General features: G+C 37.1%; 5 protein-coding genes across 6 annotated transcripts; 2 read left to right on the forward strand and 3 right to left on the reverse strand.

Annotated features, from left to right (window-relative positions):
* Window positions 1-21,683: 21,683 nt before the first annotated feature.
* Window positions 21,684-23,233, reverse strand: LOC127087116 (F-box protein SKIP23). The gene is made up of 2 exons (XM_051027970.1): window positions 23,166-23,233; window positions 21,684-22,866 (listed from the first exon to the last, which is right to left on the reverse strand). Exon 2 carries the CDS (start codon window positions 22,860-22,862, stop codon window positions 21,831-21,833), a length of 1,032 nt encoding a protein of 343 aa, XP_050883927.1. The 5' UTR covers window positions 22,863-22,866; window positions 23,166-23,233; the 3' UTR covers window positions 21,684-21,830.
* Window positions 23,234-25,508: 2,275 nt separating this feature from the next.
* LOC127084581 (uncharacterized) lies at window positions 25,509-30,256 on the forward strand. Of its 2 annotated transcripts, XM_051025063.1 has the most exons (6): window positions 25,509-25,723; window positions 25,812-25,863; window positions 25,955-26,071; window positions 28,792-29,480; window positions 29,630-29,756; window positions 29,859-30,256. In XM_051025063.1, exons 4-6 carry the CDS (start codon window positions 28,792-28,794, stop codon window positions 30,216-30,218), a joined length of 1,176 nt encoding a protein of 391 aa, XP_050881020.1. In that variant the 5' UTR covers window positions 25,509-25,723; window positions 25,812-25,863; window positions 25,955-26,071; the 3' UTR covers window positions 30,219-30,256. The 2 variants fall into 2 exon arrangements, with proteins under 2 accessions (XP_050881020.1, XP_050881021.1); XM_051025064.1 differs by lacking the exons at window positions 25,509-25,723; window positions 25,812-25,863 and having other exon boundaries at window positions 25,880-26,071.
* A 3,657-nt stretch (window positions 30,257-33,913) lies between these two features.
* On the reverse strand, window positions 33,914-35,039 carry LOC127087039 (probable F-box protein At1g44080). The gene has a single exon (XM_051027880.1). It carries the CDS (start codon window positions 35,023-35,025, stop codon window positions 34,012-34,014), a length of 1,014 nt encoding a protein of 337 aa, XP_050883837.1. The 5' UTR covers window positions 35,026-35,039; the 3' UTR covers window positions 33,914-34,011.
* Window positions 35,040-39,234: 4,195 nt separating this feature from the next.
* Window positions 39,235-41,792, reverse strand: LOC127078540 (uncharacterized). The gene is made up of 3 exons (XM_051018988.1): window positions 40,332-41,792; window positions 39,383-40,273; window positions 39,235-39,243 (listed from the first exon to the last, which is right to left on the reverse strand). Exons 1-3 carry the CDS (start codon window positions 41,790-41,792, stop codon window positions 39,235-39,237), a joined length of 2,361 nt encoding a protein of 786 aa, XP_050874945.1.
* An 8,587-nt stretch (window positions 41,793-50,379) lies between these two features.
* LOC127078541 (uncharacterized) lies at window positions 50,380-52,596 on the forward strand. Its single transcript, XM_051018989.1, has 3 exons — window positions 50,380-51,525; window positions 51,616-51,911; window positions 52,317-52,596. The coding sequence occupies exons 1-3, from the start codon at window positions 50,380-50,382 to the stop codon at window positions 52,594-52,596; spliced, it is 1,722 nt and encodes a 573-aa protein (XP_050874946.1).
* The last annotated feature ends 19,493 nt before the right edge of the window (window positions 52,597-72,089 follow it).

Genomic DNA, 72,089 nt, shown 5'->3' on the forward strand with positions numbered 1-72,089 from the left:
TGGCTGAGATGAGGGCGAACATGGCCCAATTTATGACGATGATGCAAGGGGTTGCTCAGGGTCAGGAGGAGCTCCGTGCTTTGGTTCAGAGACAGGAGACGGTTATTCAGGCGTCTAACCGTGGTTCACCTGTTGCTCCACCTGGTTTTGAAACTGTTAATGTTGCTGCTGCTCCCGCTCATGGGTATGCTACAGGAGAGGAACTCAGGGGTATAAGAGTTGATGGTCAGCCTCTTGCTGCAGAGGTTAATGCCAGAGCTACCAGGGCTCCGGTGCGTCATCCAGCTCCTCTCGTCGACAGGCAAGAGGACATGTTCACAATGCTGAGTGAGGATGATGGTGATGTTGGTAGAATGGAGGACAGGGATCGAAAGGTCGATGCCCTGGCTGAAAAGATAAGAGCGATGGAATGCCAGAACTCTCTTGGGTTCGACGTCACAAATATGGGGCTGGTTGAGGGTCTGAGAATTCCCCATAAATTCAAAGCGCCCACCTTCGACAAGTACAACGGTACTTCTTGCCCTCGCACTCATGTGCAGGCTTATTATCGGAAGATCTCGGCATATACAGATGACGAGAAAATGTGGATGTATTTTTTCCAAGATAGCCTATCTGGGGCATCTTTGGATTGGTACATGGAGTTGAAACGAGATTCTATCCGATGTTGGAGAGATCTGGGAGAAGCTTTTCTCAGACAGTACAAGCACAACATGGATATGGCACCGAGCAGGACTCAGCTGCAGAGTCTGTGCCAGAAAAATAACGAGAGCTTCAAAGAATACGCCCAGAGATGGCGTGAACTTGCTGCAAGAGTCGAACCCCCTATGCTGGAAAGGGAGTTGACTGATATGTTCATTGGCACACTGCAGGGTGTCTTTATGGACCGAATGGGGAGTTGCCCATTTGGGAGCTTTTCTGATGTTGTAATTTGTGGTGAAAGGACCGAGAGTTTGATCAAGGCTGGGAAGATCAATGATGCGGGTTCCTCTTCATCAAAGAAACCTTTCTCTGGGGCACCTCGCCGTAGAGAAGGTGAAGCTAATGCTGTTCAGCATCGCCGGGGGCCGAACAGAAATCAGCATCAGTATAGACAGGTTGCTGCAGTGACTATTCCTGCACCTCAACAACGTCAACCTCCGCAACAACCTAGACAACAACAACAACAGCAGCAACGTCCTTATTAGCCGAGGCAGAGGCTGCAGCCGGATAGACGATTTGACCCATTGCCCATGACCTACGCTGAGCTATTGCCTGAATTGCTCATATTGGGTTTTGTAGAGTTGAGGACGATGGCTCCGCCAACTGTTTTGCCACCAGGGTATGATGCGAATGTCCGGTGCGATTTCCATTCTGGAGCACCGGGGCATAATATTGAGAAGTGTCGGACTTTTCAGCATAAAGTCCAGGATTTGATCGATGCCAAGACGATCAATTTCGCACCTGTGCCAAATGTTGTTAACAATCCCATGCCCGCGCACGGTGCTCATAGGGTGAATTGTATTGAAGGGGTTGAATCTGAGGACTTGGTTGTCAATGTCAATGAGATTCAGACTTCTCTGATGGTGGTTAAAGGCCGTCTGCTGAGTGGTGGTATTCAGCCGGGCTGTGGTGAAGACTGCTTGGGCTGTGCAGAGTCAGAAAATGGGTGTGAACTACTGCGGGCTGGTATCCAGGGTTTGATGGATCAAGGCTGTGTTCAGTTTGGTAGGGCTGACAACAGAGAACGTGGGGCAGTGTCTACTGTCACAATCTTCTTCAAGCCGTCTGAAGGACGGACGCCTACAACGAGTGGTACTCCAGTTACCATTTCTGCACCAGTTTCTGCCAACACTCCGACGACAATCGTTGCTCCGGTTAGAAGGGTCGTGGACAATAATGCTGTGCCGTGGAAATACGACAGTGCCTACCGAAGCAATAGAAGGGCTGAGAACAGGGTCAAGCCTTCAAATCAAGCGCCCGTAACTATCAGTGTGCCTGTCAGTAAAGCTCCTGCGGTTGTGAGTCCAGCTGTGGACAATGTGGGTGGTCCAGGAGGCTTTACTCGTAGTGGTCGGCTGTTTGCGCCTCCACCGTTGAGGGATGCCAATGCTGAGGCATCTGCCAGAGCTAAGGGCAAACAGGCCACAGTTGATGAAACGCCTGCTCAAGCGAATGTGCCTGGTGGCTCATTTGAGAAGGATGTGGAGGAACTCATGCGCATAATCAAGAAGAGCGACTACAAGATTGTAGATCAGCTCAACCAAACTCCCTCCAAAATCTCCATCCTCTCCTTGCTGTTGTGCTCTGAGGCACATAGGGACGCCTTGCTGAAGATGTTAAATATGGCGTATGTACCTCAGGAAATTTCGGTTAGTCAGCTTGAGGGTGTAATTGCTAATGTGAGCACCCGACACGGTGTAGGGTTCACAGATCTTGATTTGACACCCGAAGGTCGGAATCATAACAAAGCCTTGCACATCACCATGGAGTGCAAGGGGGCTGTACTGTCTCACGTCTTGGTGGACACGGGTTCTTCGTTGAATGTGCTGCCTAAGCAAATACTGAAGAAGATACCGATTGAAGGGGTTGTGCTGACGCCAAGCGACCTGATTGTGCGTGCTTTTGACGGATCCAAACGTTCTGTGTTTGGGGAAGTCACTTTGCCCATGAAGATAGGTCCTGAGGAGTTTGACATTGTCTTCTATGTCATGGACATCCAGCCTGCTTATAGTTGTCTTCTGGGACGTCCATGGATACATGCAGCAGGGGCAGTCTCGTCGACTCTCCATCAGAAGCTCAAGTACGTCTGGAACGGTCAGATTGTGACCGTGTGCGGTGAAGAGGATATCTTGGTGAGTCATTTATCCTCGTTCAAATATGTCGAGGTGGATGGCGAGATCCATGAAACTTTGTGCCAGGCGTTCGAGACGGTGGCTATTGAGAGAGTGGCATGTGCTGAACAGAGGAAGCCAGGTGCTTCAATTACTTCTTACAAGCAGGCTAAGGAGGTGGTTGACTCTGGTAAGGCTGAAGGCTGGGGCAAGATGGTGGACTTGCCTGTCAAAGAAGATAAGTTTGGCATCAGTTACGAGCCTCTCCGAGCAGAGCAGGGGGCAGCAGGTCCTAGTACCTTTACCAGCGTTGGGCTGATGAATCATGGTGCCGTTTTCGCAGCTGAGGTTGAAGATGTGGACAGTGATTGTGATCTCGACTGCTGGGTTCGCCCGAGTGCACCAGGGGAAGTGATCAACAACTGGACTGCGGAGGATATAGTCCCAATTACTCTTCTGACAGAGTAATTTTCTTTTGTTTTTTTCATTCTGCACAAAACCCTACGTTCTGCCCAAGGCGTAGTGGTTCATTGTAGGGCCTCATGTTTTCAATTTTTATCATTAATAAAGGACGTTTTGCAAACAATTTTGTGATCCCTGTCTTTCTATTTTGTTTTTCATTTTTTCGAAAAATAAAAATGGTAATGTTTTGTTTTTGTGACTTTTTTGAACTCTTTTCTAAAATAAAGCATTAAACATGCAGAATTGATCTTATGGCATCCACTATGAACAAATCTGTTATGGCTCAGTATGATTTCGACAATCCCATCTACCAAGCTGAAGAGGAGAGTGATGAAGATAGTGAACTCCCGAAAGAATTGGCTAGATTGTTGAAGCAGGAGGAAAGGGTCATCCAACCTCATCAGGAAGAGTTGGAGATTGTCAATCTCGGTACTGAGGACGCCAGAAGAGATATCAAGATCGGGGCTGCTTTGAAACCAGAGGTCAAGAGCAGGTTGATTGAGATGATGAGAGAGTACATGGAGATATTCGCCTGGTCTTATCAAGATATGCCTGGGCTGAATACTGATATTGTGGTTCATAGACTACCCCTCAGAGATGATTGTCCTTCGGTTAAGCAGAAGCTTCGTAGAACGAGTCCTGATATGGCAGTGAAAATCAAGGAAGAGGTTCAGAAGCAGTTCGATGATGGGTTCTTGTCAGTAACAACTTACCCACCGTGGGTAGCCAACATCGTTCCTGTGCCGAAGAAGGATGGCAAAGTCAAAATGTGTGTCGACTACCGGGATTTGAACAGGGCGAGTCCGAAAGATGATTTCCCATTACCTCACATTGATGTATTGGTTGATAATATGGCTCAATCCTCGGTATTCTCTTTCATGGACGGTTGCTCGGGCTATAATCAGATCAAGATGGCACCAGAAGACATGGAAAAGACGACATTCATTACACCTTGGGGCACGTTCTGCTATAAGGTGATGCCATTTGGGCTGAAGAATGCCGGTGCTACCTATCAGAGGGCAATGACGACCCTCTTTCATGACATGATGCACAAAGAGATTGAAGTGTACGTGGATGATATGATTGCGAAGTCGCAGACAGAAGAGGAGCACCTGGTTAATTTGCAAAAGTTGTTTGACAGATTGGTCAAGTTCAAACTGAGGCTGAATCCGAACAAGTGTACGTTTGGGGTGAGATCAGGGAAGCTGTTAGGCTTCATTGTCAGTGAAAAAGGGATTGAGGTTGATCCAGCAAAAGTCAAAGTTATTCAGGAAATGCCTGAACCGAAAACAGAGAAGCAGGTTCGTGGGTTTTTAGGGAGATTGAACTACATTGCAAGGTTTGTATCTCACCTAACTGCCACGTGTGAACCAATATTCAAGTTGCTTAGAAAGAATCAGGCAATCAAGTGGAATGATGATTGTCAGAAAGCTTTTGACAAAATAAAGGAGTATTTACAGAAACCTCCAATCCTGATTCCTCCAGTTCCAGGGAGACCATTGATAATGTACCTGTCAGTCACCGAGAATTCAATGGGGTGTGTATTAGGACAGCATGACGAGTCTGGTCGAAAAGAGCATGCCATATACTACCTTAGCAAAAAGTTTACCGACTGTGAAATCAAATATTCACAGCTTGAGAAAACTTGCTGTGCTTTGGCCTGGGCTGCTCGCCGACTAAGGCAGTATATGTTGAACCATACTACCTTGTTGATTTCTAAGATGGATCCAGTAAAATACATCTTTGAGAAGCCGGCTCTCACCGGACGTGTTGCCCGTTGGCAGATGATTTTGACCGAGTATGATATCCAGTACACGTCGCAGAAGGCTATCAAAGGTAGTATCCTGTCAGACTACCTTGCCGAACAACCGATCGACGACTATCAGCCAATGATGTTTGAATTCCCTGATGAAGACATCATGTATCTCAAGATGAAAGATTGCGAAGAGTCTCTTGTCGAGGAAGGACTAGATCCTGATGACAAGTGGACATTGATGTTTGATGGGGCCGTAAATGTGAATGGTAACGGTGTTGGTGCAGTGTTGATCAATCCGAAAGGTGCTCATATACCTTTTTCTGCCAGATTGACGTTTAATGTCACCAACAATGAAGCTGAGTATGAGGCTTGTATCATGGGAATAGAAGAAGCCATCGATTTGAGAATCAAAACACTTGACATATTTGGAGATTCAGCTCTAGTGATCAATCAGGTCAATGGAGATTGGAATACTAACCAGCCACATTTGATTCCGTATAGAGATTACACTAGAAGAATACTGACGTTCTTCAAGAAGGTGAAGTTGTATCATGTCCCCCGGGATGAGAATCAGATGGCTGATGCTTTGGCTACTTTATCTTCCATGATAAAGGTTCATTGGTGGAATCATGTGCCACATGTTGCGGTGAATCGACTCGAGAGGCCTGCGTATGTGTTTGCAGCCGAGTCTGTTGTTGTGATTGATGAGAAGCCGTGGTATTATGATATCAAGAACTTCCTCAAGACTCAGGAGTATCCTGAAGGTGCATCAAAGAATGATAAGAAAACCCTGAGAAGGCTGGCTGGAAGCTTTTACTTGATTCAGGATGATGTGTTGTACAAGAGGAACTTTGACATGGTCTTGCTCAGATGCGTGGATAGACACGAAGCAGACATGTTGATGCAAGAAGTGCACGAGGGTTCGTTTGGTACCCATGCTGGTGGTCATGCAATGTCGAAGAAATTGTTGAGAGCCGGTTATTACTGGATGACTATGGAATCCGATTGCTTCAAGTATGCTCGGAAGTGCCATAAGTGCCAGATCTATGCTGATAAGGTGCATGTACCACCAAGCCCGTTGAATGTCATGAACTCACCTTGGCCGTTCGCCATGTGGGGCATCGACATGATTGGGAAGATCGAGCCTACTGCTTCGAATGGACATCGCTTCATCCTGGTCGCGATTGACTACTTCACCAAGTGGGTGGAAGCAGCTTCCTATGCTAATGTTACCAAACAAGTGGTTGCCCGGTTCATTAAGAAAGAAATCATCTGTCGTTATGGAGTTCCTGAGAGAATCATCACTGACAATGGTTCGAATCTCAACAACAAGATGATGAAAGAGCTTTGCAGAGATTTCAAGATTGAACATCACAATTCTTCTCCTTACAGACCAAAGATGAATGGTGTTGTAGAGGCGGAAAATAAGAATATCAAGAAGATTGTGCAGAAGATGGTCGTTACGTACAAGGATTGGCATGAGATGTTGCCTTTCGCTTTGCATGGGTACCGTACCTCAGTGCGTACGTCGACCGGGGCAACCCCGTACTCCCTTGTGTATGGTATGGAAGCAGTCCTACCAGTTGAAGTGGAGATTCCTTCTCTGAGGGTATTATTGGATGTCAAGCTAGACGAAGCCGAGTGGATTCGGACAAGGTTTAATGAGTTGAGCCTTATCGAAGAGAGACGGCTAGCAGCTGTGTGCCATGGGCAGTTATACCAGAGAAGGATGAAGCGAGCCTTTGATCAGAAAGTGCGTCCTCGGACATTTCAAACTGGCGATCTAGTTTTGAAGAGGATCCTTCCTCCCGGTACAGATAACAGGGGCAAGTGGACTCCTAATTACGAAGGTCCGTATGTTGTGAAGAAGGTTTTCTCCGGCGGAGCCTTGATGCTCACAACTATGGATGGTGAAGATTTTCCGTCCCCTGTTAACTCAGATGTAGTCAAAAAATACTTCGCATAAATTGACCCGCTGGACAAAAAGAATAAAAGAGTCCAGGCAAAAAAGGGCATCCCGGCGAACCAAAAAACAGAAAGAAAAGGTTCAGGCAAAAATTAGGGATAAAATGAAAAAAAATTGTACACCCGGTAAGTCGAAAACCCGCAAGGGCGGCTTAGGCAAAAATGGGTATCCCGGTGGATTGAAAACCCGAAAGGGCGATCCAGCCAAAAGAGGGATTAAAGCGAAGGCTACAGTCTGAGTTATCTGTACTTCATCGCGCTTCGTCAGCTACCATCTCGAAAGATGTGATCAGTCCAGTCATTCTCCTCAGAAAGCAAGGAAGTTGGGAGAAAAAACCGATGATCTGTGAGTTATAATAGGATTGGGAAATAGTGGATGCCGTGTTCATATTGCCATTAAGATAGATTTTTTCCTTTTGTGCGCAATTACCTCTTTCTAGGAATTGCTTCCCATTGTATTCGCCTTTTCAGGCACATTTTTCAATCAATAAAAGTCGTTATTCAGATAAATAGCTCCCTTGTTTTTATTTTACTGTTTTGTTTGCGAAAAACGTCCGGATTTTTTGATAAACATTGCATATAAAAACATGAAGGCTTAACAATAATTTGCAGAAAGATAAAAACATTTGAAAATCATTTTGAATGTTGAGGACACTTGAGCATATCTTGTCCCTGTACCCCTGGGGCATTTTGTTGCGCTGTTTTGCAGGTCGTCATCTGTGAGCATTTCCCCAGCAGATGTTTCTCTAAAACAAGTTTGGGAGTTTTCAGAACTGTGTTCCCCTGCAGAGGTGTTTGTGGATGATGTCCTCTGCCCCAGCAGGCAGGTGTTTGCAGATTTTCCAGTGGGTGTATTTCTCAGCAAATGTTTTCCCCAGGAGGGTCTCCTAGTGGAATTTATCAGTGGAATGTTGTTCCCCAACAGAGGTGTACTCTTCCTCAGCAGAGAGGTGGGTTATCCCCAACAGGGTGGCTTTCCCCAACAGATCTCCCGAGCAGAGTTTGGTGTCGACAGATCTTCATCAGCAAATTCCCTGAGTGGAGCGGGTTTTAATGAAATATATCTCCAGCGGTTATCCTACCTGTGGATTAAGAAGTATTCTGGAGCGGAATGTCGTGGGTATCCCCAGCTGAGTTTATCCTACGTGTGGATTTAGAGTGGGTCGTCCCCAACGGAGTAGCAGTTATTCCCCGAGGCAGAATATCTTACCTGTGGATTGGTCGGTTTCCCCAGTGAAGTCACCCGATTGTCCCTGGCAAAGTTCTATTACTCCCCAGCGAGGTGATTTCCCCAGCACGGTCGCCCTGGTTAACCTTCACCAGTGTAGTCGCCTGGTGTTCCTCAGCAGAGTTGCAAGGTTATTTTCTCCGAGCGGAGTCCCCAAGTGGATTGGTGTTCCCCAGCGGAGTCTTTTCTTTCCCCGGTAACAGTGTTGTTTTCTCCAGCATGAGTGAGAAGTCGGTGCTTTCTCCGCAAGGCATTCCCCAATAAGGCTCTCCCCGCAGAGTATGCTTCGAGCAGAGTTCCTCTGCAGAGTTGGAGTATATGATCAGTTTGGCTCCCCAGCCAGAGTTCATTTTTGCATCTTGCATATAGTAATCATTGCATCTTCAGAAATGCGTAGCATTTCCATTCAATATGGAGCATTACGCCATAGAAAAATTCAAACATATGCATTCATGTGTTCGAAACCTGTCAGACCGTATCCCCGGCATAGGTGGATTTTTGTTCAACCGGTACGGCACGTTTGCTACAGCTGTTCCTGATAGCGTTCAGGATTAATCCCCACAGAGGTTTATTTCCTCATCCGTTGGTGAAAGGAAAGCCTACTTCTCCCTAGTGACACCCCCTGCAAGTGTTCAAGCCTTGCCCTGTCATCTTATAAATGTCAGTATTCCGTCAGCACCTGCGTGTGTTGTTTCTTTGGTGTCGGTAAACACCATCTTTCGGTGATTTCCAGTCATGCGTAAGTGTCTGGTCTTCCTTGGTGTCGGTAAACACCATCTTTCGGTGATTTCCAGTCATGCGTAGTGTCTGGTCTTCTTTGATGTCGGTAAACATCATCTTTCGATGTTCGTAACGTCGTCCCTTCCCTAGCGAAGTACACTCCTCTCCATTGGTGTCGATAAACGTCGAGTTTTTCCTATGCGTCCGTTGACGTATAGTTGCTTATTCCCCACAGGGTCGTCCCCAGAAGAATCACTCCTCTCCGTTGGTGTCGATAAACGTCGAGTTTTTCCTAGTTATCCGCTGATAACTAGTTGTATCTCCTCCCAGTTCATCCGTCGTCCGTTGATGTCTGGCTACCTCTCCGTTGGTGTCGATAAACGTCGAGTTTTTCCTAGTTACCCGTTGATATCTAGATGATTCCCCTCAGAGTCCTCCTCTCCGTTGGTGTCGATAAACGTCGAGTTTTTCCTATTCGTCCTATGACGTCTAGTTGTACCTTTCCCCATGCGGATTTACCTCTCCGTTGGTTTCGATAAACGTCGAGTTTTTCTCATTCGTCCGATGACGTCTGATTGTATACCCTATTCCCAGTCATTCATTGATGTCTGGTTGATTTCCCAGCCAGAATCCCCAGTAGACGTCCTATTTGGTGTCCGGTTGTGGTCTCCCTTTCGTTCGATGACGTCTGGTTGAGTTTTCTCCTTCTCCGTTGGTGTCGATAAACGTCGAGCTTCTCCCTTTCGTCCGATGACGTCTGGTCGAGTCTTCCCAGTTCATCCGTCGTCCGTTGATGTCTGGTCTCCTTCTCCGTTGGTGTCGATAAACGTCGAGCGTCTCCCTTTCGTCCGATGACGTCTGGTCGAGTCTTCCCATTCATCCGATGATGTTTGGCTACCTCTCCGTTGGTCTTGGTAAACGTCGAGTTTTTCCTGGTCGTCCCAGCTGATTCACCTCTCCGTTGGTTTTGGTAAACGTTGAGTTTTTCCCACTACGTCCACTGACGTATGATTGTATCCCTTCCTGGTCATCCCCAGTAGAGTTGATTTACCTCTCCGTTGGTCTTGGTAAACGTTGAGTGTTTCCTAGTTGTCCGTTGGCATCTAGTTGAGATGGTTGCTGTTCCTCATTCATCGTGTGTCGATGTCTGGATGTGGTTGTTCTTTTGAAGAGAAGATAAAACAACAAAAACAAAAAAAAAATCCCAGCAGTGTGCAAATTTCTACGGTTCTTCGGTATTCAATCCCTGTTTACCTTGAAGGTCTGACAGCCGTTGCTATCATCCGTTCAGGTTCCCAGCTGATTGAATAGGGGCAGCTGTAGCACCTCAAATTTGCACACATCCTTTTGTACATTCATTTCATATTAGGTCATTGACATAACATGGTCCACTGCATAACATTGCATTGTTCATTTGCCCAAGTGCAAGCCACTTAGAAGAATTAGGTCAAATTGGTCAGGAGATCCAGTCAATCAAGCAAGCATGTGCTATTTTCATTGGAACAAAGCCCTATGGTTGATTTATCAAGTTCATATGGTCTAAGGATCATTGTGAAGTGGTTTGGCCAAAGATTGGATGATCAAAGCTCAACAGTCAAGCTGAATTTCTTCAGAAACCCTAGAAAGTCAACTATGGTCAACTGTGCCTGATTTTATGGATTGGAAGGTGTGAGATGGTTTGAAAGGCCTCATTCATGTCCATATAAGTCTCATTTAACATATCAAAGACCAAGGTTGAAGATTTGAAGGTCAGATCAAGAGTTTCCAAAAATAGCAGGTGACCTGTAATTTCAGCTGCCCAAAATGGAAAGTTTTTCTCCCCAAAATTACTTCATGATACAAGCTTCAAATGGAATTTTGTCCAACATGAAAGTTGAAGATCTTGATCTCACCATTCCAAAATGTCCAAGAACTTGAAATTCCCATGTGTGGTTAGCAAGATATGGTCCAATCATTTTCAGAAAATGCCCAAAATCAAAGTGCCATAACTTTCACATGGAGTGGCCAATTTGGATGGTTTTTCTTTGAGCAAATCACATTTGATGTGTACTTTCATAATCCATCATCACATTTTGCCAAAAGTCTTCACATAAAAAGGTCAATTTTCAAGTGCACTAATTAAAATCCAAGGGCAAAATGGTCCAATTTGAGAAATACTTGGAATTTTGAAATGGGACTTTTTGCAACACCTTCCAAATGGCATTTGTGACTTGTTTGAACCAAGTTGGACAGAAAAATCAGCTGCATTAACCAAGGGCATATTGGACTAAAGCTTGAAAATGCATATTATGCTAATCATCTTAATTTGTTAATCTTGGATTAATTTTGGATTAAGGGATTAGTATATATTGATAATTATAACTGTTTTGCTGGGCACTAATCATTTTCTTCAGATCCAAACAGAAAACTTTCACAATTCTCTCACTTTTTTCACTTTGAACTTTCACATTTTTTTCCAAATTCATCAATATTTCACCATTGTTCTTGCAAATTCTTGGTGTAGTTTTCATCTGCAGGTAGATCCAAGGAACTGTTGCAAGCATTTGAGCCAAAGAATCCATCCAAATCGCAACTGTCCAAATTCATCCAAGGCATAACAGTTGAAGATTGCCAAGAATTGAAGCTGCTTCGAGCTGAAAGGTGGATTCTATCATCTTCTCCACACCTCAACACGCATCTGTTTTTGACTTCCAAAGCTCGAATTCAACAACTCCATAACTGCACCTCGATCAAGGTTGGAAATCGAACTCAATAATCGCTTCAATTAGGATAGGGATTTGATAGATTGTTCATTGTAGAGTAGCATAAAGCTTGTATCATGCGTTTTCATTAATTATTGAGAGAGAGATCTCGAATTAGGTGAGGATGCAACAACTTCTTTCAATCGATTCTTGCTGCATATGAATTTCTGGACAATTTCGTTTGCATATCTGGAATGTACATACTTAGATTTTCTATCCATATAAGATTTGTGCATTTTGGTGGAGGATTGATCGAAACTGAATTTGGAGGTGATGAACTTTTTGAACGCGCGAAGAACATTCATAAAAATCTGGAAATTTCGCTTGTAGTTCCGCTTCAGTGCATAGCGTTTTCAAAAACGTGTTTCCCACCTGTGTTGACCAATAGGAAGCTGACACGGTATTAATGCTACACGCAGCGTTTTGGCCTGGCTGGAGATAATTACAACTCTGTCACTCGTATCATATTTAATCCATAATCCCTTAAATAACCATTTCATTATTTAACAAATCTTCAAAAAATCCAAGCAAATCCATTTTTAATCCAAATTTAGTGGGAGTTTTTTTGTTAGCTTCATAATTTAATCTAGTTTTTTTATAGGCATGATAATCCAAGTTGTGCTTGGAGAATTTTTGACTTGGCCTATGGATCTTTGACTTGTGTGCATTTTGTATATGTTTCACCATATCCTTCATGAAATACTCATACCTTATCCAAATTAAATGAAATTTCACATGCTAATTCTTGACTCATTGCTGGTTATTTTGATGTATAGTTTGTGAATTTTGGATCTCTGGTTTGGTAGATATGATGTGTGCAAGTTGAGTGTGACAATTTGTGTCACACTAGGTTAGGTCAATTTCATGAATTTATTTGACATTCCTATGCTTCTCCAATTGATCTCAAATTTTGCATGCTGTGGCTTGTATATGTCTAGTTTCACCAGGAATTTTTGTATGAATTGTTGATTCATTTTCCATTAAATTGAGATTTTTGAGTGCTGTTTAGACATTTTTGGGTTTTGTTTGAGTGCTTGTCTTCCATGTCTTGTGAAATGCTCATACTATATCATATGAATGTGAAATTTGATGGAGTGATTCATAACATGTTAATTGTTTGTTTGGCTTTGGTCCCATTAATTTCTTAATTGTTTTCACTGTTTGGCATGTGATTGAAGTTGATGCTCATTTTGCTACCATGTGTTGACTTGTTTGGATTGCTGATGACTTTTTGATTTTCATTGACCTACTTCCTGTTGTCCAAATGGCATGAAAATTGATATGTAGCTCATTGGATGTGTCCTGTTTAGGCTGGAATTTTTGTGGAATTTATTGAGCTGTTTAGGTATTTGATTGAGTGTGATCTTTCTGTTTGCTCCTATATGATTCACATTTGCCTAGCTTGACTTCAATTGTGCATGAAATTAATTTGGTGCATAGTTTAGGGGGGAGACCAATTGGATTCTCTTTGTATGTGATTAATGTTGATGTTGATCATGTTTCACTTGCTGTTTTGACTTTTTGTCCTTCTTTTTGACCCTAGGCTTGTCCTAGTGGTCTTGTATCTCATGTTTGAATGTGATTTTCAGGTTAAGAGGCAAAATACCTTAAGGAGGTGGATTCACTTTTGATTGAGATGTCATTTGCCATTGTACACTAACTTGTTTTGTTTTGTAGGATGTTTGAGCTTTAATGGTTTGCACTTTGGTGCATTGGCTTGTGTTTGTCTGTGTATAGTTAATTGTGAACCATTTGCTGTTTAGTTCTGTGATTGGTATACTGATGATATTTGATTGATTTCAGGTACATTAGTTGCTAATATTGCTTTGCTTTGCTTGATAAGAAATTTGCACTGAGGTATAACATTCTTGTCTCCATGTAGTCTGGAAGACCTGGCCTGTTACTTGGCCAAGCACCTGTCTGAAGTCCTCCTTAAGAGGCAATGTTTGTGCTTGTTTACTTTTGTGCCAAGCAGGTAAAGACCTCAATGAGGCAATTGGCGGAACCCAAGGGATATGCAATCTATCCCCTGCTATTCTGTTGAGTCGTCCCTCTGCTCACACCACTGTGTTGATGCATTGGGACACAAACCCAAGATCTTGTACAATGTACAGTTGTGTCAGAGTCTCGAGTGTAGAAGGGTTCCTCCTTTCTAAACCCACACTCCTTTGTCTAAAGCTCTCCCTGACCAGGGATAAGAGCTGTGAAGTCTTATCTTCACTCACCTTTCATCTGCTTCACCTTAGCCCCTCAATGGCAAGGTTAAGAGCAAAACTCACCCTTGTACAGTTGGCTTGCTCTTGCAGCCTCACCCTTGTTTGAGCCCCTTTGGTGTGCATATAGCGTGTGCTACTTGTGAATGCTTGATTTGCTGTTTACTTGTGTTGAATAGGATATGCTTGCTTCCTGTGCAAGTTAGCTAGAAACCTTGACTTAGGGATAATCTTGCATGATAACATCTAGGCTCGAGTTAGTCTCCCTAGTTGTGTTTCCCTCTGTTATCTGGTTAGGCTAGTCCTGTGTCCCTTCGGAGGGGAACTACGTCGCCCTGATCCTCATACCAGATGAGGTACGTAGGCAGGAGATGAGCTGATCTCTCCGGGCGCCTGTGTCTTTGTTTTGTGTTGTTGTGTGCTTGGAAGTTGATGTAAGTCCATCGAGTGGCATTCGGGTTCCAGTGTGTGTGTGTTTCGGTTCGGATGCTGATGTAAGTCCAGTGATTGGCATTCAGGCTCCATGTTTGCCATTGTCTGTGTCTGTTTGTGTGTGTGTTAGCCGAGCTACGGATGCTCTGATTCTCCTTCGTCCAAAGGAGATACGTATGCATAGGATGCGATATCCTAGCGAGCATGTGTCGTTTCCCCGGTCTGAACTACTTAGACTCTGATGTCTATGCCTGATAGACTAAGTAGGCCCAGGACGCGATATCCTGCCGAGTCAGCCTTGTTTGTTTTCTTGTGTCTCTTTCAGCCAGTATGTGGGCGTTTGAACAGTGATTTTAGCAACCATTTTCCTTCCTATTGTGTGTGGATCCCGTCGAGTACGACGGATGCGTAGGGGTGCTAATACCTTCCCTTCGCATAACCGACTTCCGATCCCATTCTCTTTGGTCGCGAGACCATGCTTTTTTCCAGGTTTACTCTGAGCGTTTCCTTTCCCTCTTTTGGGATAAATAACGCACGGTGGCGGCTCTGTTGTTCTTGTTTCCCGCCGGTTTTTCGCGTAATGCGACACACTCTTAAAAACCCTGTTTCGATTACCTTAGATAAACACCGTAACAATAGATAACGATAGATTGACATTTGGTCTCTGTGGATTCGACAATCTTTTATATTACTCTGACACATTCGTATACTTGCGAAAAACACGCATCAGTGAGTAGGTTTGGTAGTTTTAGAACCAGATGGTGTTTGATGTTGTGACATCTTGTTGTTTTTGTGGAAAGGTTTCAGTTTCCCTAGCAGAGAAGTTTGATGAAGTCGCAGGAAGTTGGAAATGTTTGAGTAGAGGTTGCGTGTGAAAAGGTAATAGATGGAATTTCCAATACTAGGTGATGATTTACCATAAATGGGGCACTTTATTTTAAGTAAGCAGACAATAATTTTATTACCTTTTCCACTCCAAATTAATTGCTACAAATTCTCATAAATAAAAATCCCTAATTTCCCTCTTAGAAATTCAAATTGATTTGCATCCAAGGCTTTTGTAAAAATACCAGCTAACTGCATTTCAGTAGCAACATGCTCTAGGGCTATAATTTTATCTTCCACTAGTTCTCTAATAAAATGATGACGAATATCAATATGTTTTGTCATGCTGTGCTGAATAAGATTCTTAGAAATATTTATAGCACTCAGGTTGTCACAATACAATGTCATGACATCTCGCGTGACATTGTATTCAGTCAACATCTGTTTCATCCATACCAGTTGAGAACAACTACTTCCAGCTACTATGTATTCAGCTTCAGCAGTGGACAGAGACACACAATTTTATTTCTTACTAAACCATGATATTAAGTTGTTCCCCAAGAAGAAGCATCCTCCTGATGTGCTTTTCCTATCATCAGCACTTCCAGCCCAATCAGCATCATAGTATCCAGTCAGCACAGATCCAGATCCATGAGTGTACAACATCCCATAGTCACTAGTGTCATTGACATATTTCAGGATCCTTTTCACTTGGTTTATGTGACTGACTTTTGGTTCAGCTTGATATCTAGCACAAACACCTACAGCAAAAGCAATGTCAAGTCTGCTTGCTGTGAGATATAGCAGACTCCCTATCATGCTTCTGTAGAGACTTTGATTTACACTAACACCATTTTCATCTTTAGAGACTTCCAGATGAGTAGGAGCAGGTGTCCTTTTGTGACTTGCATTCTCCATGCCAAACTTCTTAACAATATTTTTGGCATATTTGCTTTGAGATAGAAAGATAGAATCTTCCATCTGCTTGACTTGTAGCCCAAGAAAATAGGTCAACTCTCCAACAAGGCTCATTTCAAATTCAGACTGCATTTGTTTAACAAAATGTTCCACCATCTTATTTGACATCCCACCAAACACAATATCATCCACATATATCTAAGCCACCATGAGTTTTCCCCCTTCATTTTTGACAAATAAGGTCTTATCAGTGCCTCCCTTCCTATATCCATTGTCAATGAGAAACACTGAGTCTATCATACCGAGCCCTAGGAGCTTGTTTCAAACCATATAGGGCTTTCCTCAGCTTATACACATGCTTTGGAAGATTTGGGTCTGTAAACCGTTTAGGTTGTTCAACATACACTTCCTCATTTAAGTACCCATTGGAGAAGGCACTTTTTACATCCATTTGGAACAGTTTAAACTTCAGAATACATGCTACTCTGAGCAGTAGTCTAATGGACTCCAGCCGAGCTACAGGGGCAAATGTTTCATCAAAGTCAACTCCTTCAACTTGAGTGTATCCTTGTGCTACCAATCTTGCTTTATTTTTAGTAACCACCCCTTGTTCATCAGATTTATTCTTGTAAGCCCACTTTGTTCCAATAACATTGACTCCTTAGGGTCTTGGAACCAATTCCCATACTTCATTTCTCTTGAATTGGCCTAACTCTTCCTGCATGGCATTGATCCAGAATTCATCAGTTAAGGCTTCTTTGACATTTTTGGGCTCAATCTTGGACACAAAACAGCCATGTGAGATCACTTCCCTTGATCTAGTGGTGACCCCTTTTTCTGGGTCTCCTATAATGAGATCTTTAGGATGATCCTTCTGAATTCTGATAGAGGGTCCCTTATTAATTTTGTCAGCTTCAGGTTCAGCTTGAGTGGGTTCACTCTCATTACTTTTGTCTGGGAAATTAGCTGGGGCATCATTTAGAGATGTCTCAACATCGTTTGTGACATCAGTCTGTTGATCATCAACAACAACATTGATAGATTCCATCATCACTCTTGGGATCCATCTTCCTTCTTTGTTCACGATCAGTCAAGATATAACATTTACTACCAAACACGTGGAAGTATTTCACAATAGGTATTCTTCCTTTCCAGACTTCATATAAAGTAGTTGGAGTCCTTTTCTTCAAGGTTACTCTGTTGTGAACATAGCAGGCTGTGTTCATAGCTTCAGCCCAGAAGTGGTTGGGCAATTTCTTAGCATGAATCATAGCTCTGGCAGATTCTTGGAGAGTTCTATTTTTCCTTTCTACCACACCATTTTGCTGAGGGGTAATGGGAGATGAGAACTCATGACTAATTCCTTCAGATGAACAAAATCCAGCAAATTTACTGTTCTCAAATTCTTTCTCATGATCACTTCTGATTCTGATAACCTGACTTTCTTTTTCTCTTTGAAGTATTAGGCAAAGATCTTTGAATACCTCAAATACATCAGATTTTTCCCTTATAAAATTTACCCAGGTGTATCTGGAGAAGTCATCCACCACCACATAAGCATACTTTTTCCCACCAAGACTTTCCACCTGCATAGGTCCCATCAAATCCATGTGGAGAAGTTCCAGCACTTTGGATGTGGTGTCATGTTTGATCTTCTGATGTGACATCTTTGTCTGTTTTCCAATCTGACACTCCCCACAAACTCTTCCTTCATCAATATTTAAGTTTGGGATTCCTCTGACAGCTTCAACAGATATAATCCTCTTCATTCCTTTAAGATGCAGATGGCCCAGTTTTTGCGTTGCCATATTTTTACCACAGCTTCATCAGTAGAAGAGGGTTGAGGAATAGGTTTCATGTTGTCAGTTTCAATAAGTTGAAATGCAACAGGGTTGTTTCCAGTGTTGAATGTTGTTACGCTCTTGGTGTGAGTAGAGGAAGCCATTGCAGTGAAAGAAGAAGAACAAAAACCGATAAGAACAATGTCGTTGTGAGAAATTGCAGAGAAAATGCGCAGATGAAGAAACAGGAAGAAAATATTGAATGTAAAAAAGCGTTATTTATAGGAAAACTAGATGACAACCAAGGGTCAACCGATTGACGAAAACTGTCAGACTAAATGGTATTGGGAAAGTTAACAACATTAGTTGAGATCCCACGACTTAGGAAGTAGCTCCTAATGATGACAATGTTTCTGGGAAATCGTGGCGCAGGGAAAATCATCATTGCACAGAACATCATTAATGATTAGACATCCAACCAAAATTTGGAAAGTAAAAAAACCAAGTTTCTCGGTCGAAGCGTCTCAGTCGAAACTGGCCTTTTAGGGGGGAATTTGTTAGTTGACAAATCTCGACCCCGACGAAGGACGAAATCAGGACGACCAATAGGAGGTCGAAAGTAGAGTCAGCGAAGGGGGAAATCAAGAAAGTTATGCCGATGAAGGAGGTGATTATGTCAAAACCGAAGGCAAGCGTACCATGATGGGAACTGATAGTGGGAAACAGAAAGTGGAAAGTTACTAGAGATGTAGGGGATAGGCTCCGACACGTGGTGCATCATGAATGGGTCATAGCCTCTTAGAAGTTATTTTTTATTACTATTTAAGTATATGTGATTTTCATTTCTAAAAGGGGTGGCATTTGTAACATTGCAATAGGAAAATACTTGAAGTATCAAGCGTCTGAGAGAAAAGAGTTAACTTCCTGCAAAATATACTTCTGCTTCCACATTTATTTTCAAACCATTTAACTTGTCAAGTTATTTTCATTTGCTTTGTTCATTTACATATTTATCTTGTTTTGAACATTTCTTATTGTTACTGTATTTTTCTATTCTGAAAACATTTCTCTTATTGTTCTAGTATTCCAAATACTTTACCAACAGACACACCATATACTTAACACATATCAGCCTAGGACTTTGTAGTCGTTCCTGCAAGTAAACCTCGATAGGAAGACTAGAGATTGTTGCGTAAATAATTTGCCAGTCGACATGTGTTTATTCCTTCCATGGCCCCCTTTTCTTACCAAAGTCATGAACCAGATTGGTTCAAAAGAGAATTTCTTGCTCTTCATGTTGAACATAAAGCTGAGGCTATTGAGATCTGAAAGCCTTCTTTACCCCCAAATTGTTGTCGACTAGGCTTGAGACTACCAAAGACATCTTAGGGCTTGTTGATTATCAACCTAACATGGTGACTCGACAATTTGGGTTTATCCAGATCTTACTCAATTCCCTTTTTAGTTGGAAAAAGATCTATGTTTTAGCAATGTCGAGATAACTGAAGAAGAATGCTTAACACGCCTCACTCGACAATCTGATCGGTCCGTCAGGATTATCTCTCTGACGGGATACAGAGGTCAGATTCCCACCCTTCAAAATTCGATATTCACATACTCTTGATATATCCTCTCACGAGAGACCATCAACAGGGTGTATATGTCGTATTTCCCTTGTATGTTTCTATCAAGATCATCTTGGCATCGGTGATATTCTTTTCCAAATGGGTGACCGGAGTGAGACTCGCTAGACGTGGGGTTATCAAACACATGTGATCAACTTTTCTTCTAAAATCATAAAAGGTTCGGGCATAGTTAATATCTCTTGAACGAATTTGACCTTCCTTTTCCCATCTTTGGCCTGAAAGGATGGTCGTTGATAAGGTGATTCTCAAAAATCCAGCACTGCAGGCCTTATTAAGCCACATCTACTTCAATTGAGACTTGAGTAAATCGGTTGATATAAGACCACAAGATTTCTTTCTTCCTTTGAACAATCCATGTTAGAGCGGCCTAAATGATAGAACCTCGCTTTCGGGCTGTGAATTATGCCGAAAACCTCTTACGGAATTCCTCCCAAGAATCAATGCATCCATCAGGTAAGCTGTTGAGCCATAACCGAGTTGGTATGCCCAAAGTTAGTCAAACAACTTGCATTGGAAGCATCGTCGGCACTAAAGTAACTCAGTCGTTTATCTATTAATTGCATATGTTCATCATGATCTCCCTTTCCGTCATAATCAGTTACTTGGGTGGCTTCTACATAGACTTTGGGATCCTACTTTCCAAATTTTGTCTTAACAGCGGGTGCTTTGGTTGCACCTTATTCGGGTGAACTTATGCTTGAACCAGGGTCAGAGCATAACTTCATTGGTCTTCTCCGAGGCTCGGAGGGGAGTCTAGTGTTTTTTACTTCTACACTAATCCATTCATCCCAGCTGGTTTCGGGATCGCAGCGCGAGTCTTTCTTGAAATAGCCTCTTGAATTGTATTCTCGCAGAAGGGAGCGTTATGAAGGCCCTGTTAAGGCCTTAAAGTCTTTCTTCAATATCATTTGATTTTTGTTGTCAAACAATGTTGAACACATTATTCAGTAAGTCATTGTCGCATTGTACGTCGAGGTTTGCTTGCAGCGTGTGAAAGCCAGGTAAGGTTTCATGTTACAAAGTCGAAACTGGAATAAGAGTCTCTAACATATTGATCAGAGCTGACTTCGCTACATGTGAAACTCGTACTTGATCCGGGTGTGAAGGAACTAATGCTCTAGAATCTGCAGTGTTTTGTTGCGGAGGAATAGGCGGTTGACTACTTACTGCTAAGGCGGCAACGACAACTTTCCGTGTAGTGGTGGATCCAGTAGTTTTGGATCCAACCATATCCATTGAAGATGAAAATCGATGATCCAAAAATCTTGAGGAAATGAGAGTGAAGTTGTGCTAAGTTGATTTAGAACATGATAGGTATTCGTGTTCGATTATGATTGTTTTCTCCAGTGACTAGAAAGAGTAACAAGCCGCGAAAGTCGGATAACAAATGCAAATATACAAAATCATAGAAATCAAAAGTCGATTCTCATTGACGACGTCAATATTAAAACCAAAAATGAGGTATAGACGACGTCAATCTTAAAACCAAAAATGAGGTATTGAACGAAGGTGACGGTGATCGCAACCTCCAATTTAATAACAATATCAACAAAGAAAAAAAAAGATGAAAACAAATGACCAATAACAAAATGGCGATGAGCATTTATGTTAAGGTTAGATATGTCTCTGTGTTTTATATATCATCATTTAGCTTATATATGACTTAGTACTCTCAGAAAACTCCATTCAATTATAAATTAACTTGTTTTCAAAGTTAAAATATTTGCAGTAAAGTATTTAAGTTTGGTTTTTTAAAGAAAATAGAGCCAATAATATTACCGGATATCAATAATCATATACAAGTTAAAATTTTCAAATTTTTTAAAACGTTGGAAAGGAAGTAATCGATTACCATATTTGAGTTTCTAATGAAATGTATTCTATCATCTCATTTCTCATACTAAACTTCTACATAGCTCTTCAATTTCATTTGATTTCTACATTTGGTTCTCAGCTTTTAAAAGTTCAGGGAAACAACAATAAGTCATAAAAGCATGACTGAGATGATTTAAATCTAAAACACATAATTTAACTTACTGTTTGACAATTATCTTCTTAACATTGGAATGACATCTTCGTCAAGCATAAAACATTATCTACTTCAAAATTGAATCGTTACCAAATTCACCAAAGTATTTACAGAGACACATACAAGTCAAGTTTAAACTAAACAAGGTTACCGCCATAATACCAATAATCTTGCTATGCTTCTGCAACCATGATCTTGGTAATATCACTATGAAAGGAATACAGACCAAAGGAGGGAACTCATAAAATATACAAATAAACAAGTAGCAGTTAGCTAAACTTACATCATTCAGACTTTTAGCTCATCACAGACTTGGTGTAACCCAAATTGGATATCCTAAACTAAAGATGCCCAATTCGTCTTTGCTAGAAACATCGTTAGTGAAATAGATAAGTTTCGTAGGACATCTAGCAAAATCAGTAGCAGAAAAAGAAAAAGAAGACCTCGACTCTAGAAACAACATCTTTCCGCCCAATGTTTGAATTTTTTCCCACTTTAGGGTATTCCAATTCATCTTTAAAATTAGAAACCACGCTGTCTGATACGAAGAGACCAACAACATGTCCTCCCCGGAAAATACAACATAGTAAATTTGATTCCCTAAATTGACAGAGTTTGTCGTCTCGATAACGGAGACTCGAGGACCTTCAACATCGCACACTGCTATCGTTCCTTCCATGCTCACAGCATAAAACAAATTGTTTTTGGATACAACATCCATCCATACGTGATATCCGTTCACATTGAAGAGAACCCAGGAATCGTGGCCTTTTCTATAGAATGCTAACGCACTAGAATTAAGAATGGCGAATGCAACAAAGTCGCTGCTAAGCGAGGGGCTAGACGATAAGACAACTTTATTAAGGAATGAGTTACTATTACATTTCAAACGCTTTCTAACAAACTTTGGCAAAGTGTAGAGAGAAGGAAGAGAAAGTGTGACGCATGTTATAGGGTTGAGAAGACGAACCTCGGAGATTTCGTGGAGAATGACGAGCCAGCCATAGGAGGAACCGCAGATACGAGTGCGGTGAGAAGAAGATAAAGGGAGATTGAGGTGGTGGAGTTTGTTGGTGGATGGGTCCAAGAAGGATTTAGGAGAAAGCATGAGCAATGGGAATTGAGGTGGTAGATGGAGAGGGGTTTCAGGAACGCTGCGACAGACGCATCGGAATCGGAGATAGTCGAAGTAGATTGTCAGTTTTTTGGATATTAATTCAATGATTTCTTGTGGTAATTCCGCCCACCCCACGCCCATTATTTTCCCCTCTTTTGTTGGGAATGGAGGAACACCAAGACCTGTTCTGATCCTCGATTGCTTCTCATATAAAGCCATTAATCTGACTCAACAAATATGATTTTATTTAGAAAATTGTTCACAACAAACATAATAACAGTAATCAAAATCAAGAAATTCACAAAAATACCTATCTTTCTGGACCGGGAAATTAACTACTAAGTTGTGAAATTAAAATTACATAATAATTTAGAGTCAATTAACTTGAATCAATACTGTAAACCCTAAATAGGATCAACTAATAATTAGAGCAGAGAAATAATAAAGAAAAGAAGAGCAATTCAAACCCTAACACATTTCAATATATATAAATGAATAAGATCAAAAATATGTGTTTCTTACTTTGCCGCGTTACAGTGTAATGCACGCTTCGTCCAACTCTATTTCAGAAGCATTTGCCCAATATGAAGATAGGTTTTGGAAAATTGTGCTTCTAATGTGAAGAAAATAAATATATATTTTTTTGTACTAGGACCGTTTTATTTGGGCTTCGTAGATTATTTTTCAGAAAATCAAATCAATTTTATCCTTTTGTTTTAAATGTAACATCAAATTTATGGGTTATACCGAATTTTTTTAGATATATCCGATATAATACAATTTTATTGATGTATTTTTACTGTATATTTTTAAAAAATTAATATAATGATTGAGAGTTTTTATTAGATTTTTTAAAATAGTCGATAAAATACACAGAGCATTCCAATTTTTTTTTTAAATTTGGTGGTAAGGTTATAAATTTGGTTACCAAATATATCAAAAATTCAGTATATACAATGGTGTGGTAGAAACATAGATTTTTTTTACGTAGACCCAATTTTGCAGTGTTAGTAAAATTAGGTATTTGAGTTTTTCTTAGGGAGCAAGCAAACTCAATCTATAAATAGAGAATAAGCAAACTCAATCTATAAATATAGAGAGTAACCCCTATCATTGTAAGATAACACATACTTGTAGTTGTAAAGAATAAAACTTTCAGTTTGAGAGCAGAGAGAAACCCTGCAGAAATTTCTTCTTCTTCCTTTTCTCATAAATTCTAAATTTTCTTTTTTTCCCAAATTCAATTTTTTCTTTCTTATTCCATTACAATTGTGCAGCGAAATCTTGCAATTAAGATTTATTGATTCACTTGAATGAAGAGTGAAGAACAAGAGGACTAATCGACTGGAAATATTGATTTTTATTCATCATTCCATTACAATTGTGCAGCGAAATCTTACAACAAAGATTGATTGATTCACTTGAGTGAAGAGTGAAGAATAAGATGAGTAATCAATCAGAAAGACTGATTCTTGTTCATCAAGATTCAGGTCAGAATTCTCCATAGGTTTTGGTGAATTTCTTGAAAGGAAACTGGTGAATTTCCAACATCTGATATCTAGAGCATTGGCTGAGCGGTTCGTGGGAAGAAAAACATGATGGTGATAAATCATCCGAACAGACATTTTCCGATAAGTCTCCCATTCTGAAGAATCAAAACTAAGATAATTGGTGTAAATAGATAAAGGTTGTCTTTTGCTATCATGATCTTTGGGATCTTGTGAAGGGGGGAGTGACGCCGCTTGCAGCAAACACGATGGATGAAGAAAAGGATGCACACAAAGAATTGGAGAAGAAAAATTATAAAGCTCTTTTTATGATCCATGAATGCGTTGATGCAAACAATTTCGAAAAGATTAGTGATGTTGAATCAACGAAAGAAGTATGGAAAAATCTGAAAAAATTATTTGGTGGCTTAGAAATGTGAAAGAAGTGAGGTTACAAACTCATATGTTCTTTTGTGAGTTTGTAACCTCACCTGTTTCACCTTCTCTCCGCCTCCAAACGATTTTCCAGAATTCCCCATGCTTCTTTCGTTGATTCAACTTCACTAACATTTTCAAAATTGTCTGCATCAACACATTCATGGATCATAAAAAGAGATTTATAATTTTTCTTCTCCAATTCTTTATGTGCATCTTTTTCTCCATCCATCATGTTTGTTGCAAGCGGTCTCAATCCCTCTTTCACAAGATCACAAAGATCTTAATAGCAAAAGATAATTTTTATCTACTTGCACCAATTCTCGCAATTCTGATTCTTTAAAATTGGGAGACTCGCCGGAAAATGCTCGTTCGGATTATTCATCGTGTTATGCTTCCAAGAATCGCTCAACCAGGCTCTGATACCAGATGTTGGAATTAAACCCAAAATTATGAGTAATTCTGAGTCAATTTTGATGAACAAGATTCAACCAACCGATCGAACTCTCACTTGTTCTTCACTCTTCATTCGAGTAACACTACTAGAATAAGTCATTTTAGCCTCCTAGTTTAGAGTCGGCCACCGACACGGACACTATTAGTGTCGGCTAAGCCTACACTAACGGACTCTATCTACGTACATCTTTTAAGACAAGTTATTTTTTTTATCAGTGTCGGCAAAACCGACACTACTTGTTATGTTACCTTTGAAGAATGTTTGATTAATTTATTTAGAGTCGGTGAGACCGACTCTATCTAGTAGCATTATTTTTTAATTAGTATTTATTTACTTAGAGTCCGCGTAGCCGACGCTATTCTTATAACATATACATTTTCCATTTATTTATCTATAATATGTATATATATTTAAGGTTTAAGTATTTTATTTATTAATTAGAGTCCGCTTGGCGGACGCTATGGAATTTTCTAATTCTGACCAAAAATTGCGCGACAGCTTATTTCCCTCTTTCCTTTTCCCTCGTCATTTTTCACTCTCCCTCCATTTCATTTCACAACACGAAAACCCTAATTCCATGCTAAATCGTGAATCCGTTTTTTCCCAATTTCGTGAACCGATTCGTGAATCCCTAATCCGTGAATCCATTGAAGAATCCCTAATTCAAAATCCCTCGTTAAAGGGTTTCTGAATCATCAAAGGTAATGCATATTCATCTCAAGTGATTTCCATGGAGTTTTGGTTTAATGAGTATGAGATAGTCATATGTTTTATGTTTTCTGAATGTAGGTTTTCCAGAACTATCGGCTTTGTGGATGCTGGAATCAACTTTTCTTTGCAAGTTTAGTATTGTTTCCAAATATGTTTAAAGTCTCCTTTAAGTCTGAAACTACAAAAATCAAATTATTTGCTAATTGGTTTTCTGAATGTAGGTTTTCAAGAATGCTCATCTTACTTAGTGGAGGCAGTAAGCAGTTGTTGAATGCAAGTTAATTTGGAACCGAAGCACTATATCATCCGGGATTTTGCAAAGACAACTCTTTCTCAAGGTTAGTCATCCCTATGTTAATTTGGAACCAGACTGAACTGTTAGTGTTTGCAATAGTTAGTGTTTGCATCAGTTAGTATTTCTCAAGGTTGAGAATTATTTATGAATTGATTTTGTGGTTATGAGGAGGCTATGGAATTTCCTAAGTTCTGCTTAATTATTTCTTATGGGGTCAAACTAAAAGAGCTGAAAAAGTTTGTGCTGGTTTAGATTTGTTTTTGTGGAACCAAGGTTTCTGGTATGTTGATGATATTGATGCATGTTTTCATCCTTCCTCTTATCTTGAATGTCCTTCATGTGGTTCTCTTGATGATGTTGCCTCCGAGTAATTTCCAGTTGTTGCATTGTGTATTGATGATGCGGCTGCTTGAGTGCTTTATAGATGAACTCATATCTGTAGTTTAGTTTCCCTTTTGTTGCTTGATGTATGTCCTCTAATGCTCTAGATTGTCCTGTTCTTGATGAGATATTTGCTGTTGAGCCTTCCTTGCTTTAGGTTGAAGGTGATGTTTTCATTGTGCCACCTGATTTGGCTGTTGTGCTTCTTGAATTATCTGCTGTGCCTGCATTCCATAACTGAATTATCTGCTTCTTGAATTATCCTGTTCTTGATTATCTGGCTGTTGTGACCTGATTATTAGTGCTTGTTTTCTAACTGTTGTTGATGTGTCTTAGTTAGTGCTTTGCTTGCTTCTAGTGACTGCAATTGAGAAGTGTTCCTTTGTTCTGTCTTGTGTTGTTGTCCTGTTGTGCATTCCACGAATTCGCGATATAGGGTTCGAAGAGGTTAGAATGGTGATTTATGTTAGAACGTTCGAAGAAGCCGCAAAGTTATGAGAGAGTGAGGTTATAGTCATTTTTCAATTCTGTTTGCAGGTGATTTGCTTGAGAAGTTTGTTGGGAAAAGTTGTTAGGTAACGGTTTAGAATTTGTTGTGAAATTCGGTTAGTTGATTTTGGTCATGAGAGAATGATGGTTCTGTTAGTTGGTTCCGTTAGTTGTGAAGAGTAAAGGTTCAGTTCTGTTATAGGTTGGGAAGAGGAGTTTTGAAGTTTGTTATTTTCGGAGCGGTTGTTGAAGAAACCTGGAAGTTAGAAGTTGGTTAGTGAGGTTCAGTTTCTATTAACAAAGTTAGTTATTAGTGAAAGTGGGATGCTTTCAAAACCGTGCGTCTATTGACATTCATACGAAAATAACAATAAGTCAGTGTGGTTTACAAACCTGTGGAGAAACCAATAGGAACTAACTGAATTAATATTACTAATACCAAAATTCAATTACAGTGGTTTTAACGGAAATGTACAAGAAATCCAAGTGTATTCTAACTGACTTGCTAATTAACATGCCGCATCATACATTGACAAGCTTTTAACGACAATATAACCGGAATTTCAAGCATTTCACATAAGCAAATTAACAAATAAAAAAACTAACATAGACTAACAGGGAGAATAATTACTAATAATTTTTTAATAACAGGAAGTCACTAACCCAATCATTTCAATAACAGTTCCAAATTTCCACTTAACTGTTTCTTAGTGTCCTAACAGGAATTTTAACAAATTAACATCCTCACAGTCTTTTTTTACTAACTGAAATTAACCTGCATAACTACATTCACATAAAACAAGGAGGGAAAATTTTACAATTTTCATTTCAGTTACATTCCACTTAAATCTCAATTTCGATTCAACTAACTTTTGAATTTCTAAACTAACTGAATTTACAATGGAATTTAATTTCAAAACAGAATTTGAGTTAAACATTTCACTCACCAAATCCACCTCTAACAGATTTTATAACTTCTCATAACAGATCCTAACTAACTAATAACCTCTAACAGAAACAAAATTGCTGCACAGTTTCTGTTATGAACTTCTTAGCTAATTAAGTGTTAGGAAATTAATTAGTTGAATGTGTTATTACTTATTAGTAATTTCAGCTGTGAACTATTGTTGAAAGTCTAATAGTTTGCTTCTGTTAATGTTAATGTTGAGTTGTTATGACTTAAATGAAACCATGATATGCTTTTATTGTGGACTGCTATTAGCGAACTGTTTGGTGATTACTGAATTTCTGTTAGGATGGAGTTAAGTTTCTGTTAGATTTCTTACTTGAGTTAAGTCTGCTATCAGTTAGTAGGTTGTTTTGAATTCTGTTATGACTGTTAATGTTTGTTAAATTTCGGTTAAGTGAAAATTGTGAGAGTTAATTAGTTAGGAAAACAGAATTGAAAAATGACTATAACCTCACTCTCTCATAACTTTGCGGCTTCTTCGAACGTTCTAACATAAATCACCATTCTAACCTCTTCGAACCCTATATCGCGAATTCGTGGAATTGTGAACCCTACAAATTTTTGAACTTTATTTTGATTTCGAACACGCATTGGCTATGTTGTGTTTTTCCAACATGATAGTTTTCACGCTCCTTTGTTGCATCTTCCAAAATGTCTATGGTATCTTCTATGTAGTTCTATGCACATACCCAAGATATTTTGCAGGATGTGTGCTTTTTGTTGTTTTCAGAAGTGATGCTTTCACAATTGATGAAATAATTTGCAGTGACTTTACTATGCATTTGTTGAACTAAAATTAATTTAATATTATACTCGCCACATCTTTTCTTTTACTTTTAATTTTATCAGAAACTGCATTTGATAATGTTATGATACTGTTAAGAGTGTGAGACTGACTAATCCTTTTATTTTTATGACAACAGATGACTAAAAGAGGTGGAAAAGCTAAGGTATTAGCACCAGGAAAACTTCAAGAAGAACGAAATCGCATAATTAACAAGAAGCATATCGTTAGGAAACCTGCTCAAACAACATTGTCTATGCAGGATGCATCATCGGCACCAACACCAGCTCAGGCAGCACCGTCCGTGCAGGTTGCATCGTCGATGCCGACATCAGCTTCGAAAAAATCATCTGTGCAGGCTGCATCGTCGATGCCAACACCAGCTCAGGAAGCATCGTCCGTGCAGGTTGCATCATCAATGCCAACATCAGCTTCTAAAAAATCGTGTGTGCAGGCTGCATCGTTGATGCCAACACCAGCTCAGGCAGCATCGTCAGTGCAGGCTGCATCGTCGATGCCAACACCAGCTCAGGCAGCATCGTCTGTGCAGGCTGCATCGTCGATGCCAACACCAGCTCCAACTGTAGTACCTGTTCATGCCACTACCTCTGAGAAATTCAGTTTTATGCCTACTCCAACTTTAAGCCATCAAACAATGGCTGGCCCTCAAAGTATAAACCTTCAAACAATGGCTAGCCCTTCAAATTTGGCAGAGGAGGAAGATGTGGATGCTGATGAGGATGAGGCGGTGGGTCAAGAAACTATTACCCCTCTTGTGCCAACAATAGATGAGAATGGGAAAGTTATTATAAAACCATCTGGTACTGGGTAAGTCATATATATTCTCATAATTTAATAATTTAGTAGTTTTATTATTGTATTTTGTCTAAAATATATATAACCTGTTAAGAAAGTTGAGAATATTACTATCCATATGATTCTTAATAATTTAGTAGTTTTATTATTGTATTTTGTAGGCTAGTTCCTGCCAAAGAAGTTGCTGGTGCCATTAATTATGCGATACGCAAACAATTTTATAAACCTATACATCATTGGTCTGCACTCGATCCTGATACGAAAGCTGATTGGTTTAAGTTGTTTGGAGTAAGTATTTATTGACTTTTGTCACTTAAGTTGATCAAATTATATTTAAAAAAGTAACTAATTGGTTATTAATATTAATTATGTGATTTTAATTATTTTTAGGAGAAGGTTTCGTGGGATCCTTTCGATCATGCATTTGTCTATAGCGCATTTGAAAAAAAAGGAAGAAAACGATTAAACGACATGTTGGGGAAGGCGAGGAGAAAAGGGACTCGACCTTCATGGATTGGTGATGATGCTTGGGTTGAACTTCAAACTTATTGGAAAAAGACCGAGTTTTTGGCTGTGTCTTCTCAAAACAAGACCAATCGAGCTTCCGCAAGAGGCGGAGCAGTCCACACCACAGGCCGTAAGGCTCATATTGATGTTGCACTTCAACTTGTAAGTAATAAAATCCTAACAAATTATTATTATTATGAAGATTCTTTATATCTTGACAGTTTTACTCGTATTCTGTATTGATTATTGGATTATTTGATTTTTGTAGTCACGTGAACTTCAAAGGGATCTGCGTCCCGATGAGTTATTTTTAAAACACACAAGAGGAAAAATGGTGAATGGGTTGACAGTCGTGCTGCATCTACTTATGTAAGTTCTCGTAAATTTTACTGCATCAATATTTGCATCCATGCTTAACTATCAGTTTGAAATTCCTGCAATCAGTTTGCTGTGCTGTTTGATATTTGTTTGAAATTCCTGCATCAATATTTGCTGTGCTGTTTGATATCAGTTTGAAATTCCTGCAATCAGTTTGAAATTCCTGCTTGTGTTATCTTGCTGTTAAATATTCCTTACTTTTTCAACCTACTGACAGTGACGTGCTAACAACTCAACATTACTCACTAATCCGACTCCTAACACTAACAGAAATCAAACATTCAATTAACCATATGCTAACCACTAATTCGAACTATTTTTTTTACTTGCAGTCCAATTAAGGTTGGTATATAATTCTAATAGAGTTTCAAAACTGCTAACTCTATCCATGTAAACTAACTCTAACTTTTGTGATAATTCGTTCTATTAATCAACAAGGAGCATAGTTAGTAATATTTTTATTAGTTTTTTTGTTTGGTTGTTACACTGTGAGTGAAGTTAGGAAAGAGTTGTTAAAATGCAATTAATTATAACTTCTGTTAGATGACAGTTGGAATGTTAATTCGGTTAGAGTTAATTTGTTAGATGTTTGGACAAGTTGAATTCTGCTAGGGAATCGATTCCATTGAAAATGAAATTCTGTCACATATATTACCTTCTAGATGCATGAGTTTACTAAGTCGATTTTGATCAAATGGAAACTAGCTTAATTGGTTCAGTCACATGAAAATGCTAGCAATCTTGTGGTGCAAATTGATTTGATTCATGATTTATGAAAACCTACTGTTAATTGATTATGCATTATTGTCACACTTATTTGAATATTAAATAGGATGGTTATTACTGTTGGCATTTTATTGAATTACGAAGTTATTGAATCAATTAGGAAATGAATGTGATTGAACAAATTTGGTTAAGTTGTTGTTGCTGCAGTTTTTATGAAATTGAAACGCAGGTTGAAAAATCAATTAGGAAACTAACTATTACTAACTATGTAACTCAAACAAACTTAGCATTATAAATAGTTAACTGATTCAACCTTTTAACAACATTTAACAAATTCTAACAATTCTTAACAGAGCACTAACTTCTAACCAACATATCATCTCTAAATTCTTAACAGAGCACTAACTTAGCATTATAATGTTGTGTTATGCAGAAGACTTTTAAAGAGAAGTTTGATGCAGAACTTCAGCCAACTGAAGAAGGGAATGGAGAGGTTGTTCAGGTGTTAGATGGAGAGCGTGTAAATCAGCTATGGACAGAGGCTGCTGGGGGCCGTAACCGTGGTCGGGTTTATGGCGCTGCAGATTTAGCTATTAATCTAAAACGTGGATCAAAAAGTTTTACCCAACAATCTCAAACTCCTCAACACTCTATGTTTGGGATGTCATTAGAAGCTGAAAGAGCAGCTAGAATTAGAGCTGAACAAATTGCCGAGGCTGCAACGACCCAATTACAAGAGGCTAACGAAGCAATGCGAGCTGCTACCGAGGCTGCAAAAGCTGCTACCGAGACTGCACAAAGGATGGAGAGGGAGATGAATGCTTGGAAGGAATTTATGATGAAGAAATTTGACACTTCAACTTTTGTATCACATTCTCATCATTATGATGACGATTTGGATGATCAATCATTAGATGAAGATTGATCTTGTACTTTTAGTAGAACGAATTAATCTCGGATGTGATTACTTTTTGTGTATGTTTTTTGAAAGTTAATGTGGGTAGAACTTTTGTAGTTACTTTCACGAATGTTTAAAATTGTTTCCAAATGTTTTACCATAAATATGATATTGTGGATTGAAAAAATTTGTTCGAGTGAGGTTGTCATGTTGCAACCCGTTATTGTCCTTTTTTGTTGACTTTAGAGTCGGTGTATGCAAGGCTAAATATTAGTATAGACTTTTCTATGTTGACTTTAGGGTCGGTGACACGGACGCTATCTGTTGACTTTTTTTGTTGACTTTAGAGTCGGACCGGCCAACGCTAAACATAATATTGACTTTTCATGGTTTTGAAACAACATAGCGTCGGTTCCATTAGTGTCCGCTTTAGCCTCCGTCTCCCCGAGGCTACGTAGCGTCGGTGTATCTTTAGCCGACGTTACACAGTAGCTTCGCAACTTTTATTCAAGGCCCGACACCGACGCTAAACTGACGCTAACCCCATATTAGTGTCTGTTTTTTCACCGTTAGCGTCTGTAAATGGCCGACGCTAAAAACAGTTTTTCTAGTAGTGTAAATCAATCAACAATGGTTGAAGGATTGTATCGTTGCACAATGATGATGAAAACAAGAAAAGAAAATTGAATAAGAAAGAAGATTAGAGTTTGACAAAAATTGGAGAAGAAGATGATTTCTGCAGAGTCTCTCTACCCACAACTTGCAACTGCAAGTGATTATAAGATTGTTATGAAAATATGGGTTACTCCATCTATTTATAATTGAGCTAGCTTGCTCCCTAAGTTAAAACCCAAAAATTACAAAGACCAAAAATACCTATTTTTAGTCTAAGTGGAAATCCTGTGTCAAACAACCTGCTTCGACACTTCAACATCTAATACAACTCGACGCAAAATACATGTTTCGACACATCCTTGTTTATGTCGAACACTACCTGCTTCAACACAAGGAGTTACAATTCAACATGCAATTTCATGACATTATTTTTTAAATAATATTGACATTTAAACTCTTGAGAAGCATATACAAAGATTTCACTTAATATTATATTTTCTATATCTGCTACAAATATTATTCCCACAACATAAGAGCAGGACCGACCCTGAGCAAGGGCAAGAAGGTCCTTAGCCCTCCAAATTAAGGGGTCTCATTTTGTTTTAAAATAAGAGAAATATATATTTAATTATCTATTAAATAAATTATTAAATGAAAATAAATATGAGTTTGTCATTGACCAAACAATAGAAGATTGATTTTTAAACATGGTTGTAAAGGTTGTGGATTCAATTTTCCTTGTTATACATTTTTAGGTTTGATCATTGCATGGTTCTTGCTTATGTAAAAATATTCTCTTGTCTAAATTTTTTTACCATAGTTAGTTTATAATCTTAATTTGATAATTATCACTTGTGAAAATGTTTATATCAAGGTTGATCCTAATACTGTTTGTTTTCGTTGTGTTTGAATTAGATAAGGAAGTAGTTATAACTAATGTCAATGCTGACGAATACAAGAATTTAATAAAGTGAATACAATAACATTTTTTTATTTGAGTAATAAAAAGTTATTCATTTTTAAAAAATTATAATTTTTATTAGAGATCCATTTTTATTATTTGTCCTGAATCTTTAAAAAAAAATAGAACCACCCCGCATAAAAGAATATATAAGAATATATGTGTTTTAACTTGTTCATCATCGATTAATTGAAACTCCTTTAATAAAACACCAATGAGAGACAAGAATAACATATTTTAGTATATAAAAGAATATCACACAAACACACACGTATACACGCTATGTTAGTGTGTTTAAAGTAAGCAAGATTAGTGCAATAACACCATAATCTTGCTATGCTGCAACCTAGATCTCTCAAAGTCATTACCATTAAAAAAGAGAACACAAACCAAAGTATTTAAGCTATAGTCAATATATTATAATAGTAAGCAAAGTGTTAAACAAGACAATTTTTCGGTCATCCCGGATTTGGTGTAATCCAAATTGGACATCCCAAACTACGATCTATATTTAGTGGATAATGGGGCCATAACTCAATGCTGTTATTTGATAAACTAAAGATGCTAATATCATCTTTCCTAACAGAATAGATACAATTTCGACGACATCCAACAAAATCAGCAGCAGAAAAAGAAACACAAGACTTTTGCCCTACAAACAACATGTTTTCGCCCAAACTATGAATTTCTTCCCACTTTAGCACATTCCAATTCATCTTTAAAATTCGAAACCTTTCTGTCTGAGATACATTTTTCTTTAGTAAATACCGATAAACCAACAACATGTCCTCCCCGGAAAACACAGCATAGTAAATTGCATTCCATAAATTGATAGAGTCTGTCGTCTTAATAATGGAGACTTTAGAGCCTTCAACATCACACACCGCTATCATTCCTTCTGAGCTCACAGCATAAAACAAACCGTTTTTGGATACAACATCCATCCATAGGTGATTTTCATTCACACTAAAGAGAAACCAAGAATCGTAGCTTTTTTTACAGAATGCTAACTCACTAGGATTAAGAATGGCCAATGCAGCAAAGTCGTCGCTACGCGAAGGGCTAGACGACAAGACAACTTTGTTAAGGAAACGGTTATTATTATGATCCAAATGCTTTCTAACCAACTCTGGCAAAGTGTAGAGAGAAGGAAGAGAAAGTGTGACTTGTGTTATAGGGTTGAGAAGACGAATCTCAGAGATTTGGTGGAGAATGACGAGCCAGCCAAAAGAAGAACCGCAGATACGAGATAGAGGGAGATTGAGGAGGTGGAGTTTGTTGGCGGTGAGGTCGAAGAAGGAATTGTGAGAAAGCATGAGCCATGGGAGTTGAGGTGGTAGATGGAGAGGGGTTTTGGGAAGAGAGGAATTCCAGGTGCGACATACGCATCGGAATCGGAGATAGTCGGAGTAGATAGTCAACCTTTTGGATATCAATTCAATGATTTCCTGTGGTAATTCAGCTACGCCCATTCTTTTTCCTTCATTTGTTCTACTATTCATCATCATGATGGAGAAAAAATTGAATAGGATGATTCTGTTTAGAAACTTGTTCACAAGAGAAACCCTTTATAATGTCTAAACCCTAAATATGATAAGAGAAACCGTAAACATAGGTTAATCTTAATATCTTAATATTAATATTTATATATATACATTCAGGTTGGCAACCCTATTCACGTGCCATCATGATAGAACTTTTAACAAAACCCCTATTCACGTGTAATCATGTTATTTACTTGATCCAACGTTAAGAATAAATAATAATAATAATATTCAACCATCACTATTAATAATAATAATAATAATAATAATAGTAATAATAATAATAATAATAAGAAGAATAATAATAATATAATATTTAGCTAATAATAATATTTTTTATTAAATTGACTCTACATTAGTAATTAATAATAGTAATAATAATAGAATATTAAGCTACAATATTAAAAATAAGAATGATTTAATTATTTCTTTATATATTTTATGATATATAAAATTATTTTTTATTAATTTTGAATTAATATAAAGAATTGACATTTATAAATAAGAATAAATATATTTTATTTAAATAATTTAAATTAGATTGGATGAATGACTCAAAAAGTGATATAGAGTGTAAAAGACTATACAATTTATATATTTGAGGTGATTGACTAAAAAAATACTATAAATTTATAAGATAAAATTTATAATTTTTCACGACTAAATAATTTGTCTATATAACCATAATATAGACAATTAAATGACGAAGAGGAACTTTAATTTCATCCAATTCACTCTTACTTGAATTCTTTCATATTAAATCTCTTTATGCATTCTTAAATCAAGTTGACGAACACAAAATCCTTAAACCTGAAGCTTCACATGTATGAAGGTAAAATATATTTTAAAAAAATGATTGTGATATATGAGTTTAAATTTTTTTATTTTGGTAATATATTAATGACTATTAATATTAGTGAATGATTTTATATCCCAAGATTATCATTGACTCCTTCTAATAAAAGAATATCTTTCAAATTTCAAGAATGTCAATTTTCTTTGGTTATTTCATTTGCAATGACTATCAATAAAAGTAAAGACTTAAACATGTTGGAGTATATCTAATACAACAAATTTTCTAACCCAACTATATATTGCCATATCAAAGGTTACTTTGAAGATATTGGTGACTAATAATGAATGTGAACATATAGATACAACATTAAATGTAATTTACAAAGAAGTATTTAATAATATTATTTTATTAATTAATACTCCTTTCTTTAAATTTATACATTTTAAATTATCATAGTAATTTTTTTTTTGATTTATTGTCTTTCACATTAAAAAATTAATAGTATAATTGCATACATAATCTAAATGACCTACAAGATAATTTTATATGCAAATAAAAATTTAAATATCAATTATTGTAAAAAAATGTAGTTTTATTTCTAATATACCTGGCGAAGTATGGGTCAGAAATAAGAGTAATTGAAACCCTAAAACATTTCGATATAAATGAATGAGTTTAGAAATATGTGTTTCTTATTTTACCGTATTACATTATAACGTAAATCATCAACACCTTTGTTCTAGCTCTCTTTCATAAGCATTTTCCAAATATGAAGTTCAATAGAGAAGAAGATTTATATAGCTTTCTCTAACTATTAGAGATTTTGTTTCAACACTCTTACTATAACAAATAACATATGTCATGTCGGACACAAAATTAATTTCACCTTAGTTATAATATCAAGGTAACGAATGATAACATGAAAAGTGGGAACTTTACTCACGGTTTAAAAATAACTGAGGAGTTAGTTTAAATGGTCATGAGTTTGAATCTCAACAATAGTTTTTTTATATTTTCGAAAACCTCTTGGTTTAATAACAAAATTGAGTGAAAAGATATATATATATATATATATATATATATATATATATATATATATATATATATATATATACCTCTTGGTTTAATAACAAAATATTCAAGTAAAAGTTTTGTTCTTCATCGTCATCGTTGTCGGTTAAGAACAAATGCTAAATCTCTTGGAGAAGAGCAAATGTTGGGGATCCTTGTTTCATTGATCTTGAGGAAGATCAAATGTTTGATATAAAACAAAAAAATGTTACATAAATAAAATAAATATTCAATTAAGAGATTATGTTAGAACACAAATCTTTGAACTGATTTTTTTGTTCTGAACTTGCAATTCATCGCATAAATCTTTGGCGCTATGATTAAACATATAGGATTTCACAAAAACGCTTGAGTTTCTTGTGGATTCACTACTATCAAATTTTAATATTCAGAATACTTTTATAATAAAAGTTTTAGATTTCAGGAGGACCACTAATGATAGTGTCCTGAGCGTTGATACTCATTAAATGGACGACGAAGATTTGTTTAAGGACGCTGAAGAAACTGAATAAACACGGTTATATTTACCTCGGTTGGTACTCAAAGCCGAGGTAAAATCTGTTTCTTTTTAAATAAAAAAACAACAAAATATGTTTCAACCAAAATGCCACATACCTCTCATTTTTTTTGTTAAAAATCAAGGGGAATTTTTTTTTAATACTCAAAATATTAAAATAAAATGTTTAAGCAAATCAGGAGTTTAACAATGACTTAGAGTCTAGGTGATTGACATGCTCTTGGCCCTTTATAAGGCATATGGTCAACCCCAATAAGCTAAAAAGTCAAAGGAGGATCATTTGACTTTTGTAGTCCCTCTTAGGGATTCGTTTTAATTCAGAAATATTGCTTAAAACGTAATAATTTGTGGAGTTATGTCAGACAGATATTACCATTGGTAACTAAGACATTTTGTCTTATTAAAACACATTAGTAAAAAATAATAATTATGATGATTATTTGTTTTAATAGTAGGGATATAATATATTATAATAACGTTATTAGTTAAATGGGAATATATTAATATTAGTATTATTTTTATTTTTTTTACATATTAATATTAAGTTATATTATTGTTACTAGCGTTCAGACGGACACTCCCGTGCCCGTCTGCCCGCTTTTTTTAATGCGCACAACAGAGAAAAATAAATATTTATTTTTCTTTTTATGAGGTTTCTACGGTAGGTCGCATTAAAAATAATATTATTACATTTTGAAAATGCTAAATAAAGATATTCAAAATTATATGGAAACATGCAAAGTAATATTGATACTGTGTAATCAATGACGTTCTTTAAGAGGAATGTCGAACATGAAATCTCTATTCGAAGTATTTTCTTTTTCCCTGCAATTGTTTTCCGTAGTAAAGAAAAAATGTAAGACTCTTAAATTAGAATTTTTTTAGAGAAAAAGATAGTAAAATTAATAGTAAGTAGTGTAATATAGCTTTTGCTTCCCTTATAAAGATTTGAATCAATTCTTCGTACATCCATTTATCAATGCGCTCTTGAGATTTAAAAAATTACAAATACATGACGAAATGTCATATTATAAAAAAAATACATTCAGAACACTTGACTCGTTTGAATATAATATGGTTTATTGCGACACAAATAATACCTGAAGAATGGAGATACTTTGTTTTAGTCTAGATTTGGTAGAACAATAATTATGACTTGTTTCTGAATTACCTGGATTTCTGGTAAATAAGGAAAACAATGGACTTAGTAAATATATATGGTTTTATTTACATAAACCACAAATAGCAGTTAAATTCATGCATTCAAAAATAATCTAGAGTAAATATATTCTTAAATGAATTAAATAAAAACCTCTCCATCCTTTGAGATATTATTTCTCTTTTCACCATTTTCTAAAGTTGTGTTTTATCTGTTATCACTGTGGAGCTCCAACCGATGGAGTAAATTTTCAAACGTTTGACCTGTTTCAATGAGGATGATAAAAATGTTACTGAAAGAGTGATAAATCTTTATAATTTTTTTTATACGTATTACGGAAAAGATAAATACACCTTATTGTCGAGTTTGCCGATGGATGAAATACTTTGTTCATCCTTCCATGTGTTCCATTTATCTTCAAAGTCTGTTATCTAAAATTTATTGCATAAGAATAGTGAGAATAACTATCACCCCATTTATATCTAACATAAAAGCACAAAATAAATGATTATGTATAACTTACTTTCATGTCGAAGCAAGTTTCAACATTCTTTCGTCTCAACTCCTTACATAATTGAAAGATTTCACCGTGTTCTAGTTTGACTGTATATTAAAGCAAAAGAAAATTATATTTAGTTATTATCTATCTATGATATAAATAATACAATATAAGCTTGGTATGTCGTGTAACCAAAATGGGAATCAACATGTGAGCAATTTTTTCAATGTACTTAATAAATACCTGCGGGTGCGATAAAAGAATTTGTTTGTAGACTACATTTTTTGTGTAGTCACCATCTTCTCCTTTCAATTTTCCTTCCCTGGTTAAAACTCTTGTTGTAATATGTGAAACATCCCTGGATAAAGCCACATATAACTGTCCATGACTAAAAACATGTCGTGGAAGATATATTCCAAAATTTGGAATGGTTTGTCCTTGTGATTTATTTATTGTAATTGCAAAACTTAGTCGCATAGGAAACTGCTTTCTACTAAGGACAAAAGACAGTCCATCACTTACAGATGTTTTTATTTTAATTCTAGGCAAAAAAGCACGTTTTTCTACGTTGCTCCCTGTCAAGATTTCCACATCCAACATATTCATAAATAAACCACGACATAATAACCGGGTCCCATTACACAATCCATATCTAGGATCTAGATTTCGTAACAACATCAATGGTGCATCCTTTTTTATCTTTAGAATATGTGGTGGCAAACTACCTTGTGCAATTAAGTTTAAGAATTCTTGCTGGTATAAATTATGATTATCTCCTTCAACCTCGTCAAACGATAACAAATTATGTTCTTCTCCTGGAAACCGATCGATAATCATATCATTCAATTTCTGGACATCATCATTTGTTGGTGTCAAAATAGCTCTTTGTACCATATATGGGGCATCCCAACCATGCAATTCTAAATTAGGAAAAATATGTTGGATAAGTACTTGTATGGAATGTTCACCTTCCCATGGGATTGCAATATGTAAAGGTAACCTCACCATGTCATCTGGTTTGGTAGGTTCAACACCATCACCAATGCGAATAAGAAATTCTGCAAACTCTTGATCATGCAATGATCGCATATTTTGACGCAAATGCAAAATCTTGGTATGATTCCATAAATGAGACTGAACAATACATTACAATAGGAAGAACTTGACGAAAATCCCTCCCCATGATCAGAACTTTTCCACCAAATGGAGCATTGTTGCTACAAATGTCTTGTAATGATCGATCTAAGGCTTCCAAACAATTTTTGTTTGTCATTGGTGCTTCATCCCAAATTATTGCGGCAACAACTCTAATGAGATTTGCAAGATCCTTTTGCTTTTGAATACCACAAATGGAACTCGGTTGAATATCAATAGGTATCTTAAATCGAGAGTGTGCAGTCCTACCACCAGGTAACAATGTTGCAGCTATACCAGATGATGCAGTTGCTAAGACAATTTCTCCTCTACTTCTTAAACTTACCATTAATGTTCTATAAAGGAATGTTTTACCTATTCCTCCTGGACCATCAACAAAAAATACCCCACTGTGTTTTTGAACAATTACATTCATAATGGTGTTGAATGCAATCATTTGATCATTATTTAACTTAGCAATAGATTCAATATCTTCATGGGAGATATCGATCGCTAACTCGTCTTGTATGATACTTGGAACTGCACCTCTGTCTATTGCATTAGGGGGTAAAGATGGGAGATCATAATCTTCAATCTTTTTACCGTGCAGGTTTAAGAGTTCATTCAAGTCCTTCAACAACATATTAGTTAAGTCTGATTCCACAGCATTGTTAGCTATTTGATAATCCTCTACCATATGTGTAAAAAACTCATTCCAAAGGCCTCTAACATCAGTAGGTTCACAAAATATTAAAATCGTCACGAATAACCTTCGTAAAGCATATGGCATTCGGAGACTCGTAACCTTAACCAAACAATCACGAATACTATGATCAGTCTCTAGAAATCCCCTATCCTCGGCTGATTTTTTGAATGTACTGAAAGTCATGCCATTATTTGTAAGAAGATATTCCCAACTGGTTGGACCTGTGACATGAAATAACAACAGTCGCAAGTAAAACTTATCTCCCTCCGAAGGTGATACCGTATAGATTCTCCCGATAACTTTTCTTGTTGATCGCCTATGATGCCATTCCATATCCCACTTGTTCCAACAATAATGCTCTGGAATCTCTCTATACAGATACTTTCTTGCGTGTGGATCTCGTAGATTCAATGCAAAGAATTGTGTGAGCATTGTTTTGGAGTTGCGTTCATTATTTAAGACATCTGCAATTTGCTGATGATCATAAAAGCGCACTTGATGGCGGTTCGGAAAGTGGATATGTAATCTTTCAACCGAAGGATATAATCGGTAAAGAGTGAATCGAAATATTTTCCATAATGCCTCGGGAGCACAAATCCATCTTGTATCAACATATTGCTGAACTTCATCCATGTATGATCCTTTATGAACCTCCATAGCCACACGATCAGGGCCCTTGTACACATATTTGTATAGATACTTGATACTTTTAATGCTACTGCAAATCTCTACATTGATGTGACAGTCATACTTTAACAGTAACCAAGGGTTATAAGGAACCACCCATCTATTATCGACAGACCTATCTGTCATACCCTAAATTTTACCCTGAGTTTTCACTCGCATCACCAGCATAAATCAATCCATTTTTGTCGTGTATTTCATCAGTTTAAAGCATTCATCAGGGTTCAGGTAAAAAGTCAGGAATTCTGACATTTTATCTGACTTTGATAATACTCATTCAGTCGTCTATTGATTAAGAAGTCAAAGGACTTGATTTCTCAATCTCGTTGCATCGCTTATTTTTATTGCATCATATTTCAGAGGTTCAGAAGGTGACAATCAAGAGTATTTTTGTCATCTGAATCTGGGTAGAATTTAATTGTGATTGAGAATTAGAGGTAAATGGTCCAAGGGCGATTCATTTACATCTGATTGTCTGTTCACGATTATTCAATCAGCAATTCAATGCATTCACATGCCATTTGCATTTTTTATATGTCACAATATGCATTTTTGTTTCGCACAAGTGCTCGAAATTTCGCTTGGAATAATTTCTTGGATCTACAGACAGACCAATCAAATCGTTTCTCAACTGTACATCAAATTAGCAAGCAACAAATTTTAAAATGGAGCTTCCATACATCATCTTATTAATCTACGTTTCATGTAGTTTAACCTGATGTGCTCATTTTAATTTTTTTGACTACTTTTCTCAATCGCATTTTAATTAGCCTGAGTGTTTTAACCGGTTAGTTTTTATTTCAAAATTTGATCAAAACGTGTGTGTTTTCGAGAAATTTATTCCGCGTTGATCAGTTTGATGCACTCATTTTTTTTTTCCAGGAATTTTTGCGTTCGACTTTTGTTCATCTTAAATCCGTTTATTTTTATTTCTTTGTCTAAATAGTCATAATAATTAATTAGATTTTTCTATTTTTCATTTCGATTTTATTTAGTTTAACTAAGTCTTGTTTGAATTTTATTTTTTTACTTTTTAAACTTTCATACTTATTTTTATTATACAATTGTCTACAATGATTTATTTTAAATTTTGTAAAAAAAGCTACTACACATGAGTGTTCCTAAAGAAGAAAACGTAGATCCAGGGAAATTTTGACACATGGCACGCAAGTGTGTGGCTATGAAAATTCTTGTTTTATATTATTATTATTTTTCTTTCTTTTCATTATTTATGGAAAAGGGAGTAGTAACCAAAAAAAAGAAAAAAAGAAAAAAGGATGTACGAAAAAGAAAGAAAGAATAGAAAAGTTGGTTTTGAGAAATACTATCTCTCTCATAAAACTCTGTCCATTCATCACACTTTCACTTTCCATACTACAAGTTTTAAAAACATAATTTCTTCCTCTCAAAAAAAACATCTCACCATCATAAAAAAAAAAATCACATCTTAACTCCTTATGCTAAAACACACAGAACCTTAATCTTCTTCACCATTCAAATCACTCAAACTACACCCATAACCAACACCACACTAAAATCAAACATTAATAATTTATCACAAAAAACATATTTTTATCTTCTACAAATCTCACACAACAATGTCTCCATTATCACTTAACCTTCCATCAATCCATCCCAAAACAACTTAACTCTCATTTCTTATCCCTCTCCACACCGTGAAATTTCGAACGACCGAGACATACGACAAACCGTCGTCGACCGCCACGAAGTCTCTATTGGTAGCTTTTTCTTTGCTTTCCAGTTTGTTTAAATATTATCTGAAGTTTGTGGAGGTTTCTTTTGATTTTTAGAAATTTTGCTTTTTATTTTATTTTCTTGAATATGTAAGTTTGAAAGAAAAAGAGAAGATAGGAATGAACAAGTGGGAGTGGAAGGATCATGAGAGAGAAAGTAGAGAAATGGTTTTCTCTGTTTGTTTTGTTTCAAACCAGCATGTTTCTAGATGAAGGAGGATTTTTTTTATTTTATTTTGCAATTTTTCATCCCCTGCCACGTGTCAGTCAGTGGATGGGGAGTTAAAAAATTTCTCATGCTATAGCTGGCTGGATGCTCCCCCATTAATCGTTTTTTATTTATTTATTTTAATTTTATTTTTTTTATCATATTAAATTGTTACTATTGTTTTTTATTATTATTATTATTTTTATTTATTACCAATTTTATTATTATTAATAACCATCTATCTTTACTAGTTATTAATTTTTTATTATGGTTAATTATTATAATTAATTATTAAATTTATTATTTATTATTATTATTTTATATTATTATTAATAATTATGATTATTACTGTTTATGGTTAGTTATTTACTATAATTATAACTATTGTTATAGTCATTATTATTTATTTTTATTACTATTGTTAATCATTATTAGCTGTTTACTTTTTGTTCTAACAAATTTTAAATATTAATTTTGTTATTTATTTATTTATTATTGTTAATTATTATTAATAATTATTCTTATTATCATTTATTATTATTATTATTATTATTTTTATTTTTTTGCTTATTATTATTACTTACCGTTGATTATTATTATTATTATTAATGTTAATTATTATTATTGATTTATTATTGTTATTTATAATTTTTATTGTTGTTATAATTATTATTATTTGTTATTATTTTTATTTTCATTATTGCTTTGTTATAATCATTGATTTTTTTTACTATTATTGTCATATTTAGTTATTGATTAAATTATTTATTTAAATATAAAAATTGATTTATTTTTTCTCCGTTGGGTTTTTCACAAATGCGTAACAATTTAAAGTTAAAAATTCAATTTAAACTTTTGATTTTTACTTCGAGTCCCGTGGCTTTCTCTTGGGCCTTCTCACAACGAGATTCTTTTATTTCTTCAAATGTCTTTCAAAACTTGTATGATTTAGTTATTGTGTTGTATCCCCATTCGATAAATTGTACCCCCATTCCCGTAAGCATGTAATAAATTTATCGCTTTCATTTACTTCATTGTATCAGTTGATTGTTAATTCCAAGATTAAAATCAACCTTTTTCAGAAAAGAATAAAAAAACAAACACTCGATCCAACGTCGAGTCTTTTTTTTTCTAAATCAAATGCAAAATTGATTACAAAGTCAAATATACCCCCGCCACATCCAAATTATTTTCATAAGTCAACTTGAGACACTTGATCCAAAGTCAAGTCGTCCCCCTGTTTAAAAATCTTTTCACAATAAAAATGGAAGAAACTGATTAAGTTTAGACTTTCTCTGTTTCGAATGTTAGGATACTGCTGTAGAGCTCAATGTTCAAACATTCGTCTTCCATATTAAAATACAATAATTACCAGAATTAGGTCATTTCTCTTATAGAAGAAAAAGATTGATTGGGTATCGACCTTCTCTTTCCCGATTATTTGGACACTGCTGTAGAGCTCTCTGTTTGATTAATCGTCTTCCGTTAATGAACCTTGACCTAATTTGCCACACATTTTCATAATAAACTTTTGGATAAAAAGAGAGTGATTGGGCTTAGGCCTCTTCCTTTTCAGGCATTCGAGTATTGCAGTAGAGCTCCCTGCTTGAATGTCTGTCTCCGCTTAAAATCAACTCACACTTATCAAACTTGTTTTCCGCCCTCGTGCGACCCCGAAAACATTTTCAGAAAAGAGTATGCAATATCTATTTTGATGTGAAACAAACAAAGACTTCAGCCTCCAAGAGTGAGCAGCAAGTAAAGGTTTAATCGCTCAAATGTGATCCAAGCATCACTCTCTTTAAAAGCAATCCACCCAGTAGTTCTCTTTGGGTAGAACTACGTATGCCTTGAGTTCTTCATAGCACCTGGAGATACGTAGGAGCAGGATTGCGAAATCTTGTCAGGCACATTAATATTAAAAACCCTAAGTCTTTCCTTTCTTTCTTTCTCTTTTCTCACCCAATAAGTAGAAGATCACAAACGATATCAAGCCAACACTCTAACACGAAACTAGCTAAATGGGTCCCATCGAGTACGATGGATGTGAGGGGTGCTAATACCTTCCCCTTGCATAACCGACTCCCGAACCCGATTTGGTTGCGACGACCATTTCTCTTTTTGTTTTCATGGTTTTTATCGATATTTCCCCTTTCCCTCTTTGGGAATAAATAATTTTCGGTGGCGACTCTGTTTTGTGTATATTTCGAGCGTTCCTTACGCTCGGGTATTTTTCGCGCCGCGACAGCTGGCGACTCTGCTGGGGAAGAAAGTTCTCCTAAGCGAGTCAACCCTAATTTAGTTTGTTTTGTGTTTGAGTTTTTGCTTTTATTTGTTTGTTTACTTCTGATTTATTTTATCTATATATGCCTTTATTATCTGTATTTCCAATTACTGTATTATTAATATATGGTATCATTGGAACTTTCTGAACTATTGGCATTTGTGTGAGGAAAAGCTTTATACCCGAGCTATGAGAAAAACTTAAGTTAGGATGGTGGTTGTGTAGTATTGACCTGCGAGACATCGGACTCGTTAGGTTGATGCGAGAACCCCACTCAGATGAGATCCCTTGAAAGTATTACTGTCTTACGATTAGTCGTTTTGGCGGTGATACTTTCAACCTCGATCTATGATTTTGAGGACCTTTTGTAGAACCCTGAACCTATGGATTTTAGGACCGATGGTTGTGTAGTGTTAACCTATGAGACTTAGGACTCGTTGGGTTAATACGAAGACCTCACTCAGAATAGATCAATTTTGAGGATATTGTTGTCTTACGAGTAGTCGTTCTGACGATAATATTGTCAGGTGTGATCCATGACTCTGGGAACCGTGTCTAGAACCGTGGAGTCGATGGTTGTGTAGTATTGACCTACGAGACTTAGGACTCGTTGGGTTAATACAAAGACCTCACCTAGAATAGATCCTTTTAAAGATATTATTGTCTTACGATTAGTCGTTCGGACGATAATATTCTTGAATTGGGTCCATGACTCTAGGAACCTTTTAAACCCTAGAACCTACCTGTGTTTGGTTTTCCTATTCCTGGAACCTTTCCTCCACGAAGTAATTAATCAGAATGTTCCAATGATCGCCTACCCAACTGTACATACATAAACATAAAACATTTCATAATAATAACACATTTGACATGTGCATATTTTCAAGGGACCTAAAGACTCGTTTGATTGCAGGCATTCAAAAGACATGGGTAGCAATCAAAAAAGTACTTATTCATTCAAGTTCAGGAATCCAAAGCTAGGATTGATTAAGGGGTTGATCTCAGATGTGAAAAAAATCAGAAGGAACAACTTTTGTGTTGAGTACGGTGACCTGTTGACTATCATGAACACCGAGGTGGATGCTTGGGCCATTTTCACTTTGGCACAATTCTATGATCCTCCCTTGCGGTGTTTCACATTCCAGGACTTCCAATTGGCGCCAACACTTGAAGAGTTCTCACATATAGCAAACATTGGCATCAAGGATGAAATCCCTTACACCGGTCTAGGGGAACTTCCTACACATCAACAAATAGGTTCAGCTATACGTCTAGATAAAGCGGAAGTGAAAGCTAATCTTGGACCAAAAGGAGGCACTTCAGGTTTCACTTTGAAGTTCTTAGTGGGAAAAGCTTCAGATTTCAAAAGTAAAGAAGACTGGGTCGCTTTCAATGCTGTGTTAGCCTTGATACTCTATGGGATTGTCTTGTTCCCGAACATTGATGACTTCGTGGACATGACTGCTATACGCATTTTCTTGCTCAAGAATCCCATTCCCACCTTGCTTGCAGATGTTTATCACTCTATCCATTGGAGAAATGAGAAGAAGGGGGGGATGATCCAGTGTTGCGCTCCTTTACTGTATAAATGGTTCTTATCTCACTTACCAAGCGAAGGGCCTTTTGTTCAGAACAAGGATAACCTCAAGTGGTCTCAAAAAATCATGTCTCTCACTGCCAATGACATCGCCTGGTACTCTCGTGTTTATGATGATGTGGACATAATCGTCAAATGTGGCAACTTCCATAATGTGCCACTCATAGGAACTCGAGGTTGCATCAATTACAATCCTGAGCTTGCTATGCGGCAACTTGGGTTTCCTATGGATGATAAACCAGAAGACAAGTTGTTAGAAGGTTTCTTGCTGGGAGAAGGAGTGAAGGACGTTGATCTGGTGAAGAGGATAGGTCGTGCCTGGACTAAAGTTCGTAGAGAAGGAAAAAGGGAGCGTGGAAAGAAGAATTGTATAGCTAGAGGGCCATATACAAGTTGGGTCCAAGCCAGGGCTTCTCAAGACAAACTACCATACCCTTATGAGCCTCCGATGCATACAAATCCTCCAGAACCTACCACGTCACTATGGAGGAAGCTAAAGAGCTCAAAGTTGTCATCCAAAGTTTGGAAAAAGAGAATGAAGAGCTACGGTTGAACCTTCTCCGGATTACTGAAGAAAGGGATAATCATAAGTGGGAGCTTGGGCGGAAGAAAACACAACTTCAAGCAAATGTGGAAAGGACTGATAAGGAGGAATATAAGAGAAAAAGAGTCAAACAGGGGTTAGATCAGGCTGAGAGCTGCTTGAATACCGTCAAAAGCCAACTGAAAGAGGCTGAGAGGGATTGTCGTGAGAAAGAGAAATGGTGGAAGCTCGCCACAAAACAAAAGAAGGAGATAAGAGAGACACTTGAGGCTGAGATAGCCAACCTCAGTGTTTCACTCCGTGAATCAAAAGAAAGGGAAGAACAAGAACGCCGCAATAAAGAGAGTGTTATGGCTGCTACTCAGGTTACACCTGAAATGTGGAATGGAAAGTGCCAGGAGGCTGAAAATGCTAATGAGTGGGAACGATACTGGAGAGGCCGACATGACTCTTTGCTACAAGAAGGTGAAGATTGGATGAACGCAAGGGCAAATGTGAATGCTAGTTTGGCAGCCTGCGAGGAAACCATCCAGTTTTTACATGAACAAAGAAATGAGTATCGAGACAAGTTTGCCAGTTTGATAGACTTCTGTAATGGCATGGCTACGAATGTGCCTTTGATGCTAAGATGTGCTTTGGAAGACATAGACAATGACAATATCCCTCGTTCAGTGACTGAATTTATTTATCTTTGTGAAGACATGATAAAAAGGTTCAAAGGAGAGTTGGAAGATCTCAACAAACAGAAGCCTGCAGTTTGACTTTTTTTTTATGTTGTACTTTCCTTTATGTTTGAAAGAATATTTTGTACTCAATCCTTGTACTCTATTTTGAATTGAATGAATGAAGGATTTTGAGTTTCTTTTGTACAAAAAAGTTTGGTTCCATTCTTGTTTTATTCCCTGTGATCTCTTTGAATGCTTGCTAAGTTACAAGGAATCTAACACGGTTCCCTGAAAATAAAATTGAACATAAGCATAAAAGACATTTTTAAATCCACGTACATTAACATATGCATCATGCATTTCATTTCACAAACAAAAACTCATTTCATTTTTCCTCGTGTCCAGTAGTTCAAGCTGATTCCTCAACGTGCATACGCTACTCGCTCCAACACAAGAAGAATCATGGATGTAGTTAGAGAAGAACAAGCTGTCTTCAGAGAGGAGATGGACTCTGTCAAAAGCAAGATGAGCAGATCTTTGAGGCTATACAAGCTCTGGCTAGAAGGGAAGAAGAGGCTCGTGTTGCCGCTGCTGCAAGGAACGATGCTCTGGTTCAAGGGGTTGCTCTTCAGTCAGGACCTTCAGTTCCTATTCCAAATCCCGTTGTCTACGGTCTTCCTCCAGGTTTTGTTCCACCTCCTGAAAGAAATCATGTGCCTCCACCTGCGCATACTTCTGGAGTAGCGATGGAGTCCCTGTGCAAGGACCTCCGATAGTCAATCAAGTAGTCATGCCCCGCACTGATGAAGAGCTCCAGGACGAGTTTGAAATGCAAATTACAATGGAGCTACTCCAGTGGTCATGCCTACTGCTGCCCAAGATTCTGAGGCTATCTTGATGTGTCGTGCTCTGGCCGAAAAGCTAAGAATCTTGGAAGGACATAACTCAACCCGTTTAAGTGCCTTGGAAATGTGTCTAGTCCCAGACGTGGTGATTCCTCCAAAATTCAAAGCGCCTGAATTTGAAAAATACAAAGGACTCACATGTCCTAACATACATTTGAAAATGTATTGCAGAAAAATGGCTGCCTATGCCAGAGATGATAAACTCATGATCCATTGCTTTCAAGACAGTCTAACTGGGGCATCTTTGGACTGGTACATGCAGTTGGAATGTAGCAACATCCACACTTGGGATGAGTTGGCTGAAGCATTCGCAAAGCAATACAAATATAATACTGACATGGCACCAAACCGTACTCAGCTTCAGAGTATGGCCCAGAAAGACAATGAATCTTTTAAAGAATACGCACAACGCTGGAGAGAATTGGCTGCAAGGGTGCACCCGCCGCTGGTTGATCGTGAATTATTGACATTTTCATGGGAACCTTGCAGGGCCAATATTATGAAAGATTGATCAGTAGTGTGTCCACAGGATTTTCTGACATGGTGATCGTGGGAGAAAGAGTAGAAGAAGGACTGAAGAGTGGTAAAATCCAGGGAGGTTCCAGCAGTCAACCAATCTTGAAGAAGCCTTTCAACGGATTCAAGAGGAAGGAGGGTGAGACTAGTGCCATTTCTTCTCAGCGGAGGGTACCACCCAGGGCTCCTGCTCCTCTGCCTTATTATCAGTACCCTTACGTAGCGGCTACTCAATATCCAACCATGCCTTACCGTCCAATTTCTCCTGTTCCTATTCCAGCTCCGGTACCTCACTATCAAGTTCCAGTTCCTCAATATCAAGCTCCACAACCTCAATTCCAGGCTCCTCCACCTCAACATCAACAGAATAATCAACCACGTCCAGTTCAGCAGCAACGACCAAATCAACAGAGGCCATATCAACAGTACAATAATGTGAATACCACTCCTATCCCAATGACTTACACTCAATTGCTACCGTATCTGATTCAGAATGGGACTGTCGTGCCAAGGGCATTACCTCCAATGCCGAAGCCGCATAAGCCTTGGTATGATGAAAATGCTAGATGTGCCTTTCATGCTAATTCAGAGGGTCATACAACAGAGAATTGCAAGGTGTTCAAGCTTCGGGTCCAAGAGTTGATAGATCAGAAAATATTGTCTTTTGCTGATGTTCCAAATGTGGGGAACAATCCTTTGCCTAAACATGATAGTTCAGGTGTCAATGCTATAGAAAGTTCAACTGATGATGGATTGATAAAGGATGTGTTCAAGTTGAAGACTCTTTTAACAGTGGTCCATGCTAGATTGATGGAAGCAGAATTGATGAATGGAGTACATGATAATTGTGTGGTGTGTTCATCCAACCCTGATCAGTGTGGTGAATTCAAAATTTGTCTTCAACGTTTGATGGATCAGCGGGTTATTCAGTTCACTAGAGCAAAGATTGATGAGGATGTTGCTGTGATTGTGCCTATATTTGATCAAGAGAGGCTTCCCAAGCCTTTTGTGGTCCCTTATCAGAGAAATGTTGACCTAGAGCCAGTAAAGAAGATTGAGCCCATGGTTATCCATGTTCCCGCTCCATTCTCATTTGACAGTACCAAAGCAGTGCCTTGGAACTATGAGCCTGTAGTTTATGTGGGTAACAAACCAGTAATCTTGAAAGAGCCAGATGTGACTAACATTGCTGGAGCTAGTGGTGTGACTCGAAGTGGAAGGGTTTTCGCTCCTGAAGTGATCCCAAACAAAGAAAGTGTACCAACAGTTGAACCAACAAAAGGGAAAGAGGTGAATCCTCCAGAAGTAGGAGAAGGCTCATCTAAGAAAGCAGTGACTACTGAAGAGGATAGAGAATTCTTGAAGATCATCAAAAAGAGTGATTACAAGGTCGTAGATCAGCTCAACCAAACTCCTTCAAAAATCTCCATTCTTTCTCTACTTATGAGTTCTGAGGCTCATAGGACTGCTCTATTGAAGTTCTTGAACGAAGCTTATGTGGCAGAAGATATCAGTGTTATTCAGTTTGATAATGTGGTTGCTAATCTCAATGCTAGTAGTTGTTTGATGTTCACTGATGATGATTTACCCCCTAATGGGCGAGAACATAATATGGCGCTTCATATCTCCATTCAGTGTACAGATGTTACTTTGGCTCGAGTACTGGTGGATACAGGTTCATCCTTGAACGTGTTACCTAAGACTACCCTGGCACAACTGAATATTGAAGGGGTGCAGATGAGACCCAGTGCTTTGATAGTTAAAGCTTTTGATGGGTCTAAGCGAACAGTTATTGGGGAGATTGACCTCCCAATCCTGATTGGCCCTCAAACTTTCCGTATTACCTTCCAGGTAATGGATATTAGGCCTGCCTATAGTTGTCTATTAGGTAGACCTTGGATTCATGCTGCTGGAGCTGTCACCTCGACACTTCACCAGAAGCTGAAGTTTGTTACTTCTGGTAAGCTGATATCAGTATCCGGAGAGGAAGATATTTTTGTCAGCCATTTGACTTCTTTCAGATACATTGAAGTAGGTGAAGACATTGTTGAAACTCCTCTCCAAGCCCTTGAAGTGGTCAATGTGGTCCAGACTAAGCCGAAACTTGTTGAAGAACCCAAGGGGGTCATGACCTCGTGGAAGAGTGTGAAAGCTGCAATTGAAGCTGGTTGCCCTGGAAGTTGGGGAACAGTGATTGAACTACCAGAGAAGAAAGACAAGTGTGGATTAGGATATCAGCCGTCTATTGAACTTTTCAAAGATCAGAATATACATCAGGGGAAGGTTCCTAGCATCCAGGAAATATTCTCCAAAGCTGGTTTCCGAAGTGATGATCAAGTGAATGCTCTTGAAGATGAAGATCTAGATTTGCCCAAGATGTTGTTTTGTGGACCTCCAGATGCCGCTCTCACTAACTGGAAGGCAACAGATGTTCCGGATATAGTTTCTTGTTCAAAGTAATTTACTGTTTTCTAAAACATCCAATGTCATGCCCAAGGCATATGGATAGCTTTGTAGGGCCCATTTTGTGTTAATAGTTAAGCCTTATCATCAATACAAAGCACATTTTTTGAGATCCCTGTCTTTCATCTTTTTAATTTATTTATTTTTTTACAAACAAATAAACAACAAAAAAAAATGGCAATTTTTATTTCACATCACTTTCATTTTTTAAAATCTTCCTCTAAAAAGAAAAATCATTTCCATGCAGATCATTAATAACTGGATCCATTGAACACGACAATGCTATAATTCCCTATGACTTCGACCTCCCGATTAACCAAGCTGAAGAGGATGGTAAGGAAGACTGCGAACTCCCAGAAGAGTTGACCAGACTTTTGAAACAAGAGGAAAAGATGATTCAGCCTCATCAGGAACCAGTGGATGTGATCAATCTGGGGACTGAGGAGGATAGAAAGGAAGTCAAGGTCGGAACTGCTTTGAAAGAAAATGTGAAGGAGGAACTAGTCAAGCTACTACATGAATATGTGGATGTGTTTGCTTGGTCATATCAGGATATGCCAGGACTCGACACCGACATAGTTGTGCACAAGCTGCCGTTGAAGCCGGAATGCCCGCCCATTAAGCAGAAATTGAGAAGAACTCGACCAGACATGGCTGTCAAGATCAGAGAAGAGGTCAAGAAGCAGTTTGATGCAGGTTTTCTAGCTGTTGCAACTTATCCACAGTGGATTGCTAATATTGTGCCAGTTCCGAAGAAAGATGGAAAAGTTCGAATGTGTGTAGACTACAGAGACCTGAATAGAGCTAGTCCCAAAGATGATTTTCCTTTACCTCACATTGATGTATTGGTAGATAACACAGCTCAGTTCTCTGTATTCTCCTTCATGGACGGATTCTCAGGATATAATCAGATTAAAATGTCTCCCGAAGATATGGAGAAAACAACTTTCATTACACCATGGGGCACTTTCTGTTATAAGGTAATGCCTTTCGGCCTGAAAAATGCTGGGGCAACCTATCAAAGGGCCATGGTGACTCTTTTCCATGATATGATACATAAGGAGATTGAAGTCTATGTGGATGACATGATTGCCAAGTCTCAGACAGAAGAGGAGCATGTTATTCATCTGAAGAAGTTGTTTGTAAGATTGAGGAAATATAGACTGCGCTTAAACCCTGCTAAATGCACTTTTGGAGTAAGATCTGGAAAGCTTCTAGGATTCATTGTGAGCCAGAAAGGCATAGAAGTTGATCCTGACAAAGTCAAAGCTATTCAAGAGATGCCAGCACCTCGGACAGAGAAGCAAGTCCGTGGTTTCTTGGGCAGATTGAACTATATTTCCAGATTCATCTCGCATCTGACAGCCACTTGCGAGCCAATATTCAAGTTGTTAAGAAAAGATCAAGCCGTTAGGTGGAACGATGATTGCCAGAGTGCATTCGATAAAATCAAACAGTATCTGCAAGAACCACCAATCTTAGTGCCACCAGTTCCAGGAAGGCCTCTCATTATGTATTTGACAGTACTCGATGAATCCATGGGATGTGTATTGGGGCAGCACGATGAGACAGGTAGAAAAGAGCATGCTATCTACTACCTGAGCAAGAAGTTTACAGAATGTGAAATCAGGTACTCCATGCTAGAAAAGACTTGTTGTGCATTAGCATGGGCTGCTCGTCGCCTAAGACAGTACATGATCTGCCATACAACAATGTTAATATCCAAGATGGATCCCATCAAGTACATATTCGAGAAACCTGGATTAACTGGCAGAATCGCTCGTTGGCAAATGTTGTTATCAGAATATGACATTCAGTATGTAACTCAGAAGGCCATTAAAGGTAGTGTGTTATCAGAGTACCTTGCGCACCAGCCAGTGGAGGACTATCAATCGATGAGACTCGACTTCCCAGATGAAGACGTCATGTACATAAGAGACTATGAGATTCCAGGCCCGGAAGAAGGCCCCAAACCAGGATCGCGGTGGACGCTCGTGTTTGATGGTGCCTCAAATGCATTGGGTAACGGAATTGGGGCTGTTATAACTTCTCCAAAGGATTTTCATCTTCCCTTCACGGCAAGGTTATGTTTCCAATGCACCAATAACATGGCGGAGTATGAAGCATGTATCTTGGGAATTGAAGCAGCTATTGATCTACGAATCAAGATTCTTGAAGTGTATGGGGACTCAGCACTTGTCATCTATCAAATCAAAGGAGATTGGGAGACCCGACATCCCAATTTGATCCCATACCGAGAGCATGTCATAAAGCTAATCCCCTACTTTGATGAGATTAATTTCCATCATATTCCTAGGGAGGAGAATCAACTAGCCGATGCCTTGGCTACTCTGTCATCTATGTTCAAGGTCAAGTGGGCTAACGAATCACCTGTTATTACAATTCAACGTCTAGACGAGCCAGCACATTGCTTGGCAGTTGAAGCAGAAACAGATGGCCAGCCGTGGTTTTATGACATCAAACGATATCTTGAGAAGCACGAGTATCCAAGTGATGTATCCATCACAGACAAAAAGACCTTAAGAAAGTTATCAGCCAATTTCTTCCTAAGTGGTGGTGTTCTATACAAAAGAAACTTTGATTTAGTTCTGCTCAGATGCGTGGATAGACACGAAGCCGACCTACTCATAAAAGAAATACACGAAGGTTCTTTAGGAATTCATGCAAACGGACATGCAATGGCGAAGAAAATCCTTAGAGCTGGTTACTATTGGTTGACAATGGAAACAGATTGTTACCACTATGCCAGGAAATGCCACAAGTGCCAAATTTATGCTGACAAGGTGCACGTGCCACCTACTCCTCTAAATGTTTTATCAGCTCCATGGCCATTCTCAATGTGGGGCATAGACATGATTGGTATGATTGAGCCTAAAGCTGCAAATGGACATCGGTTCATTCTGGTTGCCATTGACTACTTCACTAAGTGGGTAGAAGCAGCTTCTTATGCCAATGTGACGAAGCAAGTAGTCACTCGGTTTATCAAGAAAGAGATAATTTGTCGCTACGGAACTCCTAGCAAATTATCACTGATAATGGATCAAATCTAAATAATAAGATGATGAAGGAGTTGTGCGAGAATTTCAAGATTGAACATCATAACTCGTCACCTTATAGGCCAAAGATGAACGGAGCTGTAGAGGCAGCTAACAAGAATATTAAGAAGATCATTCAGAAGATGGTGAAAACTTATAAAGATTGGCACGAGATGCTACCCTTTGCTTTGCACGGATATCGAACAGCTGTTCGCACTTCAACAGGGGCGACCCCTTTCTCACTAGTCTATGGCATGGAGGCTGTGCTACCGATAGAAGTTGAGATCCCCTCATTGAGAGTCTTGATGGAGACAGAATTAGAAGAAGCTGAATGGATTCAAACCAGATTTGACCAGCTCAATCTAATCGAGGAAAAGAGGATGACAGCGTTGTGTCATGGTCAGTTATATCAGAGGAGACTCAAGCGGGCGTTTGACAAGAAGGTCCGACCTCGAGAGTTTAATGTGGGTGAACTAGTTTTGAAAAAGATAATCTCCCTCCAGAAGGATTCACGTGGCAAGTGGATTCCAAACTATGAAGGACCATTTGTGGTGAAGAAAGCTTTCTCTGGTGGAGCTTTAGTTCTCACGAACATGGACGGAGAAGAGTTGACACACCCTGTCAATTCTGATGCAGTCAGAAAGTATTATGCCTAAGAAAAAGATATGGATAATAAAAGCTCGCTAAGTTGAAAACCCGAAAGGGCGACTTAGGCAAAAAATGAGCATCCCGGTGAGTTGAAAACCCGAAAGGGCGGCTCAGGCAAAAATTAGGGATAAACAAAAAAATTAAGCCCGGTAAGTCGAAAACCTGAAAGGGCGACTTAAGCAAAAAGGGTAAAATCTCCCGGTGAACTGAAACTCTTAAGGAGCAGTTCGCGCAAAAGTTAGGGAATATCCAAAAGCATAATACTGCAGCGACATAAGTCAACACTACAACAAAGCTCAGATGGAAGAAAACAGTCCAATTACCATCTCCAGAAGCAAAGTAATGAGGACTAGAGGACATAGGGGAAAGTAGCAAAGTTGTATTTCGTTGGAAAATCAGTTAAATTTTTTGTCGCCATTTTACTTGCTTTCTTTCTCTGTAATCTCCTCTTAGAGGGGTTTACATCTTCATGAACCTCATGTATGAGTTATTCTTCTCATCAAATAAAATTGTTCAGTTGAACATTGCTTTTCCAATTGTTTCTGTTTTTCTGCTTAATGTCGCTTTTTTATTTTTGATAAGATAAAAACATTAAAATAGTGGAAACGACAAAGCTTTTGAAAACTTTAAATTGTTTTGATTTTGAAAGTATAAAAGGAATTTTTGTTGGTTTACAACAATGCATCTGGTTCACAAGACGTGGGACATTTCCTAGATCATTGTAATCTAAAGAAAGTTTGAAATGGATTTTCTTCTAGAAGCAACAAGTCCTCATTGAAGCCCGCTTGGCGGAAAAGCAGATATCAAGATATTTTGCAACAACAAAAATCATCTGCACGGTGACAAAACTATCCAAGAGAAGGCGTTGGGGAATCCGAGCTTGATACCCACAAAATGCATAAACTAATATATTCATGCATTCACATTCATTTTGCATATCATGTACAAAAACAGATCATGCATAAACCTCAGCCGAGTTCAGCAACCTCTCAAGAAAGTTCAGTGTAATCCTCAGCAGACCAAGATGCAAGAGGTATTCTCAAGAGTAGAGCAGTTATCTTCTCCAGTACTATAGTATTTTCAGAATACAGTCATTGTTGGTAATGATTCTTAAGACGAGTTTCTTCCCTAACAAGGTGATTGATTTTTATTCCGTTGGAACTTAGGTGTAAACAGAATTTCTGTTTGGTTTCCCCAGTAGATATCTCCACACAGAGTTTCTCCAACATTGTATTTTCTCCAGCAAAATTTCATGAACTCCCCAGCAAGTCTCTGGGATCTTCTCATTCCCCAAAAAGTCTTCTGTCAGCTAAGAGCAGCTGAACATGCAGTTATTCCCCAAAGGAACCATTTTGTTTATTTCCCAGCATTTTGCATCAACCAAGAGTAGTTGAATGCATTAGTTTCAGCCAAGAGAAGCTGAATACTATTTTATTTTCCAGCAGTTTACTTCAACCAAGAGCAGTTGAATGCATTAGTTTCAACCAGTAGCAGTTGGACACCATTTTATTTTATGCAGTAGTTTCAGCCAAGAGCAGCTGAACACTATTTTTATCTCCCAATTTTGCTTCAACCAAGAGCAGTTGAATGCAGTGGTTTCAGTCAAGAGTAGTTGAACACTATTTTATTTTATGCAGTTTTGCTTCAACCAAGAGCCGTTGAATGTAATAGTTCACCCAAGAGTTGTTGAATATGACATCTTTAGCCAAGAACAGCCGAATATGATCATTTATTCCCCCAGGAGTGTCTGCCTTCAACGAATAATGTCTGAAGACCAGTCGAGCATGTTACCTTATAACAAATCCATCCTAGAGGTCTAATGTCAGTCAAGAGCAACTGAACATGATTCTCTCATCGCCAATCATTTGCATATCATTTGAGAAATCAAGAGCATTTCCCATTTACATTCATGATTAAGAAATCAAGAGTATTTCTTAACTCATACGTATTTCATTTACATTCATGATTAAGGAATCAAGAGTATTTCTTAATTTATTTGCATTTCATCTGAGAAATTAAGAGCATTTCTCAATTCGTTTACATTCATGATTAAGGAATCAAGAGTATTTCTTAACTCATACATAGTTCATTTACATTCATGATAAGAAATCAAGAGTATTTCTTAACTTAAACCTGCATATCATCTAAGAAATCAAGAGTATTTCTTAGTTCACTTGCATTCATGATTAAGAAATCAAGAGTATTTCTTAACTCATACCTTTCATATTTAAGAAGTCAAGAGTACTTCTTAACCTACATATCATTAAGAAATCAAGAGCATTTCTTAATTCATTTGCATTTCATTCAATCATATGATGATTAAGAGATCAAGAGTATTTCTTAATTCATTCATCTCTAAGGAGGCGAGAGTACTTCTTAGCATCCATATCATGTGTCATTCATACAGTTGAGAAATCAAGAGTATTTCTCAATTCATTTGCATTCATGCTTAAGGAGTCAAGAGTACTTCTTAACCTTCATTTACATGCATATCGCCCGACAATTAGGAAATCAAGAGTATTTCCTAAATATCATTGCATTCATTAGCATTACCATTGGTTAATTAAGAAATCGAGAGTATTTCTTAAAACCCAGTGTATTCATCTATAATCGCGCCATATCTTTCTTTCGCATAGAAGGGCAAAATTTGGGTCTGTCTTGGTATTTAAACTATCTTTCACCATGATGATTTGAAGACAAGAGTTCTTCATATCCTCCTGTTAAAGATATTTAAACAGGGGCAGCTGTCATACCCTAAATTTTACCCTGAGTTTTCACTCGCATCACCAGCATAAATCAATCCATTTTTGTCGTGTATTTCATCAGTTTAAAGCATTCATCAGGGTTCAGGTAAAAAGTCAGGAATTCTGACATTTTATCTGACTTTGATAATACTCATTCAGTCGTCTATTGATTAAGAAGTCAAAGGACTTGATTTCTCAATCTCGTTGCATCGCTTATTTTTATTGCATCATATTTCAGAGGTTCAGAAGGTGACAATCAAGAGTATTTTTGTCATCTGAATCTGGGTAGAATTTAATTGTGATTGAGAATTAGAGGTAAATGGTCCAAGGGCGATTCATTTACATCTGATTGTCTGTTCACGATTATTCAATCAGCAATTCAATGCATTCACATGCCATTTGCATTTTTTATATGTCACAATATGCATTTTTGTTTCGCACAAGTGCTCGAAATTTCGCTTGGAATAATTTCTTGGATCTACAGACAGACCAATCAAATCGTTTCTCAACTGTACATCAAATTAGCAAGCAACAAATTTTAAAATGGAGCTTCCATACATCATCTTATTAATCTACGTTCCATGTAGTTTAACCTGATGTGCTCATTTTAATTTTTTTTGACTACTTTTCTCAATCGCATTTTAATTAGCCTGAGTGTTTTAACCGGTTAGTTTTTATTTCAAAATTTGATCAAAACGTGTGTGTTTTCGAGAAATTTATTCCGCGTTGATCAGTTTGATGCACTCAATTTTTTTTTTCCAGGAATTTTTGCGTTCGACTTTTGTTCATCTTAAATCCGTTTATTTTTATTTCTTTGTCTAAATAGTCATAATAATTAATTAGATTTTTCTATTTTTCATTTCGATTTTATTTAGTTTAACTAAGTCTTGTTTGAATTTTAATTTTTTTACTTTTTAAACTTTCATACTTATTTTTATTATACAATTGTCTACAATGATTTATTTTAAATTTTGTAAAAAAAGCTACTACACATGAGTGTTCCTAAAGAAGAAAACGTAGATCCAGGGAAATTTTGACACATGGCACGCAAGTGTGTGGCTATGAAAAATTCTTGTTTTATTATTATTATTATTTCTTTCTTTTCATTATTTATGGAAAAGGGAGTAGTAACCAAAAAAAAGAAAAAAAGAAAAAAGGATGTACGAAAAAGAAAGAAAGAATAGAAAAGTTGGTTTTGAGAAATACTATCTCTCTCATAAAACTCTGTCCATTCATCACACTTTCACTTTCCATACTACAAGTTTTAAAAACATAATTTCTTCCTCTCAAAAAAAACATCTCACCATCATAAAAAAAAAAAATCACATCTTAACTCCTTATGCTAAAACACACAGAACCTTAATCTTCTTCACCATTCAAATCACTCAAACTACACCCATAACCAACACCACACTAAAATCAAACATTCATAATTTATCACAAAAAACATATTTTTATCTTCTACAAATCTCACACAACAATGTCTCCATTATCACTTAACCTTCCATCAATCCATCCCAAAACAACTTAACTCTCATTTCTTATCCCTCTCCACACCGTGAAATTTCGAACGACCGAGACATACGACAAACCGTCGTCGACCGCCACGAAGTCTCTATTTGGTAGCTTTTTCTTTGCTTTCCAGTTTTGTTTAAATATTATCTGAAGTTTGTGGAGGTTTCTTTTGATTTTTAGAAATTTTGCTTTTTATTTTATTTTCTTGAATATGTAAGTTTGAAAGAAAAAGAGAAGATAGGAATGAACAAGTGGGAGTGGAAGGATCATGAGAGAGAAAGTAGAGAAATGGTTTTCTCTGTTTGTTTTGTTTCAAACCAACATGTTTCTAGATGAAGGAGGATTTTTTTTATTTTATTTTGCAATTTTTCATCCCCTGCCACGTGTCAGTCAGTGGATGGGGAGTTAAAAAATTTCTCATGCTATAGCTGGCTGGATGCTCCCCCATTAATCGTTTTTTATTTATTTATTTTAATTTTATTTTTTTTTATCATATTAAATTGTTACTATTGTTTATTATTATTATTATTATTTTTATTTATTACCAATTTTATTATTATTAATAACCATCTATCTTTACTAGTTATTAATTTTTTATTATGGTTAATTATTATAATTAATTATTATAATTTATTATTATTATTATTATTATTATTTATTAATTATTATTAATAATTATGATTATTACTGTTTATGGTTAGTTATTTACTATAATTATAACTATTGTTATAGTCATTATTATTTTATTTTTATTACTATTGTTAATCATTATTAGCTGTTTACTTTTTGTTCTAACAAATTTTAAATATTAATTTTGTTATTTATTTATTTATTATTGTTAATTATTATTAATAATTATTCTTATTATCATTATTATTATTATTATTATTATTATTATTTATTTTTTTGCTTATTATTATTACTTACCGTTGATTATTATTATTATTATTAATGTTAATTATTATTATTGATTTATTATTGTTATTTATAATTTTTATTGTTGTTATAATTATTATTATTTGTTATTATTTTTATTTTCATTATTGCTTTTGTTATAATCATTGATTTTTTTTACTATTATTGTCATATTTAGTTATTGATTAAATTATTTATTTTAAATATAAAAAATTGATTTATTTTTTCTCCGTTGGGTTTTTCACAAATGCGTAACAATTTAAAGTTAAAAATTCAATTTAAACTTTTGATTTTTACTTCGAGTCCCGTGGCTTTCTCTTGGGCCTTCTCACAACGAGATTCTTTTATTTCTTCAAATGTCTTTCAAAACTTGTATGATTTAGTTATTGTGTTGTATCCCCATTCGATAAATTGTACCCCCATTCCCGTAAGCATGTAATAAATTTATCGCTTTCATTTACTTCATTGTATCAGTTGATTGTTAATTCCAAGATTAAAATCAACCTTTTTCAGAAAAGAATAAAAAAACAAACACTCGATCCAACGTCGAGTCTCTTTTTTTTTCTAAATCAAATGCAAAATTGATTACAAAGTCAAATATACCCCCGCCACATCCAAATTATTTTCATAAGTCAACTTGAGACACTTGATCCAAAGTCAAGTCGTCCCCCTGTTTTAAAAATCTTTTCACAATAAAAATGGAAGAAACTGATTAAGTTTAGACTTTCTCTGTTTCGAATGTTAGGATACTGCTGTAGAGCTCAATGTTCAAACATTCGTCTTCCATATTAAAATACAATAATTACCAGAATTAGGTCATTTCTCTTATAGAAGAAAAAGATTGATTGGGTATCGACCTTCTCTTTCCCGATTATTTGGACACTGCTGTAGAGCTCTCTGTTTGATTAATCGTCTTCCGTTAATGAACCTTGACCTAATTTGCCACACATTTTCATAATAAACTTTTGGATAAAAAGAGAGTGATTGGGCTTAGGCCTCTTCCTTTTCAGGCATTCGAGTATTGCAGTAGAGCTCCCTGCTTGAATGTCTGTCTCCGCTTAAAATCAACTCACACTCATCAAACTTGTTTTCCGCCCTCGTGCGACCCCGAAAACATTTTCAGAAAAGAGTATGCAATATCTATTTTGATGTGAAACAAACAAAGACTTCAGCCTCCAAGAGTGAGCAGCAAGTAAAGGTTTAATCGCTCAAATGTGATCCAAGCATCACTCTCTTTAAAAGCAATCCACCCAGTAGTTCTCTTTGGGTAGAACTACGTATGCCTTGAGTTCTTCATAGCACCTGGAGATACGTAGGAGCAGGATTGCGAAATCTTGTCAGGCACATTAATATTAAAAACCCTAAGTCTTTCCTTTCTTTCTTTCTCTTTTCTCACCCAATAAGTAGAAGATCACAAACGATATCAAGCCAACACTCTAACACGAAACTAGCTAAATGGGTCCCATCGAGTACGATGGATGTGAGGGGTGCTAATACCTTCCCCTTGCATAACCGACTCCCGAACCCGATTTGGTTGCGACGACCATTTCTCTTTTTGTTTTCATGGGTTTTATCGATATTTCCCCTTTCCCTCTTTGGGAATAAATAATTTTCGGTGGCGACTCTGTTTTGTGTATATTTCGAGCGTTCCTTACGCTCGGGTATTTTTCACGCCGCGACACTATCTTTACCTAACGATACAGACTCATCAAACCTTCTCTTATACTCGGGATATGAGTCAGTGCCTTGACGTGTTTCATCCAAGAATTGTTTGGGATACCTTTTTTTACAATGTGCATCTTTCATACATGGAGACTTTCGGTTGATTATGCCGCAAGGTTCGTGGATCATATGTCTTACAACAGCTTCATGCAATTGTGGTTCACATTCTAATTTAGGTATTTATGCTCTTACCATACTATCATAATCTTTTGGGTCACGCAACTTATCGTTACTTTCTAAGACCAACAACATATGCACATGCGGCAGTTCTTGCTTTTGAAATTTAGTGACATACATGTAGCTTTTAACTTTACCCAAGAATCCTTTATTAATAACATCATCCTTCAATTTCTCAAATTTCGAACGAAATATTCTTGTTAGCAAATCTGGACGATCTTGTGGTGTTTGAAAAGGCAAAAGTTCTGATGTTATCTCACTCCAAGAAGGATTGCATGTCATTGTTAGAAAAATATCTGGTTTACCGCCATTAAGAACAATAGCCATGCCATCTTCATAACATTGTGTCATGTCTCGACGATCGCCAATAAATGATGATGGCAATATTGTTCTTTTTCCACTGTTCTCTACGATGATTCATGAAATGCATTAGTATTAGAATATATGAATTGTTAGTATTAGAAGTACAACTAATTATTAATCTAAAACTGTATATTTATGCTATATAAATTTGTACCTGCATTAGTTTCACCAACATGCAAAGCATCATGTAAACCTTGGTACAATTCAGAACGTATATCACTTTGGTGCTCTTTAATCCACCTCAATCTCCCTGATTCAATTTTGACATAATTGTCTACAACATATTGTTGCAACAGTCGACCCGCATTTAACAACATTGATTGATCATTTGGGCGAATCTACAGTTGATTGAAAAAAATGTTGGTGTTAAATGTAAAGTTTTTTAAACAACACTTAGCTAAGTAGATTATCTACTAAAATTAATCCAAATTTACCTGAAGCATGTAACTGTAATATGCTCGACATGACACTTTTTGTCCATTGTAATCTGTTGTCTTGATGTCCCAACCATGCGTCCCAAATGGAAACAATACAGGGTATTGCAAAGGATCCTAATATCCCTTTGTCTCTTGAACTTTATTGAGATTTCCATCACAACGAATGACATTAATATCCCTTCCATAATCCATAGAATCTGCATCACATCCAACAATAATTGGCGCAACTTGTTCAGCAGTTGGAAGATTGTATTGATGGTGATTACTTGGACGCTCCTTAAGTATAAGGCTACATTCACTGATATTTGGAAGTATTGAAAGTTGCTTGAACCTAATTACAAAAGGATTAAACTGATGGAGCATTTTCTGTAATTTGTGAACTACATTTAGGTGCAGCTGTGGATTTTCCTGCATTCTATTATGTAGCTCATTATCGGTGTCGTAGATGTATAGTTGTAAGAAACGCGGCCTGACACCCTCATTTGGATAGAAACCTCCTATGTTACGGTAAAAAGCACCTTGAGCACGAAATGTGTATATACCACGACCAGATGCAAGAATATTCTCATCAACATGAACACCAATTGAAGTGAATGAAAGCACATGGTTATAACTTCGAATATGTTGCCTAAAATGTTTTCCTTCAGCTGAACCATCCAAAAATAATTGTTGCAATTCTATAGGAGCATCAACCCATGAGAATGATACCTTTCCACCCTTACAACACGTGTCACGTGATTCATGATGAAACAATCTTGCATTGCAGTGTCTACAGGTAAATGGATGAGGCAACCGGGATTTTGCCATCATCATATTATTTTTGAAATTTCGAGCAATATTGTGCTTTGCTCGAAAAGCATGTCTTGATTCTACAGGCAGGAGTTTGATATTGATTACTAAATATTATCCAAAATCTAAAATACAAATAAAAAATATATGCAAGATGCCTCAATTATTATATTTTAATATTGCATGATTTTAAATTTTACGTCACATGAGCAAAGGCTACATTTATTTGAAGCAAATTTTTTACGAACATACCTTGAGGACGACGTGATAATGCACCATTTTCTCTGGCGTCCATGTTAACATATGATATTACTGCATCCTCCAAAGCTTCATCAACATCCATATCATCTGATACAAAAATAATAATTAATATATATACATTTGTAAAAATGAATACTCGCATACTTAGAACTATATCACTTATACCTGTATCGGATTGACTCGTGTTGTTTCGTTGATTAGGTGATGTGCAATTACAATCTGCGGGTTTAAATACATAAAATAAGATATGACAAAAGAGAACAAAATTATGAAATGTAATAATATATATATATATATATATATATATATATATATATATATATATATATATATATATATATATATATATATATATATATATATATATATAGATATATATATATATATATATATTATATATATATATATATATATATATTATATATATATATATATATATTGATAATCACCAACCAAGTGCAACATCATTAACATGTGTAATTCTACTTGGGCCGGCTTCACTGTCATGAGTTCCTTGAAAGTGTGATCATGGAAAAGTCATATTTGTAAAATTTTGAAATGGAACTCTCGACTGAATGTTTATAGGGCGAGATGTTTGAGCTTGTTTCTCTTGCTCTTTTCGCCGCCTATAATTTTCACGTCGTCTCGACAAATTATTTTCTCTCTGCTCGTTGCTCATATTTTGTCTCCTCTTCCTTTTATTTTCGGACCTTCTTGACCTCTATTGTTGACTTGATATTTGACGGGTATTATTTTCCATTTTATTAATGTAATTTTCAACTGGAAATTATACAAAATCCTCTACAAAAACAATTGATCGAAAACTAATATATCATCAGAAGATGATTTGATATAAATTTTCTTCTTCAATCACTACATATTATAGACTAAATAAAATTAATTATGCATTTTATAAGTTACCTATACCTATATATAGATGGCATAATTTGTCTTTAGTTCTTTTTAAATAAATAACATAATATAATTAAAAAAATTGTGTACTTGGTAATTATTTTCATACTATATACTAATTTAACTTGATAATAAATAATTTACCTTAAAATTAAAATTAAAAAAAAAATTGTATTCTATAAGAGAGAATAAAGTCAAAATGCGATGCAAAATAAATATGAAAGAGCATATCACAAAGTTGATTATACAAATATTTTGAAGTTATATTCGTTGGTATTTTGTTACTTATCCTTTCTTATTTTTGATAGTGGTGTGGGGTGTTTCTATATGTATCTTAAATGATCAATGGATGCAACGGATTCTAGTCACATTATATTGTTCATGTGTCTACAAAATATGCACTTATACTTGTAAATGAGTTTAAGTTATTACTTGCATGTCAGCCACGTGTGAAAGAAGCATTTATACTTGTTACTACCTAGGCTCCATTTTTACTTCATCTCTTCAAAGTTTACACTTTTCTCAAGTTTAGTTTATCAATTCTTCAAAACATCTTTATCCTTTAGAACACAACTACTCACCATGACTTGCTTCAATCCTAATCTCCCACTTCTTGCATCTCTATGTGCTTTCCTTTTCCTTTCTAATCCAGCTCACTGTAGTGATACTTTTCTTCTCTCTAACACTTTCTATTCCCTTACATTTTTAAAAAAAAGATTATCTCTTTTGGTTACTTTTCCATAAACTTTAAATTATTTCAGTAACTTCAATTGAGTCATGCATCTTTTTCATGTTTCGACATTAAACTTTGAGGGTTTTTATAAGAACACCATACAATTTCAAGTATACTATAAATTTAAATATGTTGTTGATTTCCGCAAATAACCTACATAAATGTTGCATGACGTACATAAATGTTGATAAATTGATGTTAACGTTAACACTACAACAGATGGAGTCATAATATAAGAATTTAATTATTAAAAGTGAAATAATTATAAATAGGTATAAGTGATATTTTTAGTGAGATTTCATTTTCGTTTTTATTCACATATATTGAATTTGCGCATTCAAAATAATTTTAATAATTAAATTATTTCTACTTAATCTAGCACAGTTAAAATACATTAAATATATCACTTATGTAATAATTATGTAATATATTATTGTATTACACTTTATTTAAAATACGTTAAAATAAGTGTTGCAGTGAATAAGATAATTTTATTATTCAAATTATGAAAATATATTAAAATAAGCATTACACTTTGTATGTTACCCAAGATACGTTAATGTTGTTTTCTTTTAAGTAATAAAATATTATGTTACCCATGTCGCATTCGCGAAAAACAACCGGCGGGACTCAAATAAAAAACACAACACAGAGCCGCCACTGCGCGTTATTTATCCCAAGATAGGGAAAGGAAACGCTCAGAGAAACCTGGAAAGGAAATGGTCTCGCGACCAAAGAGAAAGGGTAAGGGAGTCGGTTACGCAAGGGGAAGGTATTAGCACCCCTCACGTCCGTCGTACTCGACGGGATCCACGTTCTAAAATAAAGAATAGGTTGCTAAAACAAACAGACAAACATCATACACACACGCTAAGACAACACAGGTGGGGTTAAGAAGAAGAGAGCTCGATAGGACATCGCATCCTATGCCTACATATCTCGTCTGGAACGAGAATCAGAGCCGCTGTAGTTCGGCTTACGCACACCAAACAACACAAAACGCACAAACAGATGGCAAACCTGGAGCCCGACAACCACTCGATGGAATTACGTCAGCATCCGAACCAAAACACGCACAAAACGGCAAACGTGGAGCCCGACAGTCAATCACTGGACTTACGTCGGCATCCGAACCAAACATACACAAGAAGGATAACAAACAAACACACACAAAAAGAAAAAAAAGTGCCCGGAGTGGTCTCGCACGACCACCTGCCTACATACCTCGTCTGGAACAAGGATCAGGGCGATGTAGTTCCCCCTCAAGGGAAAGAAAATCTAGCCAGAAACCAAGGGAAGACACACTACCAGGGAGCTGGACTCGAGCCTAGTGTTGTCATGCATCATTACCCTACGTTCAGGTTTCTACCTACTTGCGCAACTGCAAGCTAATCCTATCCAGGAAAGAAGCAAGCATACAAGCATCAATCAATTCAAGCATTTCAAACAACCATGTCAAACAAATATCCACAAAGCACACACTATAACCAATCAAGTGGGCTTAAACAATGGGTTTGACTGCCGAAGCAAGTCGTCTGTACATGGGTATTATTCGCTCTTAACCTTGCCATTACGAGGCTAAGGTGAAGCAGATGAAAAGGAGAAGTGAGGATGAGACCTCACAGCTCTTATCCCTGACCAGGGAGAGCTTCTGACAAAGGAGCGTGGGTCCAGAATGGAGGGACCCTTCTATGCTCAAAGACTCTGACACAACTGTACAAAGTACAAGATCTTGGGCTTGTGCCCCAATGCATCAACACACAGCCGTGTGAGCAGAGGGACGACTCAACAGAGTAGTGGGGGATAGATTGCATATCCCTTGGCTTCCACCAATTGCCTTAATCAAGGACTTTACCTACTTAGGCACAATTTTAAACAATCACAAACATCGCCTCTTAAGGAGGACTTCAGACAGTTTGCCCGGCCAAGTAACAGGCCGGGTCTCCAGACTACATGAAGAATAGAAGTCCTACCTCAAGTGGTTTAAAAACCAAGCAGCAGCAAGCAAGTTCTTAAAGAACTGTAAGCAACTAAATGTACCTGAAATCAATCAAGCATCATCAGTACTCAGACAGACAACAATAAACAGCAAATGGTTAATCAGTTAATCTGTACAATCAAGCAACATAAGCACATAAGTGCAAGCTACAAGCTCAAGCTCAAGCTTCACAACCTACAAAACAAAGTTATGTTAGTTCTCCACATCAAACAATCTCAATTTTATTGATTTGAATCATTCTCCTTAAGCTTTGTGCATTTCATCCTGAAAAATCAATCCAAAGGTGAGAAACTGGACCACTAGGCCAAGCCTAGGGTCCAAAAGGGAGAAAAAATTCTAAACAGCAAGCAATTCTCAACCAAAACCAAATTAACACAAATATAAAGCCAATGCAATTGATCCCATGCTCATATCATTCATCATATTCATTTCATGATCAAAACAAGTCAAACTAGGTCAAATGCAACATCAAAAGTCCAAACAAAATAACTTCAATCAAAAGCATACCAAAACAATTCCAAAAATCCCCAAATAATTCACACCTAAACAAGATATATTCAAGGTATAGCATGTCAATTTTCAGCTCAATTGGACAAAAGGAACTAGGCCAATGAAAATCAAGAAATCCAGACACAATTATCCAAGCCAATTCAAGGTATAAACACATGCATTCACTTCAAAAATTCATAACAGAGTGAGAACAATTAAGAAATGAATGGGACCAAAACAGGGATGTCCTACAATGTGTCTACAACCAGCATACCAAATTTCACATTTATCCAAAACCATATGAGAATTTCACACAAGATATACAAACATGTGTCACACAAGGTTGCATAATGAACCAACAGTGAAGAAAATTATCAATCAATTTGAAAATGCCATGGAAAAATCCAGAAAAATTCACAAGACATCTCAACATATCAATAATCATTCATGCAAAACTTCACTCCATTTAAACAATCATAGGCCAGGCAAAAATATTCATGAAGTTAACCTAGCTAGGTGTGACACAAATTGTCACACCTAAGTTCAAAAAATCATATCTCACTCCACAGGTATCCAAAAATCACAAACTTTATATGTAAATCACCATCAATATGTCTAGAATGAGCTCAAAAAAATTCAGGCATTTCTTTTAATGTATGAGCATTTCACATTGAAAATGGCAAAACATGCACAAAAATGACATAAGTCAAACATCCCTAGGCAAAGTCAATTTTCCACCATGCACAATTTCTAAAATCATACTCATAAAATACTAGGGGAAAAATGGGATCTATAAAAAAAAACCTCATATTTTTCTGATTAGCCAATATTTTTTTATGAATTTTCTAAGGTTTGGTAATTTTTTAAATAATTATTGAATGTTTTATTTAAATTAAATGAATTAATGGCATTGTTGTAATTAAACGCGCAGGAGCCAAAACGCTGCGTTTAAATAATTGAGGTGGATGCGCGTGATTGGCTGGTTTTGGCGCAAAACACGAATTCAAACTGGCTTGGCAAAACAATGGATCAAACACGGCTTATTTTCCAGAAATCTCATCATCTTCATCAACATTTTCCAGATTTGGGGACGAACACATGAACATCAAACCCTAACCAAAATCTACAAACTAATACTCGTTGGAAAGGTCTCAATGTCAGGATTACAAACATGCCAATGGTTTTGTCCAATTCTTCCTATATTTCCTGAATCGAGCAACTTAGGTTTCCACATCCTAACTTCAAATCAAGATAACTCGAGCTATGTTTCATCAATTCACAAACTAATAGCATCATAATAAACTACATTGAGCACTCTTTCAAACGCCTATAAACATTCATCAATTCATGAGATTCGATTTTGAAGTACCTGGAGATTGCAGTGATGATTCGTGTGCTTTTGAAGCTCCTTGATCCAAAACAGATGATGAATGATGATAGGTGAGTTGACTGGAGGTGTTAGGTTCGATTGAATTTGCTTCTAGTGGAAGGAATCTTCAAAAGCCATTGATGCACACTTTGTCAACAGTCACGGATCTTGAGGATTTGGATGTTGCTATACCAAAACAGTTGAAGGAGGAGATCCAAGGAAGATGCAGCAAAAAGAAATTCGAGAATTGGTGGAGAAATGAAGAAGTTCCAATGGATCTTGTTCTTGAAGCTTCTTGAAGAATTTGGAGAATTTGGAGCCAAAAGTTTGTTGAATCTTTGGGAATTGTGATTTCTGTTAGGAGTTTGTTAGGATTAGGAACTTATACCTCCAATTAATCAAGCCTTAATCACCTAATTAGCCAATTGTGTAAGTGATTAGCAAAATGTCACTTTCAAAGCCAAGGGCAAAATGGTATTTTTCTATGGGCTTTGTGACAGCTCATTGACAGCTCACACACTCTCAAAATGACATGTGTGAGCTGTTGCAACTTGTCCCATGGCCATTGGATGTATATTTTGCAATTTCACTATGTCATGGCACTTTTATGCATTTTCAAGTTCATTTCAAAAGTGAATTCTTCAACCATTGCACCTTGACCTGTTGTGATGATTCAAACCATTTCCAAATAGCATTGGTGAGGTGTTACAAAAATCCCCATTCAAAAATTCCCATTATTTCACAAGTTGGACCATTTTGCCCTTGGATCTTTAACTGTACACTTGAAATTTGACTTTTTGCATTGACCATTTTTGATGAATTCCAATTATGCACCATGAAAGTACATGTCAAATGGAGTTTGTTCATAAAAAGATCATTCAATTTGGACACTCCATGTGGAAGTTATGCCCCTCTGATTATGGGTCATTTTTGAAATTGAATGGACCATAACTTGCCAACCATACATGGGATTTTCAAGTTCTTGGACTTTTTGGAAAGGTTAGAACAAGATCTACAACTTTCATGTTGAACAAATTTTCATTTGAAGCTTCCTTGGACATGTAATTTTGAGGTCAAAAACTTTCCATTTTTGGAAACTTCCATTACAAGTCACTTTCTATTTTTGGCAGTCTTTGTCCTGACTTGATTTTCTCCATTCTTGAGCTTTGAAATGTCAAATAACACTTGTTCCAACATGAATGAAGTGTATCCAACTCATTTCCTTCTCCAAATCCATTAAATCATGCACAGTCGACCACAGTTGACTTTTCAACTGATAGATGAATTTGGCAATGCATTGATCAAACTGAGCCCCAATCTTCTGATGAAATGGCTCAAGGATGAAACCCTAGCCTCAATAA

This window comes from Lathyrus oleraceus, chromosome 5 (assembly GCF_024323335.1).
Source record: "Lathyrus oleraceus cultivar Zhongwan6 chromosome 5, CAAS_Psat_ZW6_1.0, whole genome shotgun sequence".
NCBI classification, from domain to species: domain Eukaryota; kingdom Viridiplantae; phylum Streptophyta; class Magnoliopsida; order Fabales; family Fabaceae; genus Lathyrus; species Lathyrus oleraceus.

Coding starts and splice junctions, on each gene's coding strand:
- LOC127087116 (XM_051027970.1), bottom strand. CDS start 22,862: ATGGCTTTATATGAGAAGCAATCGAGGATCAGAACAGGTCTTGGTGTT.
- LOC127084581 (XM_051025063.1), top strand. CDS start 28,792: ATGACTAAAAGAGGTGGAAAAGCTAAGGTATTAGCACCAGGAAAACTT. Junction 29,481..29,629: donor ATAAAACCATCTGGTACTGG/GTAAGTCATATA, acceptor TGTATTTTGTAG/GCTAGTTCCTGCCAAAGAAG. Junction 29,757..29,858: donor ATTGGTTTAAGTTGTTTGGA/GTAAGTATTTAT, acceptor AATTATTTTTAG/GAGAAGGTTTCGTGGGATCC.
- LOC127087039 (XM_051027880.1), bottom strand. CDS start 35,025: ATGGGCGTAGCTGAATTACCACAGGAAATCATTGAATTGATATCCAAA.
- LOC127078540 (XM_051018988.1), bottom strand. CDS start 41,792: ATGACAGATAGGTCTGTCGATAATAGATGGGTGGTTCCTTATAACCCT. Junction 40,274..40,331: donor ATGCTCCATTTGGTGGAAAA/GTTCTGATCATG, acceptor TGTATTGTTCAG/TCTCATTTATGGAATCATAC.
- LOC127078541 (XM_051018989.1), top strand. CDS start 50,380: ATGCCTTACCGTCCAATTTCTCCTGTTCCTATTCCAGCTCCGGTACCT. Junction 51,526..51,615: donor TCAAAAAGAGTGATTACAAG/GTCGTAGATCAG, acceptor GCTCTATTGAAG/TTCTTGAACGAAGCTTATGT. Junction 51,912..52,316: donor ATAGTTAAAGCTTTTGATGG/GTCTAAGCGAAC, acceptor TTGCCCTGGAAG/TTGGGGAACAGTGATTGAAC.